Source organism: Lissotriton vulgaris, chromosome 4_1 (genome assembly GCF_964263255.1).
Source record: "Lissotriton vulgaris chromosome 4_1, aLisVul1.2, whole genome shotgun sequence".
NCBI classification, from domain to species: Eukaryota; Metazoa; Chordata; class Amphibia; order Caudata; family Salamandridae; genus Lissotriton; species Lissotriton vulgaris.
In genome coordinates this window covers 1,772,989,773-1,773,061,861 of record NC_141691.1, presented here as the reverse complement: position 1 = coordinate 1,773,061,861, position 72,089 = coordinate 1,772,989,773, and positions in this window count along the sequence as shown.

Sequence of the window (72,089 nt, the reverse complement as noted above, 5' to 3'; positions counted from 1 at the left end):
CTGCTCTTTCACAAGGAACACACCCACACACAAAGTAGTTCCCTTCAGTGCCAGGGAGTACTATGGTAAAGTGTTTGTGTTTTTTTTTTTATTTCCCTTCAGTGCCAGGGAGCACAGTGGTAATGTGTGTGTTTTTTTAGGCCAAACGTTTAGACTGACGATGGCCTGGCATATTTCCAAACAATGAAGTTTTCCAAAAACTATGGCAAAACAAAAAAAGAATTGCCAGAAGGCTGGCGCCCAACACCAGAACAATTGGCTTTGCCAATGCTAGGTTTGATGTGGATGTAAAGGCACAGACACAATGAGAGAACACAATGCAACCTATATATCAAAAAAAGAGATACTGAAGTTTTCTAGTAGTATAGAAAACAACTATAAGATGCTGATTTCTCCTCCAATGCACAGCAATTACAAATCCTGCATTGTAAATATCAATTTCCAAAGAAGACGAGTCCATAAACAACGGAAAACTCGACTTGAGTACATCTATGCAGCTTCCCAATGGATTTTCTACAATGTTTATAGGCCTTTGTTCCATTGTAAGCGAGTTTTTTTTACTGCTATATGTATGTTCAGGTTAGGTTCAGAGCACAGTAGCATTGATTATGTCCAAGGCAAAAAAATGTAATCATCCGCTAAACAGGGAAGGACAACAAGCGCATCCTATGGAGTGATCAAACAACATCGGCAAAACTGGTTTACCAGAAATGCTGCTTCCAGATTGGATGCAGATATGGCACATTCGATTAGCAAATCTAGCTTCATCCAGGTGCAGCAAGCAAGTGATAACACCGAAAAATGTACAACATCCTGGACCATATAAGGATACTTTGGTAAACAAGAAACCTACGTTTGCGTTAAGGGTGTGCTTTCCTGAGGGGAATGGACTATGTAGTGCTTTGAGCTGGCGGTGCTCAATCTCTCATCTGATTTTTGTGTTGTTGGTGGAATTATAGACTCAGTCTATCTTGCAAGCAGTAATACTTCCTCTACTCACAACAGGATGAGCTGATCGCACATATCCAGCTAGAGGCCAAGTGTTGATAACCAAGTGAGATAGGAGTGTACACAGGACAGCTGTCTCCAATTGGCGTGGGAAGGTCTAGAAGATACTTCTATTAGAAAACTTGATTCAAGTCAAGTTGTTATGTAGCTTTCAGCAACTACTGCACAGTTGTGTACTGTTGCTCACATCTGTGGTGTAAAATGCCATAACGCTGCACATTATGGTGTAGTCGACTGCTGAGCTCATTTGATTAAAGCAGAGAAGAGGTTTGTCCCATTTGAACTACGCCATTGTTGTGTACTTAGGCCCCGATTTACAAAAAAATTGCATTGGTTTTGCATCACTTGTTTAAAGCAACCCGACGCAAAATCCTTTTTAGTATTTACAAAGCTACACAAATGTTGCTTTACATGGCTTTTTAAGAAAAAGTAACGCTACCCAGTACATTATGCTGTCCTGTGGCCTGTGGTACTTTGTGTCAGGTAAACATGGGTGTTCACGTGTACCCACCCTTGGATTTTGACGTCACCCATATTTACAAAGAGATGCAGACATGGGTTTCTTACTTGTTATTTCCTGTTTGCATGAATGCTCTTTTCTGCAACACACTTGAAACAAGCATTTACAATGCAATGGTCTCGGCATTATTAAAGGTAGAGCTATTGGCATTGCTCCTGACGGGTTTTTTTAAAATCATAAATAAATGGCATTGTCATTTACATTGCCAATAGCTTAATCGTTTGCATATGCGAGACCTATTGCATTAGCACCCACACACAGAGTAAGTAGTAGAGTGAGTAGTTTATAGTGAGTAGGAGAGAGTTATTAGTAAAGAGAGTATTAGAGAGCGAGTAGTAAAAAGTGAAAGAGTGAGTATTGTATAGTGAGAGAGTGAGGCAGGATATAAGTCCCTTGTAGGTTTATATTAAACACAATCGTTTTCTCAAGCACAGTGCAAGTGCTGTACAGGTGAAACCTAAAATGAGTACCAGGCATTAGCAAACGATCACCTGAATGGAAATGTACAGATTTGTTTAATCCTGCACTTTGGCCCTGACAAATTTGGTGGAAACCGGATACTGTAAAATATTCTAAATATATATGTTCACAAACGGACGCACTTACTGCCCTCAACACTCTGCCCTCTGCCCTGAACACTCTGCCCTCAGCACTCTGCCCTCAACACTCTGCCCTCAACACTCTGTCCTCTGCCCTCAACACTCTGCCCTCAACACTCTGCCCTCAACACTCTCCCCTCTGCCCTCTGCCCTCTGCCCTCTGCCCTCAACACTCTGCCCTCAACACTCTGCCCTTAACACCCTGCCCTCTGCCCTCAACACTCTGCCCTCTGCCCTCAACACTCTGCCCTCTGCCCTCAACACTCTGCCCTCTTCCCTCTGCCCTAAACACTCTGCCCTCAACACTCTGCCCTCAACACTCTGCCCTCAACACTTTGCCCTCAACACTCTGCCCTTTGCCCTCAACGCTCTGCCCTCTGGCCTCAACACTCTGCGCTCTGCCCTCAACACTCTGCCCTCAACACTCTGCCCTCAACACTCTGCCTTCTGCCCTCAACACTCTGCCCTCAACACTCTGCCCTCTGCCCTTAACACTCTGCCCTCTGCCCTCAACACTCTGCCCTCAACACTCTGCCCTCTGCCCTCAACACTCTGCCCTCTGCCCTCAACACTCTGCCCTCTTCCCTCTGCCCTAAACACTCTGCCCTCAACACTCTGCCCTCAACACTCTGCCCTCAACACTTTGCCCTCAACACTCTGCCCTTTGCCCTCAACGCTCTGCCCTCTGGCCTCAACACTCTGCGCTCTGCCCTCAACACTCTGCCCTCTGCCCTCAACACTCTGCCCTCAACACTCTGCCCTCTGCCCTTAACACTCTGCCCTCAACACTCTGCCCTCTGCCCTCCACACTCTGCCCTCAACACTCTGCCCTCTGCCCTCAACACTCTGCCCTCTGCCCTCAACACTCTGCCCTCAACACTCTGCCCTCAACAATCTGCCCTCTGCCCTCAACACTCTGCCCTCAACACTCTGCCCTCTGCCCTCAACATTCTGCCCTCTGCCCTCAACACTCTGCCCTCAACACTCTGGCCTCTGCCCTCAACACTCTGGCCTCTGCCCTCAACACTCTGCCCTCTGCCCTCAACACTCTGCCCTCTGCCCTCAACACTCTGCCCTCAACACTCTGCCCTCTGCCCTCAACACTCTGCCCTCAACACTCTGCCCTCTGCCCTCAACACTCTGCCCTCAACACTCTGCCCTCAACACTCTGCCCTCTGCCCTCAACACTCTGCCCTCAACAGCCTGTAAAAGTACTTCAAAGGTCACCTTTTTGGCCATATTAGACGGGCAGCTGCCAGTGGCACCCCTCTCCCAGCTGGCGTTGTGCTCCCGGGAATTCCTTGTGTTATTTGGGGGAGGGGTGAAGGCATCAGAGCTCAATGCACTGCAGATGCCAACTCCAAGGGCCTGGCACTTCACCACACACCGGACATCATGAAACGTGGAACTCCTTGGCGTCATTGATGCCACTGGCGAGAAAACATCGCACTTGCATCGTTTCAAGAATGCGCATGTGTGTGTGTGTGGGGGGGGGGGGTAATGCAGCTCCGACCGAGATCCTTCGGGGGCCTCCAAACGCATTCCTCCAGCTGCGTTTCAGAGCTTGTGTTTTGAATTGCAAGAGGCGGCGAATGAGTATTTGCCCGCCTTCTTGTAGCGGGGGCTACTGGAAGGAGGGGCAGCGCCCCTCAGCACTTCCCATGGAAACAATATTCTGTCTGTATGCAGTTGTTCTTTGAAGAGTGCGTTCTTTTCTGAACCGAACAGAAAAATAAACTGATGTCGCTAGTAGCGGCTGCACTGACTTTGGCGCCACTATTCACTCTATTAGTACCTCCTTGTACCTCTGATCAGCACCACTGCGAGCCGTTCTGCTCCTGGGGTTTCGATTTTTTTACGTCACAGCGCTTATATGCAAACAGTTCGCATATATGACCCGCATGCGCTTTCCTCCAATACAGTGAAATATGGGGACAGAGTATTCTACATCACAACCGCGCTGTATAACAATTGAAATTAAAAACGTAAATATAGTACTGTCTTCCGTCTCGGTTACTCAAACATGTTTAAATGCAGCTTTTAAGCAGATCTTTACTCGGTCTGCTGAGCTAATGCTGACAAAACTTTAAATCGAACAACAAAAACGAGTATGTAATATGTATACTCATTGGCTGTATTTGCCTGGCCGGAGCAAAATGTACAAATCCTATTCTGCGGATCTGCTTTTCAGGGAGGTGTGGGGGCCCGGGGGAGCGGCAGAGCGCGACGGAGGAGAGCTGCGGCAGAGGAGGGGAGAGCGCGACTGGTGGACACACTATTCTATCTGCCAATATATAAACGTATTCTTCGTCTTGGACATACTGCTTCCCTAAGGTTCACACAGAGAGAAGAGCGGGAACATAGTTCTGGGAACGAGTGAGTGTCACAAAGGAAGAGCACAGACTGAATGGGACAGGGTGAATAGGGAGGTCACAACATAATTTTAAAGAGGCGGGAGGGAGGGGTGGGGGCCGGGGGAGCGGCAGAGCACGACGGAGGAGAGCTGCAGCAGAGGGAGGGGGGGGAGGCGAGAGCGTGACGGAGGAGGGCAGAGGGAAGGGGGGAGGCGAGCGGAGCAGGGCAGCTCCTGAAAGCAGAATGGAAGGGAGGCGAGCAGCTCCGAAAACACCACCACGTTTCTCCGAGGCAAGGAGAAAATGCCTCGGAGAAACACACGGCCATTTTCGGATTCGGGGCCGTGGTTTTGCTGTTTTGAGTGACGCATGAAGTCACTGTCTAAAGAACAGCAAAACTTACACCCCCAAATCCGAAAAAGACGGGGCCTATTTGGAGGGACGGCTCTCTCCTTCAATGGCTGGCCTCCATTTAGGAAGCCAGTCAATGGGAGAGAGCCAAAATTAGAGACGGGATAAAGAGCCCCTCTAAGGAACATAAGATCTCTCTACTTCCGGTTCTGGATAGTACCTCGACCTAAAAGGGCATAGCCTCAAAAGATAATTTTTTGTGCAAGAAGGTACACATTATTCCACAAACACTCTCCTGACCACAATGCAGACACCCTTGCACTTTGGCGAAAGGATGCCTGCGTTGGTGCAAGGCAGCCCAAAGTGCACCAGAACTGGGAGATAGTAGAACTGTGCCATTTTTTAAAAGTTATGGTGTACTTCTGCCCTTCCCAGGTGACTCAACTCAGTGCAGCAACTTTGCTTGCTGCATTGCACTATGCATCTTCTTTGCAAATATCCCACTCAATTTCGCAACCAAGGAAGGCGCTTTAGATCATTAGTGCACTTTTTGCTTCATTATGAATGTCGTTGAGGTCAAGGGGTGCTACAAGGGACTTGTTTAAGACAGATTACAATTCGTTTATGAGTTGTACACATGTAGCGAACTCTCATGTATCCGCAGGATAACCGTGTTATTTCAACTAAAACAAATATATTGGTGGAAGGCGAAAAAAACATATAGAGCAAGAATCGTATTAAATGTTCAAAAAGTTCTCTTTATATTGTAACAAAAGTAGGGAGACAAATACAAATAAAGTAAAGCAAGCAAGTCATGAACAGAGATCAATCAAATTACCACTACAGTTCATAACTCAAAACATCAACTCCAGATATTTAAAGACACAACCAAAATTAATTAATAAAAATGGATTGTGAACTGGTGACAGAGCAACAAAACAGGAGATGATGGAGTGTCGACGTTTCGGTCTAGGTAGCAGTCGTCTGTTAGACCATCATCAGGACGGTGTTTTTTATGCAGGAAAAACTCCCTTGAATCCTCAAGTGGTTTTTAAGGAAGAAGCAGTAGCATATGGCAAAGGTCGCATATGAGTGCGTAAACAGCAATGGCATGTGGCAAGGGTGTCCGTCGCGAAAATTAGGCTTCAATTTGAACGAATACGCGTTGAGGCTGATTGTCAAATTTCATGACATCACAAATTTTTGAAACAGCTACGTGAGCCGGCAGAAGGATGCGTCGTCATCGGTTTAGTAAACAACCGATGACGACGCATCCTTCTGCCGGCTCACGTAGCTGTTTCAAAAATTTGTGATGTCATGAAATTTGACAATCAGCCTCAACGCGTATTCGTTCAAATTGAAGCCTAATTTTCGCGACGGACACCCTTGCCACATGCCATTGCTGTTTACGCACTCATATGCGACCTTTGCCATATGCTACTGCTTCTTCCTTAAAAACCACTTGAGGATTCAAGGGAGTTTTTCCTGCATAAAAAACACCGTCCTGATGATGGTCTAACAGACGACTGCTACCTAGACCGAAACGTCGACACTCCATCATCTCCTGTTTTGTTGCTCTGTCACCAGTTCACAATCCATTTTTATTAATTAATTTTGGTTGTGTCTTTAAATATCTGGAGTTGATGTTTTGAGTTATGAACTGTAGTGGTAATTTGATTGATCTCTGTTCATGACTTGCTTGCTTTACTTTATTTGTATTTGTCTCCCTACTTTTGTTACAATATAAAGAGAACTTTTTGAACATTTAATACGATTCTTGCTCTATATGTTTTTTTCGCCTTCCACCAATATATTTGTTTTAGTTGAAATAACACGGTTATCCTGCGGATACATGAGAGTTCGCTACATGTGTACAACTCATAAACGAATTGTAATCTGTCTTAAACAAGTCCCTTGTAGCACCCCTTGACCTCAACTACTTTGTGCCCAAGCCTACAAGGGTATATTGGGTTTCCCCTGCCTGTAACAGTCATTATGAATGTCATCAAAAATGTTATGTGTACTCCAGTGTGAGCAGGGCCGGACTGAGAACAGAAACCGGCCCTGGCAAACTGCTCAGCTGCCCTCTACCCTACCCCTGGGGTGAGGGGAAGTGCAGCCGAGCTGTTTGCGACGGCCGGTTTCGGCCGATTTTGTTACCGGGGCCGATATTGCCGGCCCCCGGTATCAAAAACAGCCCCCCAGGGGGCCAAAACCGGCTCCCACACTAGCGACCTACCGGGGAAATGCCCAGTGCCCGCTATGGCCAGTCCGGCCCTTGGTATTTTGGTATTTGGTATTGGTATTTATAAAGCGCGGCTGTCGCTCTGGAAGAAGCATCCTGGCGCTAACTGGAAAGTGTGCAGGGAATTGAATTTAGGCAGGATTAGATGGTGCCCTGAGTGTGAGTATGAAATTATTTTGTTCCTTTCTGCATTGTTTTTATGCGGAAGGGTATGATTCGCTAATATTTAGAATTCATATTCTGTGACAACTAACTTTTAATGATTGCACCATTTTAGGATAACACACTTGTTAACAGTAACACAGTCGCGGCCGGCACGAATCACGGGTGGGGGAATGCGGGGGTTCTCGAGGAGGGTGGGTCGCGCGGGGAGGTGGGTTAATTTAATTAAATGTAAGACTAAAGATAATTACACTTACTTGGGAGGGTCCTGGGTCCCATGTCTTCTCCACTCTCCTGCTCTCCAGGAACAGGAAGCAGAAGCAGTCAGCCAGGCTCCCTTCCTTCCCTAAGCCAATCACAATGCTAATGAAGCAGTGTTGTGATTGGTCGGGACGATGACCAGCCTGGGGCTAATGGAGAGTCCATTTTCTCCATGTCGGCTGTATGCAGGCTACATTGAGAAAAGGCAGAGGGTGCATGACTGGTTTGGGCGGCCCCAGGGGGTCGACCAACCATGGGGCCGCCCAACCAGCCTTTGCGCACACATGAGTGGGCGGGAATGCCACTCTTCCCCTCCCCTGCTCTCAGAGCAGCCCGGCCCACCCTCCCACCCGCAACCAAACAAAATGGTATTAACTCAAAGTTATTACCATTTCATGTTTCTGCTTCTCCCACTGTGAGAAGCAGTGAGGTGACGCTCCTCCACCTTAGTGGAGGAGCCGCCCCTGCAGTAACATCATTATGGGACCAAGCTAACCCTAGGCATTCTTAAGTCCATTCCTCACTAACCGGGATGGTTCTTAGCCCATGTATGTTAAAATGAGAATGAATAGAAAGCTGTAGTTCATTCTTTTTCAACACATGAATGTGTGCACATTAAGAGTAATATTTTATATATACTTTTACTTGTCGTTTTCTTTGTCCTATTTTGTAAACTTTGATCATATTATTTTAATAAAAATTTTCTGAACTCAAAAAGAGTAATATTTTATTTTGCTAAAAAACGACCTGATTTTAGAAGGAGTGGCCCGGCTGATAAAAAGCATATCAATACTTATGTTATGCCAGTTGCCCTGAGTGCCATGCATTGGAAGCCAAGAGTGCGGTAGAAATACGTGGCAAGATAATTTGATGTTTATAATCTGCAGTTAGCGCACACACACACTCCCCAACAGACGCTCACGCTAATTTGAAAACGTGCAGGGTGTAACGTACAATTCAATATCATTGCAAACTTTTGTGGGCACTGTGGTCACTCTCAAGGGGCGAAGCCTCGAGAAAGTCATAATGCTTCTCCCCTCAGTCAGCAATGGTACACATTAAATAGCATATTAATATTGACTTATGTATGCAGAAAGTTATAAAGAAAGTAAACTAACGAGAATTTGAGCACATGGGATTAAATGAGTAAAGCTATGAAATCTCATTACATCGACCATGTGACATAGGTTCAGCTACGTAAAATGACTTTAACGTTCAGTCTGTGAGACAAACAATACTTTGCACTGTAGTAATACAATCATCAGTAATCAATAAGCAATACACATGTGCATGTGTATTTATTTGTGTACTTAATCAAAATTACATGTGCTATTAGAGACATTTGTTTTAATTGTCATGTTATAAATAACTCTTTGTTCTGCTTTATTTAATGCCAGGTTATTTATGTTCATAAAGGACACTAGATAATCCTCCTCTCCATTTTCATGACGTTGATATTACATAAATTAAATAAGAAATCGCACTGGGTCACATTAAATGTAAATTTCCCTTACCTTAGTTAGTTGCTCTTGCAAGTACCTCGGAGCAATGGCACCCTCATTGCAGACACCGAAGTAAAGAATCCCCGTCTTACATACTCATTCAGGGCACCACCACAGATATACGTGGCAAACGGCAGGGAAAGAGGAAACAGGCAGCAGTCTCATGTTTAGTGGGAGGCTGAACAGGGATGAGGAATACATTGTCACTGGAAAATCGTGATTAAGTACCCACATGTGTTGTCCAAAAAAATAACCTCCAATAAAACATCTATTTTCAGTCTTTTGCTTCCGAGTCCAAACGTTACCTGCTTCAAAGAGTTTTCATAAAAAATGCTAGTGGATTATTGGCCTTCTAAACCAAATATTTAACCGTTGTAGTTCACTGGTATTGTAAACAACTTTCCAATGTGTTCTTTTCTATTTTACTAGATTGTTCCTAAACGGCTCCCTGTCTTAGTAGGGTTTTGATGTGTCTGGATATTGGGCCTCCTTATCTAGCAGAGGGCCAGATTCATGACAGATTTCAGGATACCAACATAAGATGACACGCAATTAATATGAATTACAACTATTTGCATAGTCAGGGGTGGTCCTGGAAATTTTTAAGGACCCAGACATTCTGGGTGTGCGCTAGAGACCTGTTCTTTAAACAGTTTCTCGCCATTCCGGGCTAACATTCATGGCTACAAGACACCACCTGTGCTCCAGCACTGAAAACCAAAGCTGCACTCTGTCTGCTACTTTGCTCCTTCTTGTGGAGAGGGATAGTGCAGCACACAATATATACAGTCGCGACCCGTGCAGTAAGAGCAGTGGGACTGGGTTAGGGGGAGGGGGGATTTGACAGACGACCACGAGGGGAAATTAAATAACTAATGAAATTCCCCCGCTGTCATCTGCCCCCCACCGCCTCACTGCTCTTACCAGCGCGGATCGCGGCTGAATATATATATAATGCAGGGTGGGCTCCTGAAATTTGGGCTATTACCAAAAAATATGACCTCTGTTTTCTCCGAGTTCACTTTGAGGCAATGCTTGCCCATCCAGTTGCTGGCAGCTCTCATGCAGTTGGGAAACTGGGAAATGGTGACTTCCATTAGAGCCCAACACAACAATCTTAATGTCGTTTGTGTACGAAGAGGGGAAGAACCCAAATTATTTGCTCCAGCGGTTCTGACGAGGCATACTGGCTTCAAACCTGCAGTGAAGACAGTGCAGGCCTCGAGGGAGTTGCTGAATCACCACGGGTGTTGCTGAACCTTTAGGAGTCCGTAGGAGCCCAGGAACAGCAGGCAGGTCATCTTTGTTGCGGTGCCTGCAGATGCAGGGGAGTGACTCCTTCACTTCAAAGGATATTCCTTTGGGTGTCTTGGAGGTCTACAGGTCTGTAGAAAAACCTGTATGGAGCACAGGCATGGACGACACAGAAGACTGTCAGGGCGACAAGACTAGGAGCAGCAGGAGTCTTCCCAGTTGCAGTCTTGGTTCCCAAAGCGAAGTCCAGCAAAATCCAAAATGCCCATAAGGTTGAAGATGAAGTGGTTTCGGATCTGAATCTTGTCCCACGACGAACCTAAGGAACCATCCATAGGTAAGCCCTTAAGTTCCTAAGGATAGGGTTGGGTCGATTCAGGGGTCCCTCCCAGAGGAGGGGCTGGCAGTGGGGAGGAAACTGCCATGTCCTTTGTTCAGTTTCACGCAAGAGCGGGAGCCAATGGCTCCCTGAACTAGAGTATGCAAGGAGGGCACTAAATGTGCCCTTCAAAGCAGTCTAGTGGCGCTGGCAAGCGCCCCCACCTTGTCCCAATACACAAAATCCTGTCTGGGAGGTGGTCACACTCCCTGTGACAGGAAACCTAGTGTCCTGCCTTCCCCTGCTCGAGATTTGGCTCAGCTGCAGGAGGGCAGAATCGTGCCTCTGGTCGACAGCACCCATAGTTCTAGAAGACTGGTACCGGGAGAACTGAGGGTCTGCAGGAGGAGCTTTACAGTGCATTGAATCATACCCCAACACCGTTATGATTCCAACATGTTTGATAGCAAACCCAACAGGGTTCTTTACAGCCAGTTTACAGTTAGTCATCGCATATGGATGCATGGCCACTCTATGTATCGTAATGGCACTTACAACCCAGGAGAATGGCCTTTGTCTTTTGTAGGGTTGTCCTGCTCATGCAGGGGCATCCTCACACTTATAACCGAGCACCCTGCCTTCAGGATTAAAAGACCTGCCTTAGGGGTGACTTTTAGGTTTTAAGTGCAGTGCCCTCAGATATAAGGAAATGTATATCTGTTGTAAGTGGTGCTAGCACTAGCTTAGACAGGTTTCAATGGCAGGTCTGTAGTCACAATATGAGTGGCCTCCCATTGGTGGCATATACATGCTTCAGCCCATGGGGGACCCCTGGTGTACCTATGCCCTGGGTACTGATGGCACGTGAATACCAGTTCTGTTTACCATACTCACATGGATCCATAAACATTCCCAATTTGAAGCGTTAATCAAATTTTTCTGCCTGCCTATCAAAGTTCTATTCACCTAAGGACTTATACCTGCACACCATGACTTAACAATTCCTTGTCACTTATGCTCTAAGTCCAAATTCTGATGGATAAAAAAGGAGTTTGAATAATAGATAGTAACACAGCATTTACCTTTATGGAAATAACCACAGACTCAGGAAAGTTTTAAACATTTTATCTATGCAATATTTTGTGAGCCAAATACCATGACAGTGAGATTAGGGAATACTCCAGTAAGAAAATAATTATTAAAGCAAAAATCTTGTGAGACTTTAAGCAAATATTTTTAGACATTGGTACCTGGGAAGGGTGAGAAAGAGAAACGGTACAAGGACATACCACACAGATTATATTTACCTAGAATGGTGCAAGGACCAACCCTGGCCACGAGCTGGGATAAGTAAGGGCTCCTGACTAATCAGGTGCCAACAGGACAGGACAGGTTCAAGACGGGACAGGTGACCTCCGCTAAGTGCAACGCCAGTGTCACACCCCTTTCTGCAGCTACACTTTTTCCCCTTCTGGGTGACAGAGTCTTCTCCCTCAGCAATTTCCCGATTCTTCTTTCAGAGTGCTCGACCAGCCCTCTGAGGTCTGCAGCATCCACAATTCTTCTCCAGCATACGTTGGGTCAGTGACAGGTCTGTGACAAGTCGGACAATCTAACTAACTGAACCTACCTTAGTTATACCATTTTCCAGGATATGTACCACACCCCAATGTTGCAAATATGTGTATTACCTTCATTTGATTGGTCAGAAACACGAGGAGAGGTCATCACTCCATACCAGTATGAGATCACTTCTTTTCGATGTAATTGATCAATGTTCCCGCCCATAATTTACTTTCCCATGATTTTTATTCCACCCAGCAATATTAGTTTCAATTCATATACAATGTATTAAATACAGTCAGTATTTCTTCCTTTCTTGGGGTCACACGGTTAGGTTCCCAGAAACATCAAGAGTAAGACAGGACTTGGCTGCAGTCCAATGACCATGCTTCAAGGTTTTCAGTTTTCATTTTCACAGGCGCAGCCTTTTCAAAATGGAGTTTGCGACACCCTTCAGGCCCAAATACGAGCTAATAATAAATTCATATAGAGACATGTCAGAGTACGAAAATAAATGAATGCACTGTATTCCACTTATTTCTACTCTAACCCCATTACTTTATTTTAACTATAGCATTAGTAGTTGAGCAGGTCATACAAAGTTTAGTTCAAGCAGGAGCTTGTGCATTGATATGTGAAGCATGAAGCAGCCATCTTTGGCACTAGTGCGCAGCTGCAAAGAATTCCCACCAAAAGCAGAGATACGTCACACTACGTAGATGTAGCAGATGCATGCGTAGAAAGGTTCCAGCGTTTTCAGTGGCCATATTAGGACACTCGGGTTACTGTTAGTAAAAGTACATAGGAAAGCTTCCTCTAGATACTAAAATGTCGTGAAATGCAGTTATTAATAATCACAAAACATATTGGTTAATAAGTTACATGTTATTTCGAGAGGGTTGAATACAAGCAAGTTTCTTTACCTAAGAAACCTTGCTCCATCAGTACCTTAGTGCCATATACTAGAGAATTACAAAGGTACACAAGTAGACAATTTGGTGTGTACCTAAGTACTCACCATGTCAAATTTAGGGAGGAAGCACAGAGACTGAGATCCTGATTAGCAGGATCCCAGTCAGTCTAGTGAGTAAAACATATTGACACCAGCAAAAAGTGGGGGTGACCATGAAAGCAGATCCTACTTTCCTACAGTTCCTATATGTTAAGGTTAAATTACTGCATAACCAGTTCCAAAAAGCATTGTTCCTCAGTTTCACAAAACGGTGGAACAACACCCTTCATCCAAGTATCTTTCTCTCCCCTCCCACCTTTTTCCAAAGATAATTTCTCCTGTGATTAAAGCAAAAGATTCCTTTCTAGGCACCTCTGTCCTTCTCACGCTGTGTGGAAGGATCCTGGCAGTTTGTGAGAGCCCCGGTGCTCCCATTAGACACACAGTTAACAAAACATCAGAATAGTGGCAGGCAGGATAGACTTTGTGAGTTATTTGCTTTGAATTGTGCTAATATTTACTTGCCAGAGGGCTGTCGAAATTGAAGGCTGTGCCAGCTAAGAAGTTGTGTGTCTAAGTTAGGCGTTGAAGCAGCATTTGACAGACATCTGTCAAGCAGAAGCAGAGCTGAAGCTCAGAATGCCTTTTGTCTGGGGAAGTCTTTCATCAGTGGAGTGTCACACCTCATCTGGATTGGAAGAAAGAATGAAATAAATTATTGGTTAACATCAGGGAGCTCAGCTGGAAATACGAGATGATAGTAACCTGGTGAGTCTACATTTCTTGAAAGCTGAACTATGAAATCCTAATAAAATTCACTTTCAAAACATATAAAATAGAATTCGATATCAATGAATGATTTTATCAGTAGAATGCCTTTCCTACATAGCTTCTAACCTGAAAGTTGGAAAGGAAAAGCATGAGACATAATGTGTGGCCTGGCACAGGTTGGGACTGAACTGTGTAACGCCTGCAAAGACAAAACTATACAGACAAGATTTATACTAAACAATAAATAAAGTAGGTAACATGACGATACAAACTGATGCACAATAGACAAACGTTCATAAATGATAGATTGAATGCACCTTTGGAAGTGACCTCTCAGTAAGGGGAAAATATTATATAAAAGGCAAAGTCACTTTCACATAGTCTGGGCATGCACCCTGTAGCTCTTATGGGAGACGAGATGGGTGAGTCTCTGTGCAAGAGGCACTAAGCCTGAGAATCCCATTGGCACTTTGAATATAATATTCAAGATACCAACAAATCCACAAGAGAGGAAAAAAGGGAAAAGAGCAAAAAACATTGAAAAGAGAAACTGGCCTCAGAGAATATTTAGATCTGATTCTAAGGGGGCAGGACTTAACTTCGGGTAACGGAACTAGCATCCACGACTAAGAATTTGCAAACTAACAAGGGTAGGACAGGGAGTGTGCAGGACAACACCAGAACAAGCGGGGATTCTACTCTTATAGATGTGCTGCAAACCAAGCTTCCAAAGCAGAAATAGATAGGGACTTCGAACAGGTGCAAGTCAGCAGGTAAATCAAATTCTCACTATTACAGTTGGTAAAGTGGACTTGTTCCCAAGGGCGATCAGTGCCTATGTCTACCGTAGTGGAGTGTCTAGTCTGAGGACAGACAGAACAGCTTCCACATGGATGATGTCCCACCACAGCTGGCAGGTTCCACAGTGTACCAACCATTCTCTTGGGTGCATCCTTTGGGCGTGTGTGCACCAACCGATCACGTATACTGTTTGCCCTCTTGAAGGCAAAAAGAGGTAAATCAATTTTCTCACTTGTGTTATTCAAGATGCGCCAATGCCGGCGGACTATCTTCTGGATATTGTTTGCTCTCGTACTGAAGGTACTCACAAAGGTCAACTGATCCATGGGAGGTTTTGGTACTGGGGGTCAAGTAAGGCTTTCATGGCTCGCTTCAGCAAGCGCTTGATCAATGAATGCGGGTAGTATCTCTCTACCAATTGCTTGGACAGACCCTTGACGTGGTGCTGGAAGGTCATCTTGGTGGAACAGTTTCTCCGTAAATGGAGAAACTGCCCATACGGCAAATTATCACAGAGTGCCTTAGGATGTTGGCTGTCATACTGTAGTAAAGAGTTTCTCGCCATAGGTTTCCGATAAAGCTCACTCTGCAGTCCTTCAGGAGTAAAGTAGATGGAGAGGTCAAGGAATGCCAGTCTTTCTTTGTTTATCTCTACAGTAAACTTTAGATATTGATTCCTGGTGTTAAGCCATTGATGGAATTCCAAGATAGATTTGCGGTTTCCTTGTCAAACTACCAACACGTCATCAATGTAATGTTTCCACCAACGGATGGATGTGAAAAAGGGATTGGTAGGTGTGAGTACATGTTCTTGATCGAATTGATGTACGTAAAGATTCGCCAGATTCGGCGCGAAAACACTGCCCATGCTGGTCTCTGATACTTGCAGATAGATGGTCTCTTCAAAACGGAAGAAGTTGTCTTTCATTGCTATTTTAGCAAGGGACATTATAAAAGGTACAGGTGTCATTGTGTCCAATGCTGTATCCCCCAGGATGGATGTTATTACCTCTAAAGTCTCATCCTGGGAGATAGAAGTGTACAGGGACTTTACATCGAAAGAGACTAAATAGTCTCTTTCGGAATCAAATTCAATATCAGGTATTACACGCAACACATCCTTAGTGTCCTGTATGTATGTGGGCATTTTCTGTACGATGGGTCTCCACAAGAGGGAACAAATGAAAGATAACTGATTGGTGCATCATCAAAAACCTCGAATACCATAGCACAACTTATATTTTTGATGATGCACTAATCAGTTATCTTTAATTTGTTCCCTCTTGTGGAGGAAGAGCTAATGATTTAAGGTTAAAGAGGATTGAACAAATAGAGGGACCGTATATGAGCAGCTCTATATGTTCTCCTTTGTCTCCCTTCTCTCTCCACAAAGCGGGCCTCTAAATCCTGGGCACGGTCCAGGAGAGGTGAGGTCCAGTCCCCGGTCAAGCTGGGTGAGCATTCAGATTATATAAGTACTTTACATTTAATTATAGGAACCACACCAGGAAGAGAACATGTATGATATAATCTTCCAATTGTGTTTTATTTAATTTGTTGTAGATGCCATCTGCATTCACTGATGCGGAGGATTAGTACACAACAGGTTGTATTTATTCCAACCTTTATTGATTATTTTGATTTACATTTTTTTTTACTTCAACACGACTATATGCAGTAGCAATCTTTGAGATCAGAGGCCCTGACGAAAGCCTAGGGATTATTTGCCCGACTGGCTGAAACATGTTGGCCCTTTTTGGCAGTTATTTGTTTGTACTGTCCTTTGCACTGTTCTGTTTTTAACTAGGGGATGTGTCTATATCTCAATAAAATGTGTACTATTTTAAATGTGTACTATTTTTGGCCACATCACTCTATTTTAACTCACCACATATATATTTTTGGATGTTTTGCACTGCACTTTCTCTTTTGCAATCAACTATTTAGTTGTTCATTCGTTGTCTGAGAAGTGGCTGTGGGTAAGATCCAGCCTACTATCATTGTAATGGTAGTACATCTCTATGATCAAGAGACACACCATTTCATTAACTGGAAGACCAAATGATAATACTGATCACAAGGTTAAGTTGATGGCAATCCAGATACATTAGCTTGGATGTTCCCACTTATCACTTAAGTGCTCTCTTCCTCCTATGAGTTCCTCTTTTTTCTTGGGTTTCTTTTGAAATTAGGGTACTAACTTGCCATTGTGAAGTTTAGATTAACCCCCCATAATATTGGCCTTTAGACCCACGGTTCTTTTTTGTTGATCACATATACTGTTTGGGAATGTGAACCTGGGCAGGTCTTTAAAGTTTCCCTTTGGCCCTTCCTCCCCCGGTATTGTTGTAGTAAGGCATATTCATTACCTGGAATTCAAAACACCAGCTATCCAAGCCTGGTAAAAGCAAAGGAAACATGGAACAAGCACAGATTTCCCAGACATCTACAAATACTTACTGTTAGAAAAAGGGGGTGGGGTCGCACACTACTCACTTACAAATACTTACTGTTAGAACTGGGGGTCTCTAGTTGGCAGAGGCAGGTACCACTGTCCAAATAGGGACCCTTGCTTCTAGTCAGGGCAAGGAGGAAACACAGTTTAGATAACCTCTGCTCACTCCCTTGGTAGCTTGGCACAAGCAGTCAGGCTTGTCTAAAAGCAATGTGTAAAGTATTTTTTAACAACACTCACAGTAACACATTGAAAACACCACAAACTGACTCCACAACAGTTTATAAAAATAAAGGTATTTAATCTAAACTACACAAGACCAAAATGACAAGAATCCAACATACACAGTTCAAGAATATGGTTGCAAAAGAGTTCTTAAAGTTGAGATAAAATAATCCACAGTTGCGTGAAAAGTTAACAGTTGCGTCACGTTTAGCTAACAGTACCTTTTAAATGCGACAAAGTTCCAAAGCAGAAGCTGGTGCGGTGGAAAACAAGCGATGCGTTGCTCCTGAGATCCTGGGGATGCGATGCGACAGCCCCGCTAAAGCAGAGGGCGTGTTGCGATGAATCCGGTCTGTATGGGGAGGGAGGCGGACTTGAATGGATTCCGGTGCATAGGTTCCGTAGGAAGTTTTCTCTCACAAAGGCACGATGCGATGATCTTTGGAGTTGCGACGATCTCCGGGGTGACGATGCGTGAACCAGCGGTGATCTCTCTCTCGCAGCTCATCGGTGCGATGGCTTCTGCGATGACACTCGCAGCTACGTGATGCGGTCCGCAAGCAAGCGGTGCGGCGATCTCACCCAGCGATGACAGGCTCTGCAACAACACTCGCAGCGATGGTAATCTTCCCGCACCGGTCTGGTGAGTCCCGCAAACAAAAGATGCGACGGCTCTGGCAGCGGCAACAGGCGCTGCGACCATCTCGGCCTTCGTAGCGGCGGGAATTTCCTCGCACTGTCGGGGATGCGCTCCGCAAGTGAGCGATGCGACACAACTTGCAGAAAGTCTTTAAAAGCTTGGTTTCCAGCTTCCTAACACAGGTACAACTTCCAGAGGCACTACACATTGGCCACGCACTCCAGGAAAGACAGAACTCTCTCAGTAGAGTTCAGGGTAGCTTGGGGTGAAGTCCTTTTGTTCCTGGGACGTCATAACAGGGAGCCAGCTCTCTCTTAGGCCCTTGGAGATTCCTTCAAGCAAGGGGACACAGCACAAAGCCAAGTCCCTACTCTCCTTGGCGGCAAAGCAACAGCAGGTCAGTCCAGCAGAGCAACAGCAGGACAGTCTTCCTTCTTCAGTTTCAGCTTTCTCCTTGGCAGACGTTCCTTCTTGATTCCAGGATGATCTAATTTTCTGTAGTCAGGGGTCCTGTACTTATACCCCTAAAAGTCTTTGTTCCCTTTGTGCAGGAGGGCTCTGAGCCCGGTCAGAACCAGTTCTGGGTGTTCCTTGAGCACTTTGTTTTCCTGGCCTCTCCTTTCCTTTCAGAGAGAGGAGCAGGGTCGTCAGCCGCCCAGCAGGAGGTGGAGCCAGCATTGTGGAGGGAAAGCACAGCCTTGGAGCACTTTGTTGACATGATTCCTTCTCTCCTTTCACAGTGCAGAGCAGAGACATCAGACACACCACAGGGGGTGGTGCCAGCACTGTGGGGGGCTGGCACAGTCCTATTCAAGTCCCAGGTGCAACTCCTCCCTCCCATCTAGAAGCAGATCTCTCTATTCACCACTGGGCGGACTCATTCTGTCTCCTGGAATCCCCCAGCCCTGTCACTCACAAACCAGACAGTCAATTAACAAACCAGCCAAGGCACAAAGAAAGGTCAGACAAGAGAACAGCTACTTTCTAAAAGTGCTGTTCTCAAACACAGGATTTAAAAACAACCTTTCCTAAAAGATGTGTTATTAAATTTTGAGTTCAAGAATACCAGACTTTTATGTCCTACCTTGCTCCTATGGGAAGATATGCTGGTAGCCACTGTAGCCAGCATATCTTCCCATAGTAAGACTATGGGGCAAGATAGCCTTAGAATAGGGAAAAACGAAAATGGCTGTAATTCACTACCAGAGCATGTCACCTGCACTAGTACATGCTCTACCTTTCACATTCACTGCACCCTGCCCAGGGGGGTACCTTGGGCCTTCCATAGGGGTGACCATTGTGCCAAAAAAGGGAAGGGTTAGGCCTGGTCAGTTGGGACACTGACCAGGAGGACATGGCAGTTCACAGACTGCACACAGGCACCACGGTGGCAGGCCTGAGACACCATTTTAGGGCTACTCATGTGGGTGGCACAATCAGTGCTGCAGGCCCACTAGTAGCCTTTGTCATCACCAGCCCTGGCACACCCACTGCACTTTACTAGGGACTTCTTGGTGATACCATTAAGCCAATCATGTATATACAATCATAATAACAATTTACACAGAGAGCATATGCACTTTAGCACTGATCAGCAGTGGTAAAGTGTGCATAGTCCTATTGCCAACAGCCAAAGGTCAGGAAAAATAAGGGAGGAAGAAGCAAGAAGTTTGGGGATAACCCTGCAAGAAGGACCGGTTCCAACACTTACTTAAACTATTAACCATTACATTCCCCTGCCCTTGATGTATTTTCCTCTTCTAAAGAGAGACAAATGCTTCCTCATCACTATTTCTTATACTCATGCCAGTAATTACAATTGTATTCCTCATGCTTACAGTAAAGCAGTCGTCCGCTCATGTGTATGTGTCTACACAATACACAGTGTGTACACTAACAGCTAAATACAACGAGGAGCTTGCAAAACTAATGTCTCATAATATACTTCTGTTTCAAAAATCCTAATATGCCTCCAATGAGCTGAAAATGCTGCACCACTGCAGGCCATGACTCACAGTGTGCTGATGATGGCCCACTGACCTGCCTGCCCTTGCCATTCATGAAACCTTGCACCGTTTTGGACCTCAATGTAGTCAGGAAAGTGTGGGCCGCACGATTTAGTTGAGTGTTTATGGCTAAAGCAGACTGTATGAAACACAAGGATCAAAACTGATGTGTCAAAAGGCAATCTGAATGGCTTTTTGGGACAGAAACATGTGGCAGTTAGTGGTGGCTGCTTTGGTACCGGGGTGAGGGAGGGCGGGGGGATTTGGATAAAAGAAAACTTGCCCTCTTCGCAGAGGCCTCGGCACCCTTTTCTCTGCCCTCACTCTGCAATGCTGGAAGCTCCCAGGCTACCAGCGTCTCCCAGCCAATCAGGACGCTGCATAAGCAGCATCGTGATTATTCTGAGCGGCTAGTTATGCCACTCAGGCAGTATTAGGGAGGCTGGACCTGTTCATGCTAAGTCCTCATGATTGTTTTTCCCGGCTACAGAGGGCCGGCCAAACAATCATGCTTGCTTTGGGAGTGCAAAAATCACTCCTCACTGTGATCAGCCTCGACCCCCCCCCCCCCCCCCCCCGCGACCTGGCTCCAATCCCTCACAGATTTTTTTTTATAAAAACGGCTTGTTATTATCATTTTATTTTTAACACTGCTCACAAAGCAGTAAGGTGGAGCTCCTCCGCCTTAGCGGTCTAGCCGCCACTGGTAGCAATCCCCACCCTTCCGGGCCCTGCTTAGAAAGTCTACCAAGATGTGAAGACAGAACCAGGCCGGCCATTGTCCCACTATGCTAAAAGACCAGGTACTGCACTCAGAGGCAGATGGGCTGCTATGTCCCAACCATGAAACTCCATGGCCCCATTCTAATAGCAGCACCCTGCGGTGTGGGGCTGGTTTGAACAACTTTTGCCTGGGTTGATTTTGGTCTCTTTTCCAGAACCATTCCAGTAAGAATTCCAAAGGTATGGTATAAAAAGAAAGTTTGTGAATTCTGTATCAGTGACGAAACTCTGAAATAAGTGAATTTAGCCTGCTTCAAATTCCTGTGTTTTTCCCTGCACACAACTTAACTTCTCTGGGTGGGCCACCTTGCCAGGATGCGTTTTACCCACAAGGTTGTTCGTCAATCGCCGACATGTAAATATAGGGCCTCATTTATGAGGCTGTGCGTCACTTTTACGCCACCGGTGCGTCACTTTTTTTGACGCACCAGTGGCGTACAAAAATGCGCCTTGTTGCGCCATATTTAGAAAGTGACGCATCCAAGTAGATGCGTCACTTTGTAAACCCCTGCGCCACATTATACCTGCGCCAGGTATAATGTATGCAAGGGGGGCGTATTGCCGCAAGGAAGGGTCGTAGAAGTGACGCAGTGAAATCTATGAGATTTCACTGCGTCACTTTTAGGATGCCGTTGCGTCAAAATCTTACGCCTGCCTCACAGCAGGCGTAAGACTGACGCAGGCCTTTTCACATGGGGCTGCCCCATGTGAAAGGATGCATTGCTGGAGTTGCGTCACTTTTGTGACACACTCCAGCAATGCTTCACTTTTGCGTTTACAGATACGTCAGAAATACTGATGTATCTGTAACTCTTTGCGACATGATGCGTCATACATTAAATATGACGCATCAGGTATGTCGCAAGGAGTGCGCACTGAGAAGTGACGCATCGCTGCTTTCACGCAGCGATGCGTCATTTCTCATAAATGAGGCCCGTACTCTTTATTAGAGTAGAGTGAGTATGCCCCTCTGTGTTATGTTGGCGCTATGAGCATCGCTATGAGTCCGTCACAAGGGTGATCTGACACGCTGAGTCCTTTAAATTACTTATGTAGAACTTAATGTTAGAAAAGAGGTGGTATAACTAATTTATATCATTTTACCTACAGGTCAAACACTGATCACACTAGTGTATAAGTAGGGCACCCGGTATTATGGTATTTATTTTTTTGTCATTTCCGTCTGTATTTATCCATATTTATTTTACTTAATAATTTAACTCGGAGAGTACAGGAGTATTTTATGCAGTATAACATACTCCCGTACTCTCCGAGTTTTCCTATCTTTAAGATCAAATTTGCTTAGCCAACTATGAAAGATTTTGGTGTTGTATTCTCTAATAGTGTGTTTCTGTTTGTAGAACAATAAACAGGTCGAACTCATTTTTCTCGCACAGGAATCTATGGGCCAAATAATAAGGTAGACCAGCCAAGCAGCATTGATGCCGCTCACTAATGTAACTCGCTGAGGAAAACACAGCAAAGATCCACCTCATTTGGCTAAGGTGAAAATAAATGTTTTGATATATTACAGAAACTGCAAACTCAGCCAATGGTCCAGGCTCCTCAAAGCTGATGTAGAAGTGCAGTGACTGTGGTTTGAGGCCGGAGACTTGTGTGACAGAGCGGGTCGCTTTTTTATGGGAAAACCTCTTTAAAAGTTGAAGGACATTCAACGCCACTGGTCAAATGTACCGAAATATTGGCTCCCCAAAATCTTTGAAAAAGAATTTGCTGTAGATTTATATTCATTATGTAACAGAATTTTTTCAGAGGTGTAAGGTAAAAAATAAAAACTAGTGGAGAGATGGCGGAGCCTTGAAGAACAAACAGGGCACTGGTATCAATGATAGGACACATGGAGTGATGCATGGAGTGATGCAATTGAAACCTGCAATCTGTAGTGACCCAGAGTCACAGTCAGCAGTCTAGTTGTTTACTGTATGCCCTACACTAAACACCCACCCACCACTGATGTCACTGGTCGGGTGACACAGTTCTAATAAAAGAGGCCAAGCGCACGTGCTCTGGGCCAGCTGTACCATGTAGCTGTTGGTGTCTGTGTCAGTCCTTTGCAGCATGAGGGCCCAGGGCCCCCATCATTACATTGGCGACGAGGAGGGCGGGCGCTAGCCACGCGTGCTGCAGCTGAACATCCCCGGGAAAGAAGAAGGGAACTGCCCATGTGGAGGGCACCCCTCCGGGGAAGCGGCGCCGGCCACCGAGAGGCCCGAGGGGCGTGTGCAGTGCCCCGGGCCTAGACATTCAGGAGGAGGTGACCGGGAGCCCACCCCGCACCTCCATGCCCAGCGTGAGCCTCCCGGCGCGACGATAAAGTACAGCGGCCCGACCAGAGCCCACCTGTGCCGGCCGCAACTGAGCGCCACGTGGAGGCGCGGCAAGAAGTGCCCGGGAGGGAGAGGACCGATGCGGAGCCCACCTGCGATGTGAATAGGCCCGTCGGCCGAAAGTGAGCCCCAGCGCTGGAGAAGGGGACCGGGAAGTGCCCACCTGCGCCGACCGCACTGGTGGCCGGACCCGAGGAAAGCGACGGCGGAGCCCACGCGCCACTGCCGTGGCGAAAGAAGAAGGCCCGTGGGCCTGAGGTGAGCCCAAGCGCAAGGAAATGCCGGGGAGGGCCCTGCGTATGCCAGAAGCGAGCCCCGTGTGACGGTACACCAAGCGGAGCCCACCCGCATAGTCAGGACGCTATGCCGCGCGTGATGCGGCCGAGGATCAACATCGAATAAAGCAGGGCCAGCGGAGCCCACCCGCAGCCTGCCTGAAGTGTCCCCTAACGTGAGAGGCCGAGCGGGGCCCACCCGCTTCGGCCGCAACCAGGCCGCAGATAGGCCCCACCGCGTGGTGACCGAAGCGGAGCCCACCCGCATGACCAGCGCGCCTTGCCGGACTTAATTGCAGCCACACTAAATTTCAAATAACGCAGCGCCAGCGGAGCCCACCCGCGGCCTGTCTACAGTGTCCCCTGTCCCCGCCGCGCAGCGAGTGCAATGTGAGGCTGCGGGAGGGAGGCTGAGGAGTGCAGAAGTCATTCCCAACGAGAACTGTCCCGGGGTGAAGGAAGCCCGTAGTGTCTGAGAGCGACCGCATGCCCCCGCCTGTTTTGCCAGCCAGGCCCAGGGAGGCTGCAAGGAAGAGAAATATAGCCTGGGGAGTGCCTGCAGCGCCACCCGGCCGACCCGAGCAGCACCGCATCGGCCATGGTAAGGGGCAACTAGAGAAAGTACCGTCCCGGGGCAGGCATTCCCAGAACCAGCCAAACACAGGGCAAACCCACGTGGGACACCAGCAGCGCTGCCTCAGCTGGCGGTCCCTCCCCCCACCCCAAACACTCTTGTGCCCCACTGGAAAGGAAATAGCACTTACCAGACGGCCTGCTCCTGATGTCTGGGGTCAGCAGTGGCTCCAGCCCCTGTGCAGCCTGAGAGTAGCAGGGACCTTAGAGAAATAGACAAGAAGGGAAGAAAGTCTCGGGGCAAAGCAGGCTGCTGCTGGATGAAAGCCTACAGCCTCACTGTCATCTAGTGGCCAAAAGGGAAAAGTGCACCTGACACCAGACTTGGACTTAGCTGCAGGACTGAGAAAAGTTCACAAGGACAGTGCCCACAAGGGATCCATGACACCTCTCCAGAGATCACAGCGCGTACAGCCAACCTTGAAGAGCGTGCAAAGCAAAAGGGCAGCACGCAGGTGTGCCAGAGTGAGACAGGGACGTCTCCCCATCGCCAGGAGACAGCGCAGGAACGCGCCATACACCCCAGGAAGCGCAAGAAGTGTTCAGGAGTCAGCGCAGGAACGCGCCAGAACAGTCAGGAACGCGCCAGGAGACAGCACAGGAACGTGCCGGAAACTCCAGGAACACGCAAGGAGACAGCGCCGGGACGCGCCAGAAGCAAAGCATTGCACAGGACAGCGCAAGGAGTGAAGGAACCCCACACCCGCACGACAGGACCACGCAGCACGCGCCGGAACGTGCCAGGAGCGCCAGAAATCAGGAGCGCCAGAGTGACGGTGCACAGCGACACGCCAATGCCACAGAACAACACTGCGCAGAAACGCGCAAGGAGTGAAGGAACTCCACACCTCAGGACCGAACAGCACTACGCAGGAACGCGCAAGGAGTGAAGGAACTCCACACCTCAGGACAGAACAGCACTGCGCAGGAACGCGCAAGGAGTGAAGGAACTCCACATCTCAGGACCGAACAGCACTGCGCAGGAATGCGCACAGAGTAAAGGAACTCCACGCCACCACGACTGAGAGACGCAGGGATCGCGTCCTCGGAGGCCTGTCAGTAGGTCACAGCGAAGATGACTTGCCAGAAAGTCACCGCCAGATGACCAGTCAGATGGTCGCCCGGAAAGAAAAGGAGATGCCAAGAGCGCATAACCCCCAAAAGTGATGCCCAGAGACTGCAACAAGACAAAGGACATTGAGTCACCAAGGGAGTCAGATCCAAGCTGCTTAGGAGAAGGAAAATACAGCAGCAGCACAGCACGAGAAGAAAGAACGTACCAAGCTCATCACACAGCCTGAGAAGAAAAACGCGACGGCGCAGGAGTGCACCACAGCGAAAAGAACACCTCAGGAACAGGAGTGCAAGAACTCCTCTGGCGACACCCACAAGCACACCGCAAGTGCGCCAAGAGAAGTTCCAAGGAATCGCAACTGACCACGCAGAAGCAGCAAGACCAGAAGAAGGTCAACGGAGTGGTGACGCAACCCTCCAAGAAGCGACACTACAGAAGTACCTACGCCACGCCGGAAAAGAACACAGTGATGCCTGGTGGCCACAGGCCATTGCTGCAGCAGTAAGGCGACGACAGGCGTACCAACACACGAACTGATGAAGGTTCTGGAACCCGGCACTAGGAAGTGCGAATACGCATGACACAAATGCGCCGCAGCGCAGATCAGCACTAGCCCAAAGCAGCAAGTCACAAGGAAACACCCGAAGAGCGCCGAATTGCGACGCAAAGGAAATGGTTGCGCAGACAACCCACAGCAGTGAAGATCCAACACAGAAGCAACCTGACCACTCAGCCTGGTCACAAAGCACGAAGTCGACCAGCCAGATGGTCGCACCACGAATCCTACCTGCCGAACATCGGCAGAGGGGACCAGCACGAGGTCCAAGAAGCTTAGCACCACGAAGCCTACCTGCCAGACCTCGGCAGAAGTTCAGACAAGGCGCGGTCCAAGGACATGTACCCACGAACTTCAACCCCACAAATTAACGAAAGCGACAGGAAGATGTGAAGGACGCAACACTAACCCTGAGAGTTGAGCGACAAGAAGACAGTGTCCTAGGACTAGGACAGGACCAGGAAGACCTGTGTGGAGTGTGCGTGCTGCATGGGGAAGCCTGGCCAGAGAGTATGATGAAAAGGGAACCAGGGTACGTCACGAGAAGGAGAAGAGATGAAGAAAGATCGGAGTGGCACGCCGCCACGGAGGAAAGGAAAAATTGAGAAGTCGGAATGGCCTGCGGAAAGAAGCAAGGTGACAGGCACTGGAACACCGGAGTGCAGTGGAGAATAAGGCCTGGCAAGAACACCAGCGGCACAAGTCAAAGATATCCACCTACAAGCCATCCATCCATGTGGCAATCGCAGATGAGGGCAAGTTTGGACTGTTGACAACAATCTACCTTTGGGGTTGAGCGGAAGATTGGATGGCGAGAGTGCTCACACATCCGGCTGAGGAACTGACCACTCCACACCAACCCGTGGCAGCCCAAGAAACAAAGGCCTCAAGGGACTCTGGTGGCAGCAAGTCCCGCAAGAGAGATAGGTCCACAACGGTGCGTCTGCAGGACCCACTGAGAGGAAAGCTTCGTGTGCAAGAAAAGAGTCAACAGCGTAACCTTCAGGTGGAACTAGGACACAACGGTGAAGATCGTGGAGCGCCCCGCTCACGGCCCGAAGGCTATGGTGGAGCAACATGACCGAAAACTCCAGTCCAGTGGAAACCTGGCAAAGAGGTCCTCCCGGACATCTTGTGAGAGAGGAATACCGGCGAGAGGGGCATCCTAGTGAGAGGGATGTATGCACCGACTCCTTTCATTTGCCCAGAAATACTTTGAAGCCTACCCCGAGACACCACCAAGGACCAGGACTGAAGAGGAGAACCGAGAAGACAAACAATACTCGGATCACATCACCCTTCTATCTAGCTACCAACTGTCACCAGTGGTGTGAAGCAAAGACAAGGCAAATAACAACATCCAGGTGGCGCAGACAGAAGATAGGACCCGCCGAACAACGGCAAACCATGCCACAGTGACTCATGAGTCCTGGATGCAGTAACTACACCATCTGCGACCTGCAATCCACCAAAGAGACTCACTTCAAATTATGGAGTCCAGTGTTATATTGTACGTACATTTTCTTTCCCACAGGTTGAACTTTGTTGTGGGATTTGCGAACTGCACTTTTTCTCCCACAGGTTGGACTTTCTTTTGTTTTCATTTTCCCCCAAGTTTGGGAGGGATGTAGTTACCCAGAGTCACAGTCAGCAGTCTAGTTGTTTACTGTATGCCCTACACTAATCACCCACCCACCACTGATGTCACTGGTCAGGTAACACAGTTCTAATAAAAGAGGCCGAGCGCACGTGCTCTGGGCCAGTTGTACCATGTAGCTGTTGGTGTCTGTGTCAGTCCTTTGCAGCATGAGGGCCCAGGGCCCCCAACATTACACAATCCAACTCAAACCAACGTCTGTACTACACACATCAGTAAGGCACCGCAACAGGATGGAGTGATAGACCACGTTGAAAGTCACGTAAAGCTACCTGAAGATGAGGGCCACAACACTTCCTTCATCCACCTGATCATCCTGCACAGATACAACAACCATCTCAGTACTATAAATCAGCACAAAACCAGTGAGAACTGGGCCAGAATAATCTGTTGTACTGCATATTGTTGTAATCGACACGTGACAGCTCTGACAGGCAGCTCTGCTAGGCAGGGGAGGCAGGTATTGGGTGGACGCAGTCCAATATTTTCAGAATCAGAGTATAAAAACACACAAAATAGGCAAACTTTAAATCCTGCCATCACTGTGTAAAGAACACATCAAACAGATAACTTTACCATCCATCCCAGCCCTCAATCCCAGCATAAAAGCACACCATATATGCGCAGGACAGTGTTTATTCCATAGTATCACGAAGCGTAAGTTCTTCGCACCGACCTATGCTCTCTTCATGTCTCCAGCAAAAAAGGACACCTAATGTACACAGACGCATTCCTATTTTATCTTAGCATAGAAGCACCCATAATGTACATACCTGCCAACCTGAACAAAAATCTCACCACATGAGGAGGGAGGAAGGCCTTGGAGGGGTGGGGCCTCGTGCCGAAATGTACCTAAGAGGCACTTTTGAACCCCACCCAGCCCCCTGAACCCCCCCCCCCCCTCAAAAAAATAAGCTTTCCAAGGCTGGTGCCGATGTTGTGAGGTGTTTTCGTACCCTTAGTGGAGTGGAGTGGAGGTCGGAATGTATGCTATTGCCAATAATCCATCAGATGCCTTTGGGGAGGGTGTGGGGGATGTATAAGGAAAAAGGGGTCTCCTGGCACAATGCACTCTGGAAAGGTTGCACTGCAATGGATAGTTCAAGAGACAATTGTATTGATGTACAGTCTGTGTGACCTTTGACAATTGTGTGTCCTTTATTCTCATAACCAATGTCTCCATCACTACAGTCTTCCTGGAACTGTGTGTATTAAAAGTCAGTGCCTTGGTAGAACCACCTAACCATATGGCGTCTCTCTCTTTGGGGATAAGGAGGCTTGGGACGCAGCTTCAGCTGGGTGCTTGGACTTGCACATTGTGAGTACACTATTGGACCACAGCATAAAAACACACATAATACACACCAACCAATGTTCCTTCCATCGTAGTATAAACATGCGCAGACCATGGACACAGGCTGTTTCCTCAACAACAGCATAATATATATATATATATATATATATATATATATATATATATATATATATATATATATATATATATACCTTGCAGAGACAAATGTTCCCTCCATCACAACATAAAACCCATGTAAGACATACAGACCAATAATCTCTTCATCACAGTATCAAAACACTAATAATACACACAGACCAATGGCCTCCCATCACAGCATAAACTTGTATACAGACGTGCAATGCCTGTTGTGCTAAAAGAACTTGAGCTCCTCTGCACCTTCCCCCCTGCACCCCTGTTGGAGTGACTCTTTGCAGGGCATTACCCATCAACCACACTTCTGTGTGTTCTGGAGCTTGAAGGAGTGTGTATCCTGTGTATGCAACAACCCAATTTGTTGCAAAGTTATTTCAAGGCAACTACCTTTCTTGCTAGTTGAGTCATCTCATGCCAAAACTTCTCAATGTGGAGTGCTGACAACTGCTCCTTCATTTTGATTTAGAATAGCACAGGTACCTGGCAGAGTAATTTCCAGGTTGCAGTACTACATACTAATTGGTACTCACTTATGTAGTCCAGGAGGAATGTAATCTGTAGTAGTCAAACCTGGGACTTGCCAGGAACCAGGGCAACAGTCAGGGGACCAGGCGGGTGGACAGCATCCCCCCCACTTAATTTACCGGGTGGACGCCGTCCCCCCTGTTCAAAAGCTGGACCATCTAAGGCGCGAATGTGCTACCTATCAAAGTTCTGCTTTGCCCTCTGAACTGTCCATGACTGGGACGCCAGGATGGAGCAGGGACAAATTGCTATTGGCAGGCCATTTGCTTGTGAATGAGGCTTTGTACTTTTTCACTCCTACTTCGAGTCCCTGCATCTCAACTCTGCATGTTGCTGGAAGAGTCAGCCCCCACGAGGTCCAGGACTGTGCGCATGGGTCAGTGTCTGAGCGCCAGGCTGCTTTCTCTTATCAACCGCTTGTGCGGGACTAATGGGAAAGGAATGTTTTTGGCATCTCGATCCTCCCTCAATTTGTTCCTTTTCGCAGACCACACATTTTTAGGCATGTATTACCCATAATGCAGGTGCCCACCCGCTTCAAAGCCCAGGTAACGTTGGTGAAAATGGGGACTGAGGCAGTGAAATGGACAGAGCTTTGCTCAGGATCACACATGTAATCAGATGGAGAACCTGGGAACCTGGGAATACTCTCGACAGGCAGGGAATTCATTTTACTAGTACGGAAACGAGCAAAGGCACCCTGGAAATGCAGGCGGAAGTTGCAAACATGTGGCTTAGTGCGGACCCTCCAGTTTTCCGATTCTTTAACAAAGTAAAATTTCAAGGAGGGGGTTTGACTTTATTCAGGAAAGAGGACTTTCCTGCTGATTGATTATCCTAATTATCCTAAACTTGGGGAGCAGTAGGGTGGGGGTGCTTTCTCAAAAGTCACCAGCAGAAGAGAGATTACAGCTTTTTCACTCTTGAAGGCCTCAAAGTGGCTAAAGAAAGCGAATTAACCTTAGGGAGAGATAGAGCTATTCTGAAGCTGTAACAGCTGTACATATGCCTGTTAAGGCCTCAGAGTGGGTATTGAAGCCAGATCGTGGGGCATCCTGTGGAACATTGCTCCATCCTTATTGCCTGCAACAATTTCCAGAAGGATTCAAAGAGGAAGGTCCCAAAAGATGGGCCACCAGAACTGGAAATGCTTCAACGTAAAAGGATAAACCTGAGACTCCCAGCATGAGTAGCTTTCTCAGAGAAAAATGTTGGCCAGGACATGATGCTTCATTTGGTTTAACATGGCCTTTCTTTTTTGCTTACATTAATTATCCTATAAGGGTGCAGCAAGGCAGCTCTAGAACACATTTTAAAGTGTATTTTATGGTGTGGCTTGACAGCGCAGCCATGCAAGACAATAAGTGGGAATCACTACAGAGGGGCTTTGGTTCTGCCCACTTGTTGGGAGTCAGGATTACATGCATTGGTTGGGCAGAAATTGCGTGCTTCCACGCGCAATCCAATTTAGGAAAGATTTGGAAGCTCACCACTTTTATGAATACCAGAACACAATGTATTAACCATTTCCAACTCAGTTACTGCTCCACTTACTAGTTGGCCTTATGTTTGTCTTTCAGCGTGTACGGCACTCCACTGCTTCTCTCTTCGCTGTATAGAAATAACATATACATACATGTATACCAGGGCACGAGTCGGGGGACCACGCGGGTGGACAGCGTCCTCCCACTTATTTTACAAGGCAGCTGTTGGCCTATAATTCATGAAAGACAGCACGGAGAGTCACTTAAAAGTGGGACGATTTTCTGTATTTCTCCACTTTTAAAAATAAATGCTGACAGGAAACACAGTGTTCTGTCTGTATTTATCTGTAAAAAATCTGTGAAAACGAGGAGCACCTCAGCGTCCTGAAAACTTGGCATGCCATGTTTTAGTATGCCTCGCTTACAGCACTTAATGGCTTGACTAATGTAGTTTTACGCCAAACTTCATCCACATTTGGGCTCCTAATTCCTCCATACAGGGACCTTAAGTCACAGGCCTAAGTACTGAGTAGCTCCAATTGTTAAATCTTGCAATAAGTGCAAATGATAGATATAATGCATATGTGATGTTATTTCCTGTTGTGATGCCACTTCCTGTTGTGATGTCACTTCCTTTCACTCCACCTAACTTGGAGAGTCCCCCCACTTCTTTTTTTAAGACTCAAGCCCTGCCAGTAACACATCCTAAGACCAAGTGCATTAGCCCATTAAGTTTGACATTCGGAGACGTGTGCAGCCTGAAAAAGGAATATGTTGCACCATTCTGATGAGCAGACCCTGTGCGAGGACAGGTTCTAAATTGTTTGGTATTGAAACCTGTAGAAGCTGCTTTTTAGTTGTCAAATCACCATTCCTCTTCTAATCTCGGTCAGTAACCTATAAATATCGTAAAATCCAGTGGCGGCTGCTGCTGTATAAAGTGTGGGGCGGGGGGGGTGGCAGGGGAAATAATTTAAATTTAAAATACTTACTTGACTCTGCTGGACGCCTCTGTACTCCTCTGATGCCTCAGTGCTCCTCTGCCATGCAGCTGACAGAACAGGCTCCCAGACTCCCCCACCCAATCCTGACGCTGCTCTCATGCTATGCCAGGAATGAGAGAAGAGCTAGGATTGGCCTAAGCAGGCTGGTCTGATGCTCACTCAGGTGCAGGGAGTCTCTGCCATTTCTCCACCCGGATGTAGAATACAGCTGGGTTGGACCTAAGTGTGCATGTCTGTTTGGCCAGCCTAAGACAGCAAGCCAAACCAACATGTCCACTTATAAGTGCCCACCACTCCTCCCGGCCAAGACCCGGCCCCGCGCTAGATATGCATTGGCTCAGTCAGTAAAATAAAGGGATAATGTATTTTATGATCATTTTAATTTTGCTGGCTCGCAATGAGGCGGCACTCCTCTGTTATTACGAAGGAGCTGACGCTAGTCAAATCCACAAAAACTTTTGTAATCATTTTTAAAATTCAGTTTAACACTATATTTTCGTGTATTGTGTCTAACCATACCTCTGCCCCATTGTTTGAAGAGTTAGCCTCATCTCCATTGGTTAACCTCCCTCTGAAGTTCGAGTTTGGTCGGCCCTGCTCCTACACGCGAGTACACAGACCAGAGTTCCCACCATCACTACATAAAAACACACATAATACGGGGTCCATTGTTCCCTCCATCACCACATGAAACCGCACGTAATGTGGCACACTCGCGGACCCTCTTGTATGAGGCTGACGGCCGGTTTCCTTGAAGGAAAGAGAGTGCGCGCGAGAGCCTCCATTGTAAGCCAGGCCGAGTATTAAACGAATGGCACGAAAGATGCCTACACGGGTTTTCTTTAATTGTGTTTGTCTTGTTCTAAAGCACTACCAAGAATCCTGCTCGCTTCGCTGCTGTCCTCTTTAGATTTTTAGACGCACAGCAGCAGTAAATTCGATGAGCTTTCTGCACACACAGCAGAGCACAGCCGGAGCGCGCGTGCCAAATCGGCGGGAAGATCATTAAGGAAATGGCAAAATGCAGTACTTGCAAAACCAAACAACAAGAATTAAAAGGTGCACTTCATCAAATTATAGGCTCCTGCTAGTCAATACCCCCGGGGTTAGATGTTGTTCCTGAACGCGGACATTGCATTGTATCTGTACACTTGGTACAAGGGATACGGTAATATGCTGTAATTCATTGGCGCGTGGCCGGAAGGCCGGGATCTGCTCTCCTGTTGAGCACAGTCACCCCTGGCAGGGGTCCAAGCACTCCCTCCATCCATCAGATTCAGCACACACTGTTTTCTAAATCACGAATAAGCAGCAAATTACCGAGCAGCGTTTAGACTTTTCGCTAGATGGCAGGATGCAACTCTGTATTATTACCACACATGGTCATATCTGTCCCCCTTTTGACTCAAAAATGCTTGTGGAATCAGGCGCTGAGGCTGGTGATCCCATGAAACTGAGTGGACAGTGAACACTTTTAAGAGGGTGATATAGATTTGAGAAGCGAGTACCCCCACAAGTATTTGGAGATATCATGTTTGTCAGAAGGGTAAAGAAGAACGGAAGGAGGCTTCAGCCTTCAAATGTGGGCTTGTTGTCTGCTATGAGTGGTGAAATCTTAATTCAGGTGCAAACGCCTCTTTGCACCCAAATCTGGATTACTGGCCAGATTGGAAAGAGTACATTATTGTTTTTAAAACTGCGAATATTCTGAGTATGCTAAGAAGAGAAATGTATCTGATAAAGTTAACTGCAATGGCTAATAGGAATCCCTTGTCTTTTATTTAGTTCTGCCACCTGGCTGGCCTTTTGGAATACGGTGCATCCGTTACAATGCTGGACAAGAGTCCTGGGCACACGTTGGACTCAGGTCTTGCCTGTGCCTCATGGGTAACAAAGAGGACCTGTTGTTGTGTGATGAATGTATTCTTCTGTATATTGGTGTAGGTTGGTAATGTGTTTTGTGCTCGTATGTTCAGATTGTTGTAGGTGGGATTATTTCATTGTGCATACTGGACTAAGTGTCGCTTGCAACTTCATGTTTTAGTTCATTAATACATTTCGATGGTGAAGAATAAGCGTACCAAAACATTTTACTTGTGGATTCTGGAGACTGAGGGGAGATTTACAAGAAAGTGGCGCATCTGTAGAGGTGCGTCACTTTCCCTGCACCAAACTGAGAAACCCTTGCACCACCATTGATGCGCCGTATTTATAATACGGTGCACCATGGCGCAAGGATTGACAGATGCGTCAGAAATTCTGACGCATCTGTTGGGGCAAAAGTCAGGCATTGCTGAAGTCGTGTCGCAAGCACAACACAACTCCAGCAATGCATCTTGAGGCCTATTTCCACTACACTGCGTCACTCCTTACGTCTGCTTCAAACAGGCGTAAGGTTTTGTAGATTTCGCTGCATCACTTTTGCGAGGCTTTCCTGACTGAGAACACATACTCTGCATACATTATACCTGACGCAGGTATAATGTGATGCAGGGCTTTACAACATGACAGATCTCCCTAGATGCGTCAGGTTGTAAATTGGCCACTGCTATTCGGATGCTAATTTGCTGGTCCACGTCAAGACAGTAAACACGTATACATAACTGGATTTATGTGGAGCAAACTATGTTGTGATTCAAGAAAAGGACAAGTGGAAAACCACACTTGAACAATGTATAATCTCTAAAAGTAGTAGGTTATGCAGCGCTTAATTTAAAAAAAAAAAAATAAATGCCAGAGCCCTCATCAAGAGGCCACTGCAACTTGCACCACCCATTGCCCGTCAGCGATCCCAATGATGGTGCCAACAAAGCTACTAACCAACACACACCTACAAATGTGACAATTCAGAATATTCCAGGCCGTCAAAGCTGTACGAATGACTTGGGTGGCAGGGATAAGTCATTGTTAATGTATATATATATTTTTTTTGTTAAATAATTTTTATTGAAAGAATGAACACATCAAGTAAGCAAACTATTACTAGGAAAATATGTAAGCAAGGATTAAGCATATGTTGCTAAAGGCCAATTAAAATTAATACACTATATAGTTACATTTGCAACTATTATAATAGAAGAATATAGGGACATCTAACCTAGGCTTCTATGGGAATTCTCTAGGGCATATTATCAAGCCCATTATCGCCACTTTAGCGGCAGTATCCTGCCGATAAAGCGGCGATAATTTTATCGCCCAGTCTTGATAATATGCCCCATAGTTGTTAGATTTGGGGGTCTCTAGTTGGCATAGGTAGGTACCTGTGACAAATAGGGACCCTTGCGTCTAGTCAGGGTAAGGGGTACACTCCTAAAATAACTCCGGCTCACCTCCTTGTTAGCTTGGCACGAGCAGACAGGCTTACCTCAGAGGCAGTGTGTAACGCATTTGTGAACACATACAGTAATAAAGTGACAACACTACAGACCGACACCACACAAGTTCTATATTAAAAATAAGTATTCTTTTATATAGATTTAACACAAGACCACAAACTACAAAAATCCACAATACTGTACTTAAAAAAATGGTAGAATTAGCTTTGTTCTCTGTAGATCTTTAAATGCGACACTTTGAGTCATTGTACCTTAAGATGCGTAACGCTTCTAAAACTAAAGTGTTGCAGGGATGGAGATGCGGTAGTTCCTTACACGCAAAGACGGTGATGCATTTAAGATCCGGTGCAAAGAAACAAAGATGGTGTCTTCTTCTTGATGCCACATGCTCCTCCGATGTTGCGAGATGTCTCGACTTGATGAGACAGCTGCAGCGGCGACACCCTTGTTCAGTGATGCGACGACGGCGGCTTTGGCTGCGACATTCTTCTCCAACGATGCAAGATGCTTCTGCTCGATGCAATAACTCCAGCGACAACACCCTTGTTCAGTGATGTGACAACAGCGGCTGCGGCACGCTTCTCCGTAGATGCGAGGCGCTTCTGCGGTGCACTGCGACAGTTACAGCGGCGACACCCTTGTTCAGTTATGCAATGGCAGTGGCTGCGATGGAGACACACTTCTTTGATGTTGTGAGAGGTTTCCTGTGATGCGGTGCAATGCTACACCTACAGCGACGACATCCTTTTTCAGTGATGCGACTGCAGCGGCGCGACGGCGACAAGTTTCTTCTTCGTAGTCCCGCTTCCAGCTCCTTGCAACACACAGTCCCTCAAAAGGCCCAAAACAGCTGCAGGCACTTCCAAAGAACTCGTGGGGAAGTGGTGGTTGAAGTATGAGGTCTCTGAGATTTCAGCAGGAGACAAGCTCTTCTCTCAAGCCCTTGGAGATCCTTTACAAGTTGAATAAAGCACACAAAGTTCCATTCTCCTTTCTTTGGCAGTCAGGCAACCACTGCAGGCTAATCCCCCAAGCAGCACTTCAGCTTAGGGATAGTCTCTCCTCAGTCTTTCTGGTTCCACTCCTCAGCAAAGGTTTCTTCTTGTTGTCCAAACAATGGAAAATATATCCTAATATTTTCTACAGCAGAAAACGTATTAATACTAGGTGCCACTCGCAGTCGTTACCTGCGTGTACTTTTGTTTCTGGGACTTACAAAGAGAGCAAAACGGAACATTGACCTGTGGCGCATTATACCCTGTTGAGGGGAAAGGTTTAAGCGGATTCCACCAACACTTCGCCTGTGTGCTGACGGGCGGGACTGCGAGGCCCAGAGGTCTATGCGCAAGAACAACATCGCGCACCTGGCGCTTCTTCCCGCCCCTCCTCCCTGCTAACCTGGTCCTCATAAACGACTCGCGGCCCCCGCTACGCAGGAGCCGCTCGCAGCCGTTACCTGCGTGTACTTTTGTTTCTGGGACTTACAAAGAGAGCAAAACGGAACATTGACCTGTGGCGAAATATACCCTGTTGAGGGGAAAGGGTAAAGCGGATTGCACCAACACTTCGCCTGTGTTCTGACGGGCGGGACTGCGAGGCCCAGAGGTCTATGCGCAAGAACAACATTGCGCACCTGGCGCTTCTTCCCGCCCCTTCTCCCTGCTAACCTGGTCCTCATAAACGACTCGTGGCCCCCGCTACGCGGGAGAAGCTCGCAGTCATTACCTGAGTGTACTTTTGTTTCTGGGACTTACAAAGAGAGCAAAACGGAACATTGACCTGTGGCGAATATACCCGGTTGAGGGGAAAGGGTAAAGCGGATTCCACCAACACTTCGCCTGTGTGCTGACGGGCGGGACTGCGAGGCCCAGAGGTCTATGCGCAAGAACAACATTGTGCACCTGGCGCTTCTTCCCGCCCCTCCTCCCTCACTAGCTACTTAAGGAATGCCCAATACGCAACAGCGGGACGCGTGCAGGCGTGCGCCGGGCTAAGCCCGGGCAAAGGGCGAGCCGTTTTAGGCCGTTCGAGAACGGTCGAGACCGGGACCTGACCACCCCCCTTGCTTCTTGCTTTCATCTCAAAGTTTCTTCTCTTCTGCCTAAATCCTTGAATTATGGCCACTAGAGAGACAAGGAGCAAGAGAACGTTGGCCGCCGGACCGGCAAAAGGTACTTTGGACACTTATTTTGCTAAAGCAGGGTCTCTCCTGATTGATGAAATCACGATACTTGAAAGGCGTATATCCCAAGAAATAATAATAATAATAATAATAATAATAATAAAGTAGTTTGTAAAGCGCTTGGTGACGCCATCCCGGCGTGTCCCCGCGCTGTGGAGAGAGAACAGCAAGCAGCAAAAAGGCACCCAACCCAATCGCCACGGAGCTTTATAAGTTGTACAGATAAGTTTTTAAGAGACTTTTGAACTTGACCTCTGATTTTTCCAGTCTGAGGCGTATCGGAAGTTTGTTCCAATTTTGAGCTGATGAGACTCTAAAGGATTTACCCTCAAGTTTGGCTCTTTTTACACGGGGAACCGTCAGCTGGCCCGTGCCTACAGAGCGTAAAGCTCTTCTTGGCTCGTATCTTTGTATCAGGTCATAGAGATAGGTGGGAGCATTCTGCCATAATATCTGATGACATATAAGGAGAGCTTTGAATGGGTAAAACGATCCTCTATGGGTCCCATAGCGCACGCAAGGACTCCGGAAAATAGATTTGAACGCATAGTGTCAGATAATGGGGAAAATGGGGCCAGTGGGACTCTAGGCTTGTCTGACTTAACCAATCCTACCTTTTACAATAATGACAACGATACTAGTGCCCCTGAAGAGTTAAGTCTATTAACCCTACCCCGGATTCAAGAACAGCTCCCTCTCCCCCTACCAATTGTCACTATGGCTAACATGGAAGACACCAACGATAGAGCTAGTCGCCCAACACAGGGGGAAAGGGAAGGAGCCATACCAAAAAGGAAAAGAGGGGCACCAAATCCTAGGGGGCGTAAGGCTAAAGTTGCAAAGCACAACCCCATAGTGGAGGGTAACAGACAAGGATTAAGCAAAAAGGGATGCACACCACCGGATAAAACTACTGTATTATCTACTGTGAATCTACCTCCACAGACATCAGACCAGATAATTTCTCGTCCCAGTGTAACCACAGGCGACGACAATATCATTCTTTCCAACATTGGCGCCCTTCTGAGGACATTATTAAGCCCTCTAGAAGCATGCCTATTAAAGATCGAAGCCAGGCTAGTGACCATAGAAAAAGCAACAGAGCAACTAGCTGACACTTTAAAAAAAGACAACAATGTAGTTAGAGGTGGGGTGGAGCTTAGGAATAAGAAGGTAACACCAGCGCCCCCAGTGAAGGAAGCTAGTTTAGCCCCCAAGACATCACAAATACAGCCGCCTACACCACACACTGCACCTCCTCAGTCGACTGATTGCGCTGCAATTTCTAGTCACCCCGAGAAGAAAGCTATAGTCACACAGGGACCACATGTCATTACCAAAAAACCTAGGCCAGTGAACTTGCCGCCGGAGTCGAGCCCATATACAGTCATTCTAGCTGGTGTACCAGAGCTTAAGTCTGTTTCTAAAGAACCTGTTGCTGCTCTGAAAAATAAGGTGGTTAACTGACTTACCATAAATAGACCTCTTCCCCATGGAATATCGAGTGAGGTTCTTATGGTAAGGAGAGTCCCATGGTTAGGTAACACAAGGAAATCAATCAACGGAGATTGAGTCCTAATTAACTTTAGGGATCCCAGGACTGTTTCCCAAATATGTAGATGGTCGCACCCCGAGCAGGGGACATTTATCCAGCCCCTACCCCTATCCTTCTTCTACCCACCACTGACCTACGCACGCGAGGAGGAGAGATGGGAAACAATTCCTAGGAGGGGGGGGAGGCTGGGGTGACAGAGAGAGAGGAGATTTCCACCATCCCAGACCCCAGCAGCCCACCTATTTTCCAACATTTAATAGGTATAGCAGTCTGGACATGGTGGATTGACAGAGCTGGATCAGGAGGGGGGAAAAACTACTCCCCCTACTCAATGCTTTGCCAATACCCTGGGGAAGGTCCACTGTGAGGAGCAAAAATAATATTAAGGAGGCTCATTCGACCACTACAGGGCCCCTACCAAGTCCGAGGGAACCCATAGTCGAACAAGGGGAACAAGCTCATACAGTTATACCATTGATGAGTCTATTTGACACGGGCACTCCTCCTCCTCCTATCCCGAATCTCAGACCACCCTCTCTAAAGATATTATCCTGGAACGTGGCTGGCCTGGGGAATAAATTGAATTGCCCGGACTGGAGTTCATTTATCGAGGGCAAAGACATATGCCTGTTCCAAGAAACCTGGGCGAGAGAGGATGTCTCCTGTTCAGGTTTCGCGGCATTCTCCATTCCTGCGAAGTGGGGGGGGCAAGGGGCGTCCTTCAGGAGGTCTTGCAACCTGGGTGGCTGTTGACCTGGGTTGTGAGGCCATATCACTCCCCACAGCTTCAGAGGATATTCTCGGTGATTTGTTGGAGTGGCCGAACTCGAGTACACTCGTCGTGGTAAATGTTTACTCTAGGCCGGTAAACATTACACAAGAGTCACGCACCATCGAGGAACTCTCAGTCTTCCTCACCGACATCCCCCAGGGTACACCCTTCTTGGTAGGAGGCGATCTGAATTGCCACTTTGAGCCCCTTTTAGGTTTATTGGATGGACTATCCCAGGAGGAGGATGCAGCGTGGTCTGTACCCCCTACGGCAGTCCCTCGCCTAGAGCTTGGACTCCTCTAGCTGTCCAAATTACTGCTACAACACTGAAACACGGTGTGCGGGCCTGTAACGGATGTATAAATTCCGACATCCCCCCTAAATGCACATACAACAGAGTGGGCAGGGAGTCAAGACTGGATTATATTCTGGTCCAACTCTCTCTGTGGTCGCACATTATTGATTTCCGGGTGATACCTGGGGATACCTAGGGAAGACAGCGACCACAACGCGCTCAAACTGGAATACGCCCTTCCCGGCCTAGACGATAGAGGGGCGGCGGCAGACGCCCCCGCCCCAGGGCTAGCGCTGACGAATATTAGACGGAGAGTGAGGTGGGAGAAGCTAGCCTCAAACTCAGAGAAGGTTTCAGGGCTCTAGTCCCGGGTCATCCCCACACTTGAAAAGGTGTGTGCAATAATGGAGTATCCCAGCACTCAGGGCACACATAAGCAATTGTGCTTGGCGCATGAGGACCTCATCAAGTCTGTGGCTGAAGTCCTTTTCTCGACAGGAAAGAGTGCGGGTGGTCGCTACAACCTCCCCACTTGGTATAACGTTGCATGCCGCAAGGCTAAATCTGACCTGCTGAATTCGAATAAGGAAGGTACAGACAGATCTGTGATACAGGCCAGGAGAAGGGACTACAAGCGCTTGATTACCCATGCCAAGAGCGAATGGGAACAGGAGAAATGGGAAAACCTCACTATTTCACTAGCCTGTAGGGTTTCTCGTAAATTCTGGCGTATTGTCAATACGGGGTCCGAGGAGCTAGCCTCGGCTATCAAACCATATATCTCAGCCAAGGCCTGGCAAGATCATTTCCAGTCCCTTTACAGGGTTGATGACGGGGCCCCTAACAAATCCCCACCTACCATTAGTGTACTACCAGAAGGGGACACCTTCACAGAGATGGAGGTACGAGCAGCCATTGCAGAGCTGACATCAGGCAAAGTGCCTGGATTGGACGGTTTACCAGGCGATTTATCTAAACAGGAGCCTGATGTATGGGCCCCTTATTTGGTGATGATATTTAATGCTGTCCTGAGGGGTATGGAGGTCCCTTGTACTTGGCTGGGCACAGAGATTGTTCCCATATTTAAGAAGGGATCACCTCTGCTCCCAGCCAACTACAGGCCCATCAGCCTCATCGATGTACCCCAGAAAATATTTGGTAGGCTGATACTTGATCGCCTCCAAAATTGGATAGAGGAATTCGCCATCATGAGTCCCTACCAGGCAGGATTCAGAAGGGGGGTCTCAACTACGGACCAGGTCTTCTGTCTGAATCTTCTGTTCTGGAAGACAGCGGTAATCGAGGGCGGCAGTTTGTACACAGTATTTGTGGACTTGCGAGTCTCCTTCGATTTAGTGCCAAGAGCCAGATTATGGACCGTGTTGGCGGAGCTGGGTATCCCGGCCGACATCTTGACCATTCTGATAAGATTACACCAGGGGAATTTTCCAGGTGTCAGATGCGGTAAAAATGGGGCACTTTCTGGAAGATTCCCCTTTGACAGGGGGGTGAGACAGGGTTGTGTGCTTGCACCGACACTGTTCTGCCTCTTTGTCAACGGCGTAATCGCCCACTTGACTAGGATGGGCGACATTGATGCTCCCAAGCTCAATGGCAGCAGAGTGCCCGCTATTATGTTTGCGGACGGCACCCTGTTGTTGTCCAAGCCCCCCATGGGAATACAACGGGTCCTGGAAGGGTTTTCGACTTTTTGTGTGGAGCGAGGGCTTGAGATCAACGCCTTGAAAACTAAATATATGATTCTCAACCCCCCCTCCTCAACATGCCCCAACCCTACTATAGGCACACTGAGACTAGAGAGGGTTTTCACTTTCGAATACCTGGGGGTACCTATCAACCAAAATATGACCTGGGACACGCATCGGATCAAAGCCAACATGAAATTGGTCCAGCTAACGGGTGGCATTTGTAGGATGGCAAGTAGGTCGACCTACAAACCTTTTGGTCCTGTGCTCCAAATTTATAAAATGCAGGCAAGAGGGGCAGTTACATATGGAGGGGAACTGTGGGGTCATACACTTGCCCAAAACCTGTTGAAAACTGAAAACCAATTTATTAGGCAGCTGGCAGCCTTACCCCCAAGCACCCCGTTTCTCCCAATGAGACTAGACTTGGGTCTCAGACCAATTACAGAAGAGCAGGGACTAAAACCAATAACCTTTTGGCGCCGAATCTGGAGCATGCCAGAACTTATGAATTACAGGACTGAGCTCCAAGAGATCCTACGCCTACCAAATGCCATGGCTGAGATACATAAAACAAACATGCGAGAGCTTAGGAAGACCAGAATTATGGCTAGATCCGGGAAATGCATGTTATAGGCTCCCACGCAAACTCCTTTCAAGGGATTTTTATGAGCAAAAGTTACTTGCCTCAATAGAGAGTACACAGGAGGGGTCTCTTACAAATCTGTGTATTAAATCTAAAGATTCATACTATCTAGAACACGTCCTCGATGGCATTAGTCCCGTTCTGACTAGAAAATTAATTTTGCAGTGGCGATACGGTACACTCCCTCTTAGGGCATTCACTAACCGTTGGGTCCAGCCTTCGCCTACAGAACAGTGCCCGGTATGCCCACACCACCTGGAAAATGATTTGCATATCATATTCTTCTGTAATGCTTATCAAAGATCTAGGAAGTATTGGCTTGTTCCACTTCTTAAAAACCTAGGTTTCAGGCACTACCTCCCAGCTTACAGAATATTAAAGACGGAACTATAACCCCCGATTGTGTTTGTGGTGGCAACATTTTTAACAGCGATGTGGCACACCTGTACCTGCTACATAAAGTCAGATATAGACTCCCGATAAATGAAATGTACTGATGACTTTTAAATGTAATGTACTGTAATTGATTTTAACAGGCTAATTGTAATGCTTCTTAATCCCTGTTTTACTTGGTATCATTCTAAATTGATTTTAAATTGTCTGTATTTCTTTTATGATCTAAATAGATCGAAATAAAGATTGAAAATAAAATACTAGGCAAATGTGAAACATGGATGATAGCTGGCACAGTCAAATTGTGCCCCAAATGATTCACTCAGATATGTGCCATAATTGATGAACATCAAAATGCTAATATACCATTCATATAGGCTTAACTGCCTAATAAGCAATGTTTCACTTACTACAAACTACTGAACCACATAAAAATTAAACAAACAACTCCTCCCCACTTAAAATAATAATAGATTTTGAACATGCCATGACCTCTAACAATCTGCACTAATTGTAGTATATGGAACAACAGCCAATTTGACATTGAAATTAATGATTTCACCAACCTATTTCCCTCTCACAGAGTTAACTAACCACTACAACCAGCTTATAGAAAGTTTTTTCTACTAACAAAGCAAACACAGATTAAGCCCCTAATGGATTAATTTGAAGACACTTAGGTTGGCAGACTGCATCGCTCTGGACACAGACATTAACCCAAATTCCAAGTGCCATGGTGGAAGACAAAACCAACAACAATGTAGAAGGATGGTGCAATGCCTTCCAAGCCACACTAGGGAGAGCCCAAACCTACACTTTATAAATTGATAGAAGTGCTACAAAAAGAACAAAGCTACCAACAACTACATATAGAACAATCAGTAATCCAAATCAAATTTAAAGTTAGAAAACAAACCAACAGAATGCACCGCAAGCTACAATGTAAAGTACAACTCTTTATTAAAAAAAAGTACACTACTTAGAATTAACAGTCAAAACCCGATTTTATAACTAATATCCTGCACAATACCCAGTAAGCCAAAAATAATAATCCAAACCAGCATACCTAGAATATTTTTAATATGAATAATAAACATATCATTGTTACAAATCAGCCAAAAAATATATACAACAGAAATTTCAAATAAGACTGATGAATACAATGATTATGAATATTAAATATATAAAAACATAAAAAAATCACCAAACACAAACCTCAAATTACAAATAGAATCAAATAGAACAATTAACTGCAGCACATAAAATATAATTTAACAAGTACCAAGCACACAAAATTCACATAAATCATAAAATATAACATTACCAACCTACAGAAAATAACTTGACTATAACTTATTGTTTCGTAGCTGCATAACATCCTCTGTATCCTTGTAGTCAAGAAATAATCCACCAAAAGGGAAAAATAAATTCCAAAAAGCCCCCAAAAATATAAAAATAAACCAATGATCCATTGAAGCAATCCAAAGCCTTAAAGAACCAAAACAAAACCTGAAAAAGTGTTTAAAAAAGAAACACCCCTTCAAACCCAAAAAATGAAAGGAAATTAAAAATAAAAATATTGTTTACTAGAAATAAAAATGATTTCCTTTAAAAAAAAGATATGCAAAATCGAAGTGTCGTACAAAAGCTTTTGATTTGTAAACCTGTAAAGTAAGATAAAATACACACCCACAAAATACAGGACTTCCAGACTTAGCATATACATAACAAAACACATAAGGTAACATAATATAGCATAAAATAAATACAAATTATTATTAAACTTTACATAAACTTAACCCAAAACAATAATGATAAAAAACTATAAATAAACCTACCAAAAACCAAACAAAAACACTATAAGTACAATTTACAAGTACTCCCTACATCCCCCACCCTTCAAAACCCTAAAATAAAACCTTAGAAAATGTCTTACCTTGTCTGATGAACAACAGCACTATCCCACAACTTAATTCCAGGAAAATGATAAAATATAATACAAATAAACTACAAAACATGTAAAATGTACAATGCTGTTTAAATACAATTTAATGTTTTATGTAATACTTGTATTAAAACATTGTTTAAATATAACAAAATATTTTTTAATAAGTAAACATATATTGGGTGTTGTTGCTGCATAATAAATCACAATAAAAAAACATTAAAGCTTACATGCCTTTCATATTTTCAAAGAATTCTGGTTGATTACATATACGTATCTCACTACCTTACATGCACCACCGCCCACGGAATGGGAGTTAGGGAGTTGCAGGTGTTTTATAAGTAATACAAATATATACATATACATATGAAAAAAATATAAATTAAAATTAAAACTTTTATGTACTTTTATTTTTATAAAAATATCTAAAATTTAACTTTGTATGTGAACATTGCAAAACCAACTCATATGCAAACATCTTGGACAATATACAATTACACGACTTATTGCTAATTATACAAAAGCATTTTAAAAAAGGTGTTGAACACTAAAGGGGCTACATTTTCTTTTCATACTCAAAACTAAACAAATTTGGGGAAGGTGTTGGAAGCTAAAAAGTTTACAATTCCAACTCCAATCTTTTCTATTTTGGAGAAGTTGTTGCACACTAAAGGGGTTACATTTACTAATATCACGCACATCTAAAACATTTTGGAGAAGAGGTTGTACACTAAAGGGGTTACAATTTCTTTTCCCCCTGTAATCTAAACCATTTTGGCTAAAGGAGCTACAATTACTAACTCCAATCCAATCTTAACATATTGTGGGGTTTTGAGGGAGGTGTTGGACAATAAAAGAGTTACATTTACTATTCCCACTACAATCTAAACCATTTTGGGAAAGTGTTGGCCACTAAAGGGGGTTCATTTACTATTCCCACTCCAATCTAAACAATTTCGGGAAAGGATGGACACTAAACGGATTACATTTTCTATTCCCACTTCAATTGACACTATTTTGGGGAAGGTGTTGAACACTAAAGGGGTTACATTTACTATTCCCAATCCAATCTAAACTATTTTGGGGAGCTATTGAACACTAAAGGAGTTATATTTAATATTTCCATTCCAATCTAAACCATTTTGGTGAAGGAGCTACATTTCCTATTCCCACTATAGACTCCAAGCTAAACCATTTTGGGGAATTTGTTTCACACTAAAGGGGTTATTTACATTTTCTTTTCCCACTCTAATTTAAACAGTTTTGGCAAATGTGTTGGGCACTAAAGGGGTTAAAATTACTAACTCCAATCCAATCTTAACACATCTTGGCATTTTGAGGAAAGGATGTTGGACAATAAAAGGGTTACATTTACTATTCACACTCCAATCTAAACCATTTAGGGAAAGTGTCGGACACTAAAGGGGTGACATTTACTATTCCCACTCCACATGTACCAATTTTGGTGAAGGCTGAACACTAAAGAGGTTACATTTACTATTGTACCTCCAACGTAAACCATTTTGGAGAAGGTGTTGACCAATAAAGGGATTACATTTACTATTCCCACTTCAATTGAAACCGTTTTGGGGAAGGTGTTGAACACTAAAGGGGTTATACTTACTATCCCCACTCCACCCTAAATCATTTTGGGGAAGATGTTGGACACTAAAGGAGTTACATTCAATATTTCCACTCCAATATCAACCATTTTGGGGAAGGCATTGCACACTAAAGGAGTTACATTTCCTATTCCCATTGTAGACTAAACCATTTTGTGGAAGGTGTTGGACACTAAAGGCGATACAATTACTATTCCCACTCCAATCTAAATAATTTGGTGAAAGTGTTGGACACTAAAATGGTTACATTTACTATTCCCACTCCAATCTATACCATTTTGGGGAAGTTGTTGCACACTAAAGGGGCTACATTTTCTTTTCCTACTGTAATCTAAACCATTTTGTGAATATATTTAGACACTAAAGAGATTATAACTACTAATCCAATCCAATCTTAACACATTTGGGGTTTTGGGGAAGGTGTTGGACAATAAAAGGATTACAATTACCATGTCGTAACTCCCTCATGACCCCTATGTGCAGTGGGCCTAGTTTACATGGCTCTTGTTGCGTTACCCCTGTGGTGCTTTATGGTCAACTATGATAACTGGCCTGGGTTTCCCCTAGACCACTGATTCCATTACTTTTGATTCAGTGTAGTGTTATTCCCCAAACTACAAGTATCCTTTACCCATGACTCTATGTTGTGTTAACCTTGCGGTCCCCCATCCCCCTGATTCCATTATTCCTGCGCTTTTAAGCATTTCCTGAACACATGAACCGATGTCCTCCTTGCTCCTGCTGTCACTAGGGTGTTTTCCTTAGCACATGTTTAGACTAAATGAAACATTAGTTTCCTGTTAAGTGATTCCATTTGTTAGTTTGCAACTGCTCTTCCTGTAAAGCCAGTGTAATAACACGTGTCTTAGTGAGCCTTTCAGTTTGCCATGTGCCACAAGTGATCCCGCTGTATCCATTGGACCCTGAACATGTTATATAAACCACATCCAAACATGAGCCCCTTGCTTGGCCTATGTTTTCTTTGGAACAAGATTCCTACCTACCCACTCACCTGAAAAATCGACCGGACCTTGCTAGCGCACTTCTTGACTACAGTTTAAGCTCGTCAGTGATTCCTTTGGCTTCAACCTCCTCAATGCATCCTTTTTCTCCACCTCCTGCTGAGCTTTCAGTTTGCCATGTGCCACAAGTGATCCTGCTGTATCCATTGGACCCTGAACATGTTATGTAAACCCCACCCAAACATTAGCCCCTTGCTTGGCCTACATTCCCTCTGGTACAAGATTCCTGCTTATCCACTCACCTGAAGAATCGACCGGACCTGGCAAGCGCACTTCTTGACTGCAGTTCAAGCTCCTCAGTGATTCCCTTGGCTTCAACCTCCTCGATGCATCCTTTTTCTCCACCTCCTGCTGAGCTACCCCAGATCCTGAGTCAAGATCTCAAGGCCTTCTTCAAACATTAGGGCAAGGTGAAGTACTAAGTTGAGTACTTTATATCAGATTAGTGCACACTATCCTTTAATAGTAGTAAGCAGGCTGGAGTATTGGCGTCTTTAAGACTATAGACTTGTCTTCCAGTTTCCTTCCAGTGACTTCCCTCTACTTCACCTTGATTTTCCTTGCTCTAGACCCTTACTATAACCTTGGCCTTTGAACTGTGTTATACAAGCACTAGAGACTTTGCTGTGTGTTTCTCTAATGAACAGTAGTGCCTGGAGAATTCTCCTCAAAGCATTTGATTTATGTGTGATTCTTGTACCGAGGTCAATGTTGCTATTATACCTTGGGAGTGTCATACTCCAAACTGTGTTCCTAGTATACCTTGAGAGTGTCAAACTAGAAAAATTGCGGGATGATTATGTTGGCGGGTGGACTTGAGTCCACCCGCCATCGTAATGGGATCGGGAACGCCCGCCTGCAATGCGGCGGTCCTGCAACCCTGATCACGATGCAACCGCGGCTGCAGCACCCACTGCAATGTTAAATGGCCATGTTGTGCATTTCCATGCACAATGTGGCAGGCACTGCGCGTTGCCTGCCACCCAGTGCATGGAAATGTACATGGTACCCCCCCAGTGCACAACTGGGGCCCCCAATACTGATGGGGCCCGCAACGGGCCCCCAGAATCCAGCCTCCACCAGCTTTTCCATGGCAGGCCCACCGCCATGGAAAGGCTGGCTGACACCAGCATTGTGATCGGGCGAAGGCACCTCCTCCATGTCCCCGGCCTTATACCCTCTGCCAGGCAATCGTTACGATTGCCTGTAATCGTTACGATTGCCTGTGGCGGGTAGGCTTTGCACCTGCCACGCTTGTGGAACTATTCACCCCGCCATCCTGATGTGGCGGGGGAAATGGGCATGCAGATCGTAATGAGCCCATGTGTTCCTGGTGTAACTTGGGAGTGTCATACTTTAATCTGTGTTTCTAGTATACCTTGGGTGTGTCAGAAACTCTAACCCATGCTTCAAGTGCAACCTTGGGAGTGCCAGAAACTCCAATCCATGTTTCCAGTGTCCCCTTGGGTGTGCCAGAAACTCCAACTCATATTTCAAGTGTAACATTTGGAGGTCCAGAAACTGCAACCCCTGTTCCGTGTTTTGTCCTGGGAGAATCAAAGGCTCCCATCGGTATTTTGAGTTCATCCTCGAGGGTCTCAGAGATTCTTATTAGTGAACCTGGTTATCCTACTTTTATGCTGTATTGTCGAAACATTTAAGTGAGTGTTACTAAACTTAATGCAATGACAATGTTTGAGAAGGCCTGCTAGCGTACTGATGGTAATTGTCTTTTCTTGCTCTTTCTAGTGTATTGCGTCTTCACAAAACTTCACTAACTTTGTAAACACAGAAGGTCTCAGGAGCGATACATCCTTTTAAGCAGTGTGCATCGCCGCAGAGCAGATCCAGTACCCCAAGACTATCTTTTCTTATTTTGTCCCAGACCCCCCAGACCCCCTCTTCTGAGAGAGATAGAAGATCCAGCATCGACTCCAGTGTTGTCCGCGCAGTTGGAACCAGGTAAGTGCATGACATACTATTCCGAATCTAAACCATTTTGGGGAAGGTGTTTCCCAGCAAAAGGGTTACATTAAGTGGCATATCATGAATATGGTGGTCCTGCGACCACCATACTATTGGTGGTGGTCAGACCACCGCTATTCCTGCATGTCCACCCACTGTTTTCCAAGGGTGGCAGTCGGACTGCCACAGCACCACCACCTCCACCCGGATCCAGGATCCCACGGCAGTGACGGAAAGTGGCAGGATTATGCTTGCGGTGCCAATGCCTGCACCACAGAGCATATTTGGAGTTGCATTTCTGCCGCCCACAAAAGGGTGGTGGACATGCATGAAAGGGGGCCCTAACAGGGCATCTGGGCAAATTTGCCCATGGGGGTGCATGCAGGGGGGGGCACATGTTGTGTCCCCCTATATTTGCACCTTTGTTCCTGAACTGTGTGGCAATCATGACATGGTGCATGCCACACCATGCAGGAGCTTGCTGTAGGCACAGTCATGGCATTGGTGTTCTTGTTAGACTCCCCTATGAGCCTAACAGACCGCTGCCGTGATATCTTCTACACACTGATGGATACAACTTGGAATCCAGCGGCCGGGTGCACCACAGGCTTGGCAGCCCTCCTGGGAGTGCAGTGGAAGTGGTTCTACAAGAAGACTGCCAAATTTGTAATGAGTCCCTTTGTATTGCAACTCTATTCGTAACTATTTTGTGGAAGGATATGGACACTAAGGTCCCGATTACGAGCCTGGCAGTCCATGGACTGCTAGACTTGTGGGGGCGCGGTGATCTCCCGACCGCTCTATCACGATATTGGCAAACATTAAAAAAATCTATATTTCATTCACACAAATGTACATATATTTTTTTTAATAAAACAGAAAAGTTCCATGCATTTTACATTTTTGGTTTAATAAGAAAAATCGTGTTTTAATAATTACTTATAAATCAAAAACAACCATTTAAAAGTTAAGAGAAAATATTAGCATATTTAGGAAAATGTACATAAAATCAAATTAATATTTACAAATGAATTAATCTTCCCACCCTAGTCCTCTAAAAACCCAACATCCTGCTCCTCTAACATAAATGCACATACATTAGGTACACACATTAGTAAAATTAAAAACATATTTATAATTTTAGATTAATAAATTAAATAATTTATAAGAAATACTAACACAAAAGTTAACATAACATAAATTAAAACACATTAAAAAAGCATATAACATAACCCATAAAAAAATATTATGTACAATGATATTTTTTCGAGAGATATGTTTTCACCAATAATAAAAACAACGCTTAAAACAATATTCTTAGTGTCTGTATTTCTGTTGACAGTATTTCTGTTGACGATATTTTTGTCATGCCGATATTCGTGATGCTATATTTCTGTATCACTATTTTTTGTATTCACTATTTTGTCCAAACATCAACAGTTGTGAACCAAGTGGCCATTAACCAAGAAATGCTTCATTTCTTTTCAGTACACACTATCTTCCATATATCTATGCTGAAAACACTTGATTCTGATAACCGATTGGTCGCACCACCACTCCTAATCAATACTGAGGTCTATACATAGTTGCATCACTAGGGTGGAGCAGGCCAAATGGGGACCGTGATCCAGCTGGATTTGTTCTGGACCTAAAATCACCAATGCTGGCAATGTCAACACAGTATTTCAATCCAGACTGCTGAGGGAAAAACACAAGCAGCATGGCACATTATAAGAGAAATGCATCCCCCAGAAGTGAGACATCTTATACAAATGAGACATGTGACATAGAATCTTTCATATGAGATGTCTGACTTGTGTGGTTGCAGATTATTTTCATACTTTTCAATAAAAGGCAGGTTTCAGAGTAAAGATACGCAGTCTGTGTTAGACGCCATAAAATCACAGGGGTATATTCACAAGAACTTTTGATAACTACTGCAAGGGCACTGTAACGCAACTTTCACCATCGCAGCCTATCGTGGGAAAATATCCCTGTGGAAACGTGGAATTCACAACACGGCGGTAGCATGCGATAGACTGCCAAAACCGCAGACCACGTCCACGATACAACCACCCCTATGGCGACAAAAACACAAACTACAGCACCAAAAAACTTGCGATGGGCAAAAGCGCGATGAAGAAACCAGTGATAAGCAGCGCCAGGCCTGCAATACACACCTGGCAGGTGGGAAAATTCAACATAAAAGTAGAAAAAAACACAAACACAAACTGACCAACACACTAGCATCATGGAGGCTGCTGGAGCAGGTGCAGAGGATGAGCACAACCCCACACGCACCCCGAACGACCAGTCCGGGACCTCAGGGACAGACAAGGGCAAGAATATGCAGAAGAGGAAGACGAAGTTCAGTCCACAGGTGAACAGGATCATAGTCACGGGGGTGATGGAACACATCAACAACTGTTTGTCACCTCCAACATGTCATTGGGCACCACAAATGGAATATGGCGGAACATCGTGGACAAGGTGAAGGCCGTCTGAGAGCACAAGAGGACAATGGGCGAGGTCAAGAGTTGATGGAATGACATCAAGCGGCGGACCAAATAGAAACTCTCCACAAACCAGAAGGCAGCAACGCAGACTGGAAGTGAGGGCCCAGCGCCACAGCTCGAGCTGGATGACGTGGAGGAGCTGGTGTCGACAGTCATCAGTGTGGAGACTGTGGCCGGAGTCGGGGATCGGACACTGCTTGACAGGACATAACACAACCGCAACAGGGGTGAGTGACCACCAGGTACTGGGGGTGGTTGGAGATAGGCACAATGGCACACATGCACAACCAAGCACAGCACAGTGCACACCCACAATGACTCTGGGTCCTCGCCCAGATCTACAGACTGTCACAATGTACAATGCCATGCTGTCTGAATGTCAACATGTACCATGCGGCTGCATACATGTGGACACATTGTAATACACCAACTCCCCTTCACATCACAGGGGCACCATCAACACCTCCTGCAGAGCAGTCCCAGCCACTCTTCAATGATGACGAGGAGGACAACACCACTATCGACACCCAATCTATCCATGACATCATTGATCTCATCCAAAACTCACCTCCAGGATCAGGGCAGGCCAACTGCATCGAGGAGACCTCACCCACTACCCAAAGCATGGAGCAGGAGGCACCCACAGCTCCGGCACCCCCCAAGACCCCCAGGAACAACACATGGCCGTCCAACTTTGTGTGCTGGAGAGCCAGAGGGAGAACACAGAGCAGGTGCGGGTGTGGTTCTACCTCATGGCTACCAAACTTGACGCCATCCTTGGGTGTGTTGCCCCGCTCCATGGTTTCCAATGAGCCCTGACTGACATCGCTGGAGTCATGACGTGGAGAGAAGAACACCTGTCCGCTCAGAGTGGCTCCAACGATACCAGCTGTGAGCTGGTACACATGCGGAGGCTCATGGAGGACAGGGTGCGGATGGAGGTGGAAAGGATGGCAGCCACTGCTGAGCATCAGAAGAATGTAGCAGGGATCTACCATGCCCTGCAGATCCTCATCATGGCATTGCTGCCACAAGGCGTGGCGATGTTGAATGCTGCTGCCCCCACACCATCCACATCTCTGCCCACTGGTGTGGCTATGCCTCCCTGTGCAGCAGACAATCCATCTCCGGCACCTGATGCGTCAGTGGCACACAGTGTGGCAGAAAATCCACCTCCAGACCCTGAAGATTCAGTGGCACACAGTGTGGCAGACAATCCATCTCCGGCACCTGAGGTGTCAGTGCCACACAGTGCCGCAGCTGGTACAGCAACACCCACAGGTGGGGCAGGGCACATATCCGAGGACGAGGATGTGGATGGGCCTGTGATCAGAAGGGCTCAGTAGCATTCATTCCCGCCACCTGGCCTGTTTCTGCCTGGGCCCGCACATGGCCTCATGACCTTCCACTGACCCCCGATTCACTCAAATGCACTCACCTTGGACAGCGACATGGACCGCCACATCCTGTTTGATGACCAATGACACGGCTACCAAACTGCGGACTGCACCCCTCCTGTTGCGCAGTACTTGTCTTCCACGGATGGACTCTGGCTGGCCCTCCACGGGCCCATATAGTGTGGTGTATTTGGCAGTGCCCTGTACCGCTCCAGCTGAGGAACAGCACTGGATGTGCAATAAACGTCCAGTGACACACTGCTGGGTCATGCCTTTCATCATTCATGTATGTATGTTTGGATGAATGTAGCGACAGTGATTTCCCACACCAGGGACACACGCACCAGCCACTTTCTTGTCCGTACATGGACTGACAAACGCCCATTGGGGGCCTCATTGCTACCCATCGCAGGCGTACTCACTGGGGGTGTGCAGGTCACTGGTCTAGTTGTCAGCATGTTATAGCTACTGATTGGGGTTGGACAGGGTTTGTGGAAGATGCTGCATTGCGGCCGGCACAGGCACCCTGCCACAGGACCCTGACTGAGGTTGGACAGGGTTTGTGGCAGACGCAGCATTGCAGCCAGCACAAGCACCCCACCACAGGACGGTGACTTAGGGTGCAGTGAGTCATTGGCACCTTGAGCTGCTGAGAGGGTGTGCAGCCTGCGATAATGGCCCGTCCTGGCAGTCTGGACTGCTCAGGATTTGTGTGCGATGCTGGACCGCAGTGTAGGCTGCGCCAGTGTGCTGCGCAGGCCTACCGCCACATGGCCCCACTTCCGGGGTCACAGAGTTAGTGGCCCCCATTGGGCTGAGTGGCTGTGCAGGCAGCGATGTTTCCAGGTGCCCTGGTGTGTCCTATGCCACTGTGTGATCAAGTCCCAGCACCAGACGTGTGACCCGGCAGCCTGCGCAAAGTGGATGCATGGTGTGGAGGGTGCCATGTCTGCGGGCCCCGGGCTTGTGGCTTGTAGCAAACAAACAACAACAGAAATTGCAGGTGCTGCTTCTCAATTATTATCTTAGTTTTAATTTGAACATCTGACCATAAAACAAATGTTACAAATGACCAAAAATGTGTCCTTCTGATTTGAGTTCTTTTTATTTGGAAAAAATTTTTATTTAAAGTTTTTTTGGATCTCAACCTTTTAGAACTTTGATGAAAAACTATTTTTAAGACCTTATGTACAACAACAAAAGACTTGTTAATCAAACAAAGAAAACTTTTTTTTATCGTGAATGAAAAGTTTTAGACTTTTTTAGACAATATATACAACATACATTCAATCATACCACTCACAAACCACACTATTTACATATATACATACACAACAAAGAACATATAAATCGTATCTACAATGTAATCACTTTGATTTACAAAGAAGCCTAGAAAGAAATCATATTTTTTCAAAACATTTCAAAAATAGTTAACACCGGTTTTTTGGTTTTTTAAAGGCTTGAAAAGTCTACGCGTTTCGAACTCATATAGATGAATGAGTTCTCGTCAGGACCAAGGTCTGTGAAGAGAGAAGGGGAAACTTATTGGTATGCTATTTAATGTGACCAAACTAACTACTCCTACTGCTAGCTTCCATCTCTTACCTCTCAGTCACTGGAGGACCAGAAGTACAAATAAAGTTGTCTTGACACCAAAAACCATCTGAAAAAATGGTGATAATTTCATTAAAATCTCTCCATGTGAAGCCATATTTTACCACAGTCATACCATAGATACTCATAGCATGCTTACATGAATGGGTCCGGGCTCTGTACTGAAGGGGTGGTGTGATCCAGCTGTTAGTGAAAAAACCAGGGGCATTGTAAATGATCTGGGTGCTAATTATATTCTGCGCACAACATGTGGCTGAGAGGGGAGACAGAACTCTCACCTGTGTAGCTTGTAGCGGCACGTGGTGGGACTTGCAGTCTACACCCCGGTGGCGGAAGGTGAGCAGTGTTGCCCGGGTGTGCATGGGCAGGCATGCTTCGATGGACGGTGGGAAGGCCTGGGATGCATCTGGCTGTGTGTGCATGGGCGGCCAGGCGACGATATCTTGTGCAAGTGTGTGTCCTGTGCCAATCATGTTCATGGACTCTGTTTCAGATGACAGCTTTGTGTCAGATGTGTGACCTGGTGTGCTGCTATACATACCGGCAAGGGGTTGAAGACACACCGGTGGCAGCAGGTGAGCAGTGTGGCCTGGGTGTGCTGTGTCGGCTCTGTCTCTCTCTCCCCCTCTCTTCTTCTCTCTCTCTCCCCCATTCTTCTCTCTCTCTCTCTCTCTCCCCCTCTCTTCTTCTCTCTCTGTCCTTTGATGTGCGCAGGACACACCTCATCATGTTTTTTTTCTTGCTGGCTGTGACCTACGGATTGTGTTGAGGGGAGCCGCCATGTGTCTACATTTAATTTCTGTGTTGTTTCACTAAAGTTTCATTGTTTGCTTTGAAAAGTGAATGTGTGATGCTCATTTCTGTGTCACATGCATGTCACCAGTTGCGTTTGTGCTAATATCAGGCGGATAATTTCGTACATGTTTAGGTATAGCTGATGTGGCATGTCTGTGCCTGGGGGTGGTCCTGGGGGTGGTGGCGGTGGGTGTTTTGTCCATCTTGGGTTTCCGGCCTGCATAATCAGTTGCTCCATGGCATCTGTTGCCCTTCCGATGACGCCCTGGGCTATGCTCCCTTTGGTGGTGCAGGCTGCCATCGACTTTGCACCAGATCAGAGCAGGTATAAAATTCCTGCTGCTAACGGGCCTTATCACCTGTTTTTTGTTCTTAGTGCCGATCTTTCTATTCGTTCTTTATGTTGAGGTGTGGTGTTGTCACGACTTTGTGCACAGGAATGCCCACTCTGCATCTCATTAGCGATAGTTACGGGGGCCCTCTGTGGTGGGTTTTTGGCGGCTGTTATCACGGAAAAAGTGGTGCTGTGGGCTGTTAGCACCTGCTTGTGAATGGTGGGGTAAATCTATCACGACTTTGGCTGCAATAAAGTGCAGTTAATTCTGCGATAGCTCCTTGTGAATAAGCCCCAAATAGCGTTAAGCTGAGACAGCATATGTTTTTACTTTGTACCTTTTTCATTAACGTTGCAGTAATTGACATTAGTTAGTCCTTCTGCCTGCTATCTGTGTTTTCAGATGTCCACTTTGGTTTATTTTGTAAGAACCGCAAAACATAAAGTGAAAAAATTAACCTAAAACGGTTGTTATCCTGGAGGCGAGCAGTGTGGCTGAGTACTAGGTATTAGCTGGATGAGTAGCTCTTCACAAAGCACATATTGGCCAAGTTCCACCCTCAGATTTCAAAGACATTCATGCTGGTCATCTGGTTTCAAGGTTATCATTTTCCTAGCATAGTATTCAGGCATTCATCTCATATATAAAATCGAAACATAAATGTTCCTTATAATATTGGAATGTTTTATTTTTCAGAAGTGATGCTGTAGTGTGAATACATTATATCTACTGGCTGTAAAACAAAATTAGGGGCATACTCCTAAGTGTTTGCCTATTTTAAGAGTACCCTTTATGAAATGCCTTTGAAATACCTGGCTTTTATATTAAATCGATTTAGCAAATTGTGCTATAAAATGCAGTATTTTCCTGCTATCCTCATAATATTTTATATTTCACTAGGCGCCACTGATGTTAGGGGTTTAACTTTTTAAGCGTCAAGGGGGTCCTTCCCTCCACCTGACCTCAACATGACATCTCCAGCCTGTTTGCAGCCTGCCCTCCTCTCAATATAAACCTGCTTTTTGGTTCATTAAATGGCTTATTGGTGTTCTCGTAGGTACTAGCTACACACACATCATATTGGCAGCTTTAAAGCAGCAGAAGCAAAAGCATAGATGGAGACTAAGGATCGAATTAAGAGTTTGGAGGTAACTGAAAATCCTACAATTTTGGGATGAACCTCTAAATGCAGAGTATAGTCTACAGATTGAATCTTCTCTATTGGAGGTATATTGTTCTGGAGCAAAATGTAGACCATGAATTCTACTCCAAATTAAAAAAGTTCTGTAGAAGTTTGTAATAATGTATTCATAGTGCATGAACAAAAATAGATCTTGCAACTGCAAAAGACAGACAATGTGCATAATAGGTGGCTACACATCACATACCCATCCACACATAGATGCATGCCACTCAGGACATAAGGTATAGTTATATTGTCATGACACATATTTTCAGAGTGAAAACGGAGCTTGTGACTAAATACTGTTGATGAAATCATTGCCGGTATGAAATTAACGAAATGCAGTCGGCTAGGTATCCCCTTCTTCGACTAATTTATAACACCTATGTACCTGTACATATATCATCAATACCCAAGCACAGTACACGCCGGCGCCTTTGAAGGAGCAAAGACAGAAGTGGAGTCTAAGTAGAATATGTGAGGTAACTAGATCCACAAGAGTGGAGAGATCTGATCAATCCAATAATCTTTATGTCTCATCAATATCTATATATGTCTCTGTTTAATACAAATTATAGCATATGCAGCAACTGAATAATTATGATATGACAGATAGACTATAGCGGTCATGGGTGTAAAGGTCACCCTCGCAGCCCCAGTCTTCTCTACAGCATTAGCATGTCTGTGCAGCATGCCTCTCTGAATCAGCTCCAGTGTGCAGCATGGTCTGATCTGACACTGTGCCAATCTAGGACTGAAAAGAAACTCTCTTCAGCCCGACACCTTACATGAGTGGGTGGGGCCCACTGAAGGAGATCATCCTAGACAGAGCACTGCTCCTCTTAGAGGGGAAGAGGTAGCACAGACATGACTGCAGCATAGGTGGTTTTACCACCTTTCCTAGTGAAAAATACCAGCTCTCTCTCTTCATGTTTTGAAACTCTGCAAGGCCTGCACGTGATTCTTAAGTAGAACTTTATTTGAAACTAGCAACCCGTCCCGACCGTGTCCGGGAGCAATCAGGCTTCGCCGACCTCCGCCTGCCCCGACATTGGCCAGCAGCCCGGGCCCCTGTCCGCCCGGTCCCCAGGCTGCCCGACCCCCGCCTGCCCTGACATTGTCCTCCGGAGGCTTACCTCACACAATTATGCCAGAGGCCCAGTGTTGCAGTGGTGGCCAGCAGCAACGCCTGAGGCACTGGGGAGCTTTCTGGGTAAGTGGGGCTCTGGCGCTCTGTTTGCAGGGAGGCGAGGATGAGTAGAGGTTGCAGGGATAAGAGTAGGAGTTCACAGAGTATGGAGCGGCCGGCGGGAGTAGGGAGCTTGAGCACAATTATGCCAGAGGGTCCCCCGCATGTCCCGACCCCCGCCTGCCCCGACATTGTCCCCTGGAGCTTTTTCGTTGTAACTCCCCGTCCCCCGCATGCCCCGACCCCCGCCTGCCCCGACATTGTCCCCCGGAGCCTTACCTCAGCTGCCGCTCCTCAGTTCAGTGCTCTTCGCCGCTCCGCCGCTCTGCTACTGCTCACCGCCTTTGTGCCACTCGTCAGCGCTCCTCCCCCGCGCCATGTCCGCCGCTCAGCCACCGCTCCTCAGTTTAGTGCTCCTCGCCGCTCTGCCGGTCTGCTGCTGCTCACCGACTGTGTGCCGCTCGTCAGTGCTCCTCCCCCGCGCCATGTCCGCCGGTCATCCTGCCAAGACTGGTTTTGAACGCCCCCCCCAGAACCCCCTCCAAACCTCTGCTCCGAGAACTCCATTGGTTGCCAATACGACAACGCATCAAATTCAAAATCTGCTGCATTGTTCATAAATGCCTGTTCGGGAAAGCCCCCACTTATCTGACCCAAAAGCTACCCCTCTACAAACCTGACAGAGCATTACGGTCTAGCAATCAATTACTAATAAAAACTCCACTGGTAAATAAAACCAGACAAGGTGGCAGAGCCTTTTCTCTGATAGGACCCAACCTATGGAACAACCTACCCCCCTGCATCAGACAAACCTCCAACCATTCCTCCTTCAGGAAAAAACTAAAAACTTGCTTGTTCCTGGAAGAATAAATAACTAATCATCAGTCAACGACTCCACCCTTTGGTAACACCTGCCATACCTCATTGCGAGCAAAAGCGCGGAGATACCCCGTATAGGGTCGATTCTTGCGCTATACAAGAAATTAAAATAAAATAAAATAAATAAATCCTCGCGTTCCTGGACGCCGCTCCTCCTCGCGCTCCTGGACGACATCAGCACGCAGGTTGCGGCCGGCGCCACTTCGAGGGGACTACTTTTTTTTAAATGTAAATTTTTAAATATAACGTATTTTTTAAATTTATATAGCCTATGTCCATTCGCACACCCTGAGGATTCCAACGATGTATCGGGTGTGTGGATTGGCGCCGTGGTTCCCGAGTTTACCCGCCTCAAAGCCTCAAAGTTCTTCCTTTATAATAGTAGTGTAGATAAGTAATCTGTGCTCATTTTAACACCTTTCTGTCTTTGCATTTCTATCGTTGTTTATTTAAGTTATCGGTCAGGTGCGATTAGGGCAGCTAAAAACATATTTTAAAGTGTTTTCTTCTTACAGTAACTGTTAAATACTGTTGATAAGGGAATAAAATACCAGCCAGGACATTACATACTAGTCATTGCAAGTGATTTCCCAATGTTTCTATTAAAGGATCTGGATAGAATACCCGAGTTCTTATTTCCATCGGGCATGCTTTGAATAAGTTGTCAGGCAAACGTTAAAAGCAACGTGCAATACATATATTTAAGAATAATTCACAAATATATACCAATAAAAACACAACATTGAAAAAACTAAATTGAACAGCTTTACGTAAACATGTCCAAGCACTTTGTGTATTTTTTTCAGAACAAAGTAGTGTACAAAGAAGATTGCCTTTGTGTTACATAAAATGATTCAGCGAATTCAATATTTAAATAGCCATTTTGAGTTCCAGTATTGTAAACCATTGATCTCAATCTCTCTTGACAGATGTATCTTTTTTTGCAACCTGGTTCCAGCCATTTTACTTTTTCTTAGTATAGACTGGACTACAAGTACCAGAATGCAGTGCACCAACTACTCACATCCGACATGGAAAAATTAGAAGTCACTGTTTAGAGTCTAATCGTAGATTTCTTGTACATATATAGCATGACATCCTTTTCCTACGATGCTGCCACAAAGTACTTTTGTGTTTTCATACTGGAACAACAAGAATGTTCAGCAGCATTATAATTTTAGTTTCCAAATTAAAATCATTCTCTCATGTATAAGAAGGGAGTCCGTGATACCAAAGCATTATCTGTGGTCCTGTGAAGAAGGGGATCAGACACATGATTTTATTTGGAAGATGATGATAATGCCAGGCAGCTGTTAGGGATTTATTGCTGAAAGGCTTTACTGAATTGCAAAATGGGTTTAGTGCATTTTAAAAAGCCATTTTGCAGTTGCAGACCCTCTGACTTTGTGAATCTGGGACTGGGAATCCAATTTCTTTTTGTTTTTAGGTTCCATGTTGGTAAATAATTAATTTATATTCAAATGGTATGTTGCAGCAACAATGTAATGTGTTTAAAATTGGACCATTTTAAAATGTTTTTCCTAAAATATTTAGGGGCATATTATTGCCGCTTTTATCGCCACTTTTACTGGCAGGAAACTGCTGATAAAGCGGCGATAATGGGCTTGATAATATGCTCTATTGAATTCCAATCGAAACCCATGTTAAATGTCTTGAGATCTAACATGGGCTTCGATTGGAATTCATGGAGCATATTATCAAGCCCATTATCGCCGCTTTATCGGCAGTTTCCTGCCGATAAAAGCGGTGATAATGTAATGCCCTTTCTTGATAATATGCCCCTTAGTTTTTTATTTTGTGTACCAGAAAACAAAATACAAATAGAATAGAATATAGGTCTGCTGGTTTCAGTGTGAACAATCCAACATCTACACTATAATTCATCGCACAATTATATATTTACATGATTTATTGTAGTGGAAAGACTTGGTGGGGGTCCCATCAGTATATCTTGCAGGGGGCCCCCTCAGGTTTCGTTATACCACTGATGGAGGTGGGTATCTGTATATAAAGCAAATATGCTGTACCCATACACAAAATTAATCCAAACATTAAAGTCATTATTACCAGTCGAACAGAGCCGAATGCCCATGTGGAATTCCACTCTGCCCAATGACAAATGGCCCAGTGTTTTTGCACCTTGTTTTCCAGGTTTTGGGCGCATGGGACATGATTTTAATGACATACAAAATCGCCAGTAAAATCGCGTTAGGCTTTCTCTGCACTGCAACCGCAGCCAGGCTTTATTCCATGGCACTGCCTGACCTCCTTTGTTTGTTTTTGGGAGCATGCAATGCTCCCTAACCTGCGTATGTCTTACCATTTTCTCCCCTGCCTTTGCCTTTGCCTTTCCTCTCCCTCCACCCACACCCTGAACAGAAGCTGTTGCATGAGTTACTACCTGCTCAGAGCTGGTGGTTCATGAGAGCACTAAACCCCACAGAATTGGGAATAGTGTGCAGCTTTACACCAATTAAAATTGGCCTGCACAGTTATTCCCCATTTCATGGAGTTTGACTCTTTATTGAGTGGTACTTGGTGGGTTTTACAGTACAGCACCGGTGTATATGTGTATGGAATTTTCACTCAACCAGTACCACGCAACTTGGAATGGAGACTTTAGTGTGTAACTTGAGTACAGAGCAGTACTATGGTGCTGACCATAAATAGTCAAAGTATGTGGACACTCTTTACTATTTTCCATTGTTAATGGCCTCATCAATTTTATTAGTAGCCCTTTTTGCACCCTCTAATAACCATTTTAGTGACACCGCTGGCAACTTGGAATTTGAAGCAAGCCTGTAATGGACTCCAAAAATTGAGACTGCGTTGATTAACTGACTAGACTAAATAGGATAGAGGGCACAGAAAAGGTCTTGAGCAACCATCTACTTTACCTCCATGCCCTGAGATTGGTACTATTCTAGCAACAGTATGGGGATCAGTGCAAGGGTTCTCAATGCTCCAGCCAAACTAAAATTGTGCCAACTGAAATACTGCGCATAAAGCGAATCAGGACTATTTTCAGGTGTTCCTGTGACTTAATGCCACAACCAGGTGGCTCAAAGCGGCTATTCACATAGCCATGCACATTATACTTACAGACCAAAATCTATTAGGGCTCTTAGGGAGGATGTTCTCTCATGGTCTGGCCTGTGTTGGTCCCCAATTCTGATACCTTCAGTCTCCCCTCTGTCTCACCAACATTTGCTGATTGTCATCCTCTTTTTTGCGTCTGTTCACTTGCTTGACAAACAAGACGCCTCCATAGACTTGGATGGGATCACCCACTTTTCAAACCCGTATCACCCTTGAAACAAATGTTCGTTCTCCATTTAGCTTAATGAGATCACTCTTCTAAACAACTGACTTCACCCGCATTTTTTTAGTCAGTAGGTTGCTCCTTTCAGTTCTATATGCACTGCGCTCCTTACCACAAGTTTCTCTCCTCTTTACTCATCTCCTTTTCCCTGTACGGGTCAATTAGGATCCTTCCTATCCACCAATCAAACCTCAGATAGACACCCGTTTCAGCAAGAGCACACAGTGTTCTGCTGGTAAGGGGGGAAGCTTTCTGCGTGCATGGAGCTCATGCAAAGATAATTGACATGTTTACTCCCGTGGGACTTCCTGTCTCTCTGGTTAACAATTTTGAACTTCCTGTGGAAAGAAAAGAAGCCCTTCCGCCAAACTCCACAAAAAGCCCCTTCAGCGGTGGAAGGATACGCGGATTCTTTAATCACTTAAATACGGGAACTTCCCTTGCTTTTGGCGTCTCTGGCAACAGAGGCGAACCACAATTGATACACATTTGATTGATCCTGGAAATTGTGCTCCGATTTGCTGAGATTCGCAAGATTAAGCTAAATTGCTGTACACTTTGGGAATTTGGGGCCTGAACTGAGTAGGTACAACGTGACAGTGGGATGGCAGCCTCGGGGGATATACACAAGAAAATAAAAAGTACTGCAGAATAAGAAGTACTGCAGGCACGGCCCTTTTCTGCGGCGCAGCGGTAAGTAGGTCAGTGTATTTTCAGTTTTTGCTTAGAGGGATTTCTTGGAAGCTTTGAAATCATTTACTATTTATGAACTGAGTTAGCTTGACGTTACCTTTGAGAGCTGCCTGTTATTTATTTGCAGGTTCCACTCTGATAGCAGTTTCTAATGTCATGATAAATCAAATATGTCGGTACAGTCAAGGATTCACAGTGGAGTGCAATAGACAAAAAAAGTGTATGATTGAATTGTGCCCATCCTACTGCAGTGTGTGACCCTGTGACCCGTTAGTCAAAAGGAGCCAGTCACCTATCATGCTTTTCACAGGGAATTTTACATGAAAATGTTTATTTTAGTTTCTTAATGTATTTTATTGGGGGGATTATACAGTGCAGACCTAGTCCCGATGGACAGCAGAGGGCTTTACATAGGCAGTATTACATACAGTCACAGTCTGCTTAGCAAGCATGGCGGATGGTTACACATATGACCTTAGAAGTACCATGATTGGATCCGCAGCAGAGTGCACACACATTTCGAACAGAAGTGTTCAATACACAGAGGTAGTGTGGGGGGGGGGGGGGGGGTCTTTGAAACTGCTGATTCATTCATCCATAAATCCTGTGTCGATTGATCAATTTGGTGTGAAATAGTTCAAGGGCGGTTTTATGATCTTTTCTACACATCAGAAGCCAGAGGGGCATGCTCAGCTGAAGGGAAATATGATCCCAAAGGGTGGAGGTAAGGCAGAAGAGGTCTGTCCTGATTTTCTCTCTTGATCTCCTGAGGAAATCCAGAACAAACAGGCTTAAGATGCACAAACTACTTGTTATGTTGTTTCTTTGTTTGAAGCAGGGACAGACCTTCTCAGTAATTAATCTTTTTTATTATTATTCATACATTGCAAGTCAGAGATCTGAGAAAGTCCAGTGCTCTTGCCAGCATACTCTCATGAATCAGGAATCATGATGAAGTGAGCCTAGGCCTTGCATGGAGCTCAGGCCCAACAGAGCACCAGGCAATGTATCTTCTCGCTCTCTTAACCCAGTGCACTCTTCTTTGCCCCACCTATTGCTTTCCCACCGCACGCCTCTTCCCTGCACGTACGATCAGGTTCTTATAAAGCACGACTACTCACCCGTAAGGGTCTCAAGGTGCTGAGTGGGGTGGGATCTGCGGTTCAGTCAAAGAGCCAGGTCTTGAGGTCCTTCCTGAATTGCGGTAGTGATGGTGATTGCCTGAGGGGCAGAGTTAGGGAGTTCCAGGTCTTCGCAGTGAGGTAGGAGAAGGATCTTCCTCCAGCTGTGGTCTTACGGATCTGTGGGATGGTGGCCAGGGCCAGTTGGGCAGAGCTGAGATGTCTGGTGGGAGTGTAGAAGGAGAGGCGAGATGTGACAATCAGATGGAGCGGACAGAACATAAGAGTACATATTAAAGTTAGGTAGTCAGGTGTTTGGTGTAGATTGCCATGTAGAAATTGCATGGCGATCTGCATCTTTTGCGTAATGGAAAGGGGTTTCAGGACAGATCCCTTGATGTGGGGTGATGTGATCGAACCTTTGATGGCCTGTGATCAGGCAGCATTACTGAACAATTGCCATAAATCTAATAGATGCACAGGGTAAATAGTTAATTTCCTGACTATAAAGCCTGGGAAAGGTGCGTAAGTTCAGTCATAGATCCATGAAACATTATATTCCATTTTTTACTCAGTAGGCATCCACCCCAGAGCATTTCTCAGTAACGGATGTACAAGCTTGAGCCAGAGTTTCTGCGAATTTCTCCATGGAGTATTAAATTCTAGTGTCTTTTCTCTGATCATTTCCGATCCAGAGGGGCATCCACCATATGCTACCCAGTCTTGGTCCTGCTCCAATGCAGTGAGCAAAAACTGCTAGACCATCCTATTAGTCTGGAGCCATAGGAAGGGTTGATTCTTTGGCGGTCCTAGAGCTGTACAGTGGGGCAATATACCCGTTGCGCCCCTGGCGGTCATATTCCCTGAGGATGGATGTCTTATGGAGCTTGTCTTCAATAGCGACAGAGGTGCAGCAAATGCAGAGCCACTGTTACTCGATTGCTAGTAAGTCGACAGTGAGCACCTCTAATGGCTACCAGCTTAGATGATTAGTTACATGGATCAGGGGAAAGGGTGCTACCTTTACAGCCTAAGAGCGCATCACACCAGACAAAAGAGAAAATCTAACATTAACACATTTTGTCTTCTTCCCTAGTAGTATTGTTTATCACAATTATTGCCAGGGATCCCATAGTTTAAAGCAATAAAACATGGACTTTTTAAATTGTTTATAACCATTCGGATTGAAATGAAGAGATACTTCAGAGGTCCAATACTTATGTCAGTTGTGCAATGACCATGCCTTTCATTTCAGGCGAAAGACCTAGCCCTGAGGTGATGGTAATTACAGAGTAAGAGGCCATATGAATAGAGGATGGTCATTGAAAGTCTGGTAATAATATGATCATTGTGAATCAATAGTGAATACATGGAATTAAGTATGCTACATTCCTTCTGTTGCTCTCATGCCGATGTTGGAGTATGCAATACTGCTTTGTACTCACTTCCCTTCTGGATTAAAATACATTTCTAAACACCATTGGATCATTGTTCCATGAATTCTGAAAATGACCAGTCTCCTCTCCTGCTTAGACAATTGTGGCAAATGATATACTGCAACGCTTGAAATCTCCCCCATCCTGACCATACTCCTAGACCTAGGATAGGCGTAAGTTTCATCCAGAAGAAACGTTTCACTGTACTACAAAGCTCGATTCTGCATGCTGAATTCGGAATTGTCCACCTACGTAAGACATGACTACTTTCTATGTTCTGTGAGTTTTCCTGTTTAACATTGCAGGCCAGAAAGTATAAGAAGTAAGGGCTATATTATCAAGCCCCAGCGATAATTATCGCTAAGCGCACTTAGCGCTAGGCTAATTTTCGCTGGGTAGCGTGGATTTTTATCACTGAGATAGCGTGCTATTAGCAACGCTTATCTCAGAAGTGATAAAAATCCTCGCGCTAACTGCCAAATGAGAGATTATCGCTGGAAAACCAACGATAATCTCTCGAAGTTTGGCGTTAGCTTGATGATAGGGGCTCACAAACTTAGCCATGATATCAACCTTCCATAGGATATCATGGCTAAGTCAGGAAAATACCAGGTGTAAAAATAGCAGCACTAACCGCGTTTAGCGCTGCTTTTTTTATCACTTTTTTTTACCACTAACAGGGTTAGCGATATCCTTGATAATAGGAGAAATGTCGCTTAACAACATTTCTCCTATTATTTTTCTCTGGAACGCCCCCTTTGCATCTCATTAGAGATGCAAGGGGAAGCGTAGAGAAAAAGGGTGCTAACATGCGAATTTGTGTGTTAGCACCCTGTTGCTGATAGGGAGATAATTTTATCTCCGCTTTCTTGGCTTTTAAAGCCAAAAAAGCAGAGATAAATCCCTTGATAATATGCCCCCAAATGATTTACAAATCATTTACAAATGATGCAAGACTAAAGCATGGCCTGAATTTCTAATCTTTTTAATTCTCTGCAGGTGCTACTGTGTAGGATGGGATAAATTGTTCATATGGATGGAGTCTATTGAAAATGTAAACTCTTTTGGTGAATTATGACCTGTGCTTTAGATTGTGTGGCTTACAGTTGTAGGGGTGAAACAAAGTGGAACGTAATTCTACTCTTCGGTTATCAGTGAGCAATGCAAGGCTGTGGTGCCTTGGTTGTAAATGAAATTACCACCGATGGGTGAGCAGGATCTCTATCCAACTTAATGGGCATTGTGTCTCTGTTTAAAGGCAAGAAACTCTAGACCCCTGAGAGGGGGATACTAGTCACCATCAGAATGCAACATTCTATATGCCGAAAGCAGTATACCTTTTACCAGAGTGACCTTATGTTCAGTATTTACGTAAAAAAGAAATGTTCAGAGTCACATATGGGTAACCCTAATAACAGGTGCACTGGAAATGGCCTTGATCATCTTTCTGTTCGACATATTCCGGTGTTTGTAACCAGGGTTGTAGAACAATCGTACTACTGAAATGACCCAAAAGACGTACCCCCATCACACTTGCTTCGAGTTCTGCCGGCCCTCAACCCATATAAGTAGGCTCTGGAACCACAGATCTGGGAAAACAGACAGGGTTCTTACCAACCTCCCATTGGCATAGTTCCCAATGATGGAAAAGTATGGTGACCAGAGACTCCGCAAGGTAAATTTAGAGTATGGGAATCTCCTGCTTTGATTTTTAAAGGCAAAAACACCCACAATTATATATTACTCTCGCCTTTACTTGGCCCTACCTGAAACTGTAAAATCTGCAAGTTTACTGTAGAAAAAAAACCCAGCATAGGTGAGCATTAGAAATGTGAAAAGATAGTAAATGCTTAACATTTTATGAAGAGCGAATTGTAGCCCGCATTTAATTCTCTTCTGACCTGGAAATATAAGCAAAGAAATCCCCTTGTGCCTTCCTGTTAACACCCTTTGTGGAGTTGGTGTTCAGAGTTCATGGACATAAAACAACATCCAACTAGCATAGCAGGGGCGGGTCCTCCGTTGGAGCGGAGGTGCGTTGCTCCACTTACGTGCCCCCAAAGCACCAGAGATAAAATATAAAATGATAATTGATTAGCAATTTATTTTTTATCGCCCCATCCTGAATCGAGTGTCAGGATGGGGCGGGGCCTGCTGAGTGAGCAGGTAGGATTGGTGGGAAAAGGGCTGCCTTGGCACTTGTTTAAAGTGCGCATGTGCCTATGGCCGGCCGCCTTGAGACGCCAGCCACGCATGCACACTCGAAATCTCTCAAGCCAGCTGTCTTTAGTAGTCGCTATTTTAGGTAATCTGAAAAGATTTTGTTGGCCTAAAATACACTGAGAAAACCTGTCATACATCTTGAAAGATGTAAGCAAAATAAGTTGAGACATGTGGCCCTAAGTCTCTTAACAGTGGTTTATATTTAGCAATTCACATTTATTGCTACACTTTCTCAAGTTATCCAATATATTGAGTTTGAGTCCTGTGAAAAAAGAAATTACAGCAAGAATATATACATATTTATTTAATCAATAAATGCACATTCGGAGCACTTAGATGCTCGCCAGATTTTAGCACTAAACTCATCCTTACAGTACAATGTAGTACACTCATTTGAACTCAAAAGCATTATTGTGCAAAATATGCACCTCTGTAGGTGTTTGAGGAAATATAAACTCTTTAGTAATTCACCATGCTGACGTCATTATTAACAGCACGAGAGACACTCAGAGGAAGCCATACTTCCTTTATTTTTCTATTCTAAACATAAAGACATGGACATTTATTGCATCATATTTTATATTTTCATGTAATAATCAGTAAAAATTGAATGGTGAAAGCTTTAATTATCTTTCATTAAAAACTGGTTAGGGTCCCAGGCATCACTGATTGCATGACCTGGAGCACCAGATATGCAGTTTGGGTGGTACATTATGTGGTCACTGTATTGCTCTTTAGAGTTTTGTGAAGACATATTTCATCCTGATTCTAAGTATACATCTTTGGAGGTCTTTGCAAATGCTTTGTAATATATTAGAGAGGGTTCACAGTCATCTGTGATATTTTTCCTATACCTCAGATTGATTGTATAAAATGGAAGTTAGACTGGAAGTGTGTGGGTTGCTGGTTGCAGTGTTGGGGATTTCAGGTTAGTGGTCTTGGAGCCTCTGCTTTGTAGGTGGACAAACTAGGGTGCACATTACACATTAAAGGCTGGAATGCTGCAATTCTAGCAACATACACAGGTAATGATTGGATTTTTTGTAGCACAGAAAATTGATCTTATGTTACCCTCATACACAGTGATTTAAGTCATATACGTGTTTGAAGCAGCTGTTGATAGTGTCTTGCAGAGACATGCATATATAGATCATATCATAACACCAGGGGGCAGATTTATCAAATTGTCTCGCAACACAGCAAACCAACATTCTGTGCTGCACTGCGTGACAGGGAGAGAACAGAAATGTGCCTTATCTACTAAATATTATGGATTCCAGATCTCTCTCTGCAGTTGACACACTGAGTGCTGCCTAATGCCAACACAGGCAACCGTGCAAGGGTGTGTTACAGGTAGGATTGTTTTTGCGCAGGAAGGGACACATTCCTGCACAAAAAAAATCCTCTTTCTACGTGTGCTGTACACTGCAGCAAACATAGAAAGAGGTAATAACGAGGAGAAATAAAGATATCTCTATTTGTTACACCTCTATGGGAAGGCGTACCATTTTGACGCATTCACAGGTACACAAACCTCGGTAAATCTGAGAATGTGTCAAATGTGGCAAAATCCATGGGTGGATGCATGGGAATGCCCCCCATGCTCCACTGATGGAACTCATTCCCAACAAGAGTAATGCAAGGCAGTGTTTTGTGTGACCTTTTGTTACTTTGGATTTACTAATCTATGCAGAGCCTTGCAAGGTAGCTTTGCATGGCTTAGTAAATCTCACTTAAGCCCTTGAGTTGGCTTGCGTCACCTTGTGTGATGTAAGAGCTTAGTAAATTTGGCCCTTAGTGCTTTACTGACAGTTACTCTTTTTTTATCAAATAGGCTGAAGCATTATTCAAAAAGCAAGAGAAGCCACATTATTTTGTAAACAAACTATCCCAGACAACTAAGCCTGATGCCACTGTGAATAGGAAAGTGGGCAGTGATTTAAAGTGTTAAATCCAATTCCTCAAGAGATGAAAGAGAAAAAAAATCAATAAATGGTGGGAAGAAGCCTTGTTGCAGGATCTATCGACAATAACTTAGGGGTCATTACAATGGGGGGCGGCCTCGAGTTCGCCCGCCATTGTTGTGGTGACTGGGACCGACCGCGTCCCGCACCACAGATTACGATGCGACCTCCACCATGGCGGTCGCATCTGGGCTGTTTAACATTGCGGCGGATGCTGCTGGCTGCAATACCCACCGCAATGCTAAACAGCCATGTCTTGCATTTCTGTGCACTACGTGGCACGCACCATGTGGTGTCTGCTACTTAGTGCATGGAAATATAGGGGTGTACCATGGGTACCCCCCTAGTGCACCACCTACCCCCTTACTCAAGAAGGGCCCACAAAGGGCCTCCAAACGCAATCCCCGCCAGCCTATGAATGGCGGTTTCACCACCATACACCGACTGGTGGGGATGCAGCATCATAATATGGTGGATCGTGCCTGCTGGCTCACCGCCACCATTTTACAGATGCTGACCGCTCTGCCAGGCAATTGGAATGATTGCCTGAGGTGGATCTGTGGCGGACGGTCTTTGCGTCCACCACAGCCATGCTCAGATTCCCCCCACCATCCTAATTGGCAGGGGGAAACACTGTCCGATGGCGAAGAACTCGCCACCGCACGGCTGGCGGTGGCGGGCCGTCTGCCTTCATAATGAGCCCCTTAGTACGGAGAAGTACATCCGTGTTTCCAGGGTAGGTAGATAGTAAAGCTGATGTATTTAATAAATGGAAGTAGATTTAAGAGAGGTAGAAGTTTTAACACAAACCCAAGAAATCCAAGACTTTTGAATAAAAATGCATTAGAACGCGAAAACATTATCAGGCCAAGATCAGTGTTAGGAAACAGCATATACTCGGCAGAGATATCAGAGTCTGGCTGTGGCAAGATTTAAAAGTTCCCAAAAAATAGTAACATATATAACATTGAAACATTTGTGGAACAGACCATCCCTTTAAATCCAAAACTCCTAGTTCAGGAGAGGTGTATTCTGAAGACTTTGAGTATTATAGCACATCAATAGAAACATTCCTAATTTTTAACAAGAAAAGAGAGTAACACTGGTCAGGCTGGGCAATAAAGAAACAAACACAAACAAGCCAAAAGGAGAAGTATAAATAAGATGTAAAGCAGATGGCAACGTGGGAAGTTTGGTGAATACGGCAAGAACAGTTGTCCAAAGCGCAAAATGAAAAACATATATGAGAAGCATACAATGCTAACAACTTCACTACCATTAATCCCTCTTCCACGGAGCGTACAGTAAATGAGGAAAATGATCGAATGGGTTGGCATTTTGACCAAGCACAAATATTGTTCTGCCCTCCTTTTTGGTTTGAGTTGTTGAAGTAGACTTGGAGACTACGTTTAAAGAATTTCTTTTGCCGGTAAATCACATCTATTTGTTGAGAACTATTCTTCTAAGTGCAATTTATCTATCCAAATAATCAATCAATCAATCAATCAATCAATCAATCAATCAGAGTATTTGTAAAGCACGCTACTTACCCGTGAGGGTCCCAAGGCGCTGAGGGGAGGGGGGGTGCTGCTACTGCTCAAAGAGCCAGGTCTTGAGGAGTCTTCTGAAGGCGAGTAGGTCTTGGGTGTGCCGTACGTGGATAGGGAGGGTGTTCTAGGTCTTGGCGGCGAGGTAGGAGAAGGATATGCCGCCGGAGGTCGTTCGTTGGATGCGGGGGACAGCGGCGAGGGCGAGGCTGGCGGGTGGGGGTGTGGAAGCTGAGTATCCTGTTCAGGTAGGCTGTTCGGGCGTATGGAGTGCTTTGTGTGCGTGGGTGAGGAGCTTGAAGGTGATCCTCTTGTCGACGGGGAGCCAGTGTGGGTTTCTCAGGTGGGGGTGATGTGGCTGCGGCGGGGGACGTTGACGATCAGTCAGGCGGAGGCGTTTTGAATGCGTTGTCGTCGTCGTAGGTGTTTGGCTGGGATTCCTGCATAGAGTGCATTGCCGTAGTCCAGTCTGCTGCTGACGAGGGCTTGTGTCACCGTTCTTCTTGTTTCGGTTGGGATCTACTTGTAGATCCTGCAGAGCATGCAGAGGGTGTTGTAGCAGGAGGAGGAGATGGCTTTGACCTGCTTAGACATGGAGAGGGAGGAGCTGAGGATGAATCCTAGATTGCGTGCATGGT